Here is a 72,089-nt window from a genome sequence, read left to right on the forward strand (position 1 = left end):
ATAACTGAAATAACAAATACCAAACACTTTGTATTCCAGAAGGCAATAACATTTTTAAAATAGCCCTGCTGAATAAACGCTTCTCCCAAACTTGTGCACTTACATACAAGTCCTTACGGTGTGGTGGTTATCCTCTTTGACACCAGTTTTAGCTCTTATTTAATATTCTTTAGGCTTTATCATTGTGAGTATAAGCTATGTATTATGTGTTCAGTGTTTTGTTTTAATCCTGACATGTCTTCCTGGTATACACATGTGCACAGATTTTGGTTTGGGGTCTTTTAGTTTGTTTCAGGAAAATCTTTTGTAGAAGCACAGTTCAGTCATCATTTTGTGTTCAGAACTGAGGGAGTGATTCCATTAGTTTTTCAGCTTTGAGAATTAGAGTCTGACATGCAGAGTGTGTTTGTTCCAACTCACAATGTATGCAGATAGAAGTATATGAAGCAAGCTGTTTGTATTGCTATGGGCATAGAACCTGTGGTTTGGGTGGTCTACGATGGCACTCCTTGGGAAAAAATAGCTCTGAGCTGTTGCCTGTCTTCTGTACTGCTTCTGGGTTTGTGAATGAAGATGCAGTGCCAGGAAGAGGTAATGCTTTTCTGGGGCAGAAAGCAACAATTTGGTGAAGACTAAGTATGCAACAGGAAGTTAGTTTAGGGGGGCAGTTGGGGGTTGAGGACCTCGTTTGAGGAAATGGTAGGATATACAGGTTGGTCTTGTCTTTTATTCAAGGTTGAACTTCTTAAGCAGGAAAAAAATAGCCATTTGTGTCTACCTTTATATTTGTCATGACATCATATTTAGGTAAAGAATTTATAGTATACACAGAAATATATTGACCATTCTAGGCTGTTGATATGCTACTTGCTAGCAGTGCTTAGTATTACACAAGAAATTAAATTAGCAATGAAATACAGCAGTAGCTGTTCCAGGCTTTGCTCAAGCAGCATGACTGTATCCAAGCTGGCCAACTCCAGGGGAGATTCTAGCAGCTGGAAATGACTAGAGTATAATGATTCCTATTGCCTGTGTTTGGTCCTAGGAAACAAGGGAATTAGCACAGCTCTGCACATCCTGAAGTTCCCTTTAAATCAAGGGATTTAATAAAAAAATATTTAAGCTCTCTAGTTCCATATGCTTTGCATTTTTATTGATGCAAAGCTGTGCAAACAGTACGATCAAACCTGTGCCATAAAAGCTAATGGCTGTGGGAAACGAATCTTTTCTAATGATATAATCAGAATAAATTGTCCAGTATGTTTTTATTTGCAAGAGACAGAATAGATTGGTTTCAGAAGCCAAACAGTGTTTGACTCATTGTTTGCAGGCATGGGCTGCATCAACAAAATATAACCATCTCCTGTAAAAGCAGGAAGTTACATAGAAAGGAGAGGCTACAAGTAAAGCTGGCCAAGAAACAAAAATTGTACTGTGAAAAAATTCAAGGTTACATTGCTTGTTTTCATTCTGTATTGCGGCTTGGGAACAAAGTCAGTCTGGAGTAGTCAATAGCTCTGCCTCCCACAGTCAAGGTCATGTTTGAGGCTGTGGTTTGAATGTTGTGTTTGTGAGTCCTAACTACTATATACAGGTAGCTATTTTGGGTACTACCTTTTCCAAAATGGTGTTACATGCACCTTTCTGACACAAAAAAATGAAAAGAAACCAAACCAAAAAACTATATAAAAATATATATATTTATACTTTTAAATCTGAGTTTGTATGCATTTGTGTAAGGCTTCTGTTCTCCAAGTTTTCCTCTTGAGTGATGTGCAACATTGACATATGCAACATTGATATAAGTGATAGAACTTTTCAGAGAAATGAGGCTGAGAAGGATGCATGTGGGCTCAGAGCAGTGTCAGGAGTATCTCCTTGAAGACTAGTGTCTATGTTATTCCCTAATTATGGAAGTGTCTGTACACTGCCTGGGAACTCCACCATCACTGTTGTTACAGAGCAGACTTCTGATAGATTTTCTGTTCTCCAGCATCAGCTACGACTGTCCTTTTCTGCCAGAGCTTTCCTAGTGCTATGTTGGCAGGGGTCTCCCCCTTTTTCTCCTCGTGCTTTGCCTCTGCCTTGTTCAGCTGATAGCCATCATCAGTTCTTTGGGGTGGTGTCTCTCAGAGCTTGCACACTGTGAAAAAAAAACCCAGGAAGATCTTGGTATTTTGCTCCATAGTTTGCAAAGGCAATATTGCATACAATGAGGCAGACTGCTGCATTACTTTGCATTTTGATAGCTTTCTAAATCATTTGTGGAGCTCTCAGTAATGCCCCTCGTGTTCACAGGGTATTGTGTTCATATGGTCATGCAGATTCATTGGGGAACCCCAGAACTATCAGGGGGGTATTGACAGAGTTAGGAATGGGAGCCCATATCAATCATCAGGACTTGTTCACTAGCGATGCCTTTCAATGCGTTTATCCAGAAGTGCACGTATACTTCTTATTTGTTTCATTTATATCTCTTCTCTAGTTTTGGTGTATATCTACCGGTATTTATAACACTATACCAATGTATATAACAGTATACCAGTTCCCATCTTTGTTTTTTTGGGAACACTGTAACACTTGACTTTTTTTTTTTTCCTTAGGAAGGTCTGGGACGGCTTTTGGTTTTGTTTTCCTTTTTGTTGTTGTTTGCTTGTTTGTTTTAATGGAAAGGTGTTTTTACTTACTTGCCAGGTTTACAGAAGTATTTTTCCAGAGCTCAGGATTTAACAATGCCTGTCATGTTTTGCACCTTGTTTTTTATGCATCTTCTTTTTCTTAGCAAACACATGTGTCTCTTACGTGCTTGAGTGTACTGCTGCCTCTCTTGCTGCTAAATGGTATTTTCAAACTAGTGTGCAGCTTAGCTCCTGTCTGAATAGTGAAACTAAAGTGGACAACCATCAATAGAGAACTGAAACCAATTAACAAATCCAGTAGGTTATAGAAAAAAGAGAGAGGGAAGAAAACGTTTCTGGTGGTTTTGCTCAAGTAATCTTAGGAATTTATTATAAAGCATAATAGGTGTACAGTATTCAAGTTAAAATCTCCTTTTCTGGCAAGGGTGAGTACCTCTTAAAGCTGATTCTGAGGAATACCTTGTAACCCTCTTGGAAAAACAAGTAGTGACAAAGGGTGTTTTTAAAGTATGGCATTGTGCACAAAGGGTAGAGAGAATTATTGCTTGTTTGTGGGGGGGGGGGGGAGATGAAAAACCCCCTAATTCCAGGATCAGGTTTTAGATTGGCAGTTAAAGCACAAGCACTCATTTTTTTCTTTGTAATCTGAGCAAGTAAGTGTCAGACACAATAATCATGGGGAAAAAAAATACCTCTCTGTAGTATTTTTACAATGCTTTTCAGTGTATCTGCACATTCAGCCAAAGTGGATTGGGAAGCTGTGTGTTAGCTGGGACAGTTACTGTCTGTCCCTTGTGCAGGAGTCACGTTGCTAAGCTCCTGAAGACAGAAAGGTGATGGTAACTGCTGTATACTGTATAAAAGCTGCAGCTTTCCTCGTAAGTGGTGCTACACACAAGTTACTGAAGGCCACGAGAGAGACAGCCTGGCTGACTGCAGCCCTAGAACAAGATTGGATGCAGAATTTAAAGGAAAAAGCTCTGCAGAGACTAGATAATTTTGTATTGTCTTTCCTTAATCAGTGTTCAACAGTCTGAGTACCACAGAATCATAGAATCACAGAATGGTTTGGGTTGGAAGAGACCTTAAAGACCATCTTGTTCCAACCCCCTGCCACAGGCAGGGACACCTTCCACTAAACCAGGCTGTTCAAAGCCCTGTCCAACCTGGCCTTGAACCCTGCCATGGAGGGGGCCCAACCTGGCCTTGAAAACTGCCAGGGATGGGGCAGCCACAGCTTCTCTGTGCAACCTCTGCCAGTCTCACCACCTTCATAGTGAAGAATTTCTTCCTAATGTCTAATCTAAATCTACCCTCTGTCAGTTTAAAGCCATTCCACCCTACATGCCTTTGTAAAAAGTCCCATTCCAAATTTCTGCTAGCCCCCTTTTAGTATTCCATGATCAGGGACTGTAAGCTGCTAGTTATATTTTGTCTTTCTCTTTTAAGAAAGCAAATCATACACCCTCCAAAACCAGCACAAATGTGTATCAGCAGTGAAGCTGATAGGAATCAAAATTCTTGGCTGTTCTTGAACAAAGTGCTGTCTGTTTGGAAACCTGTTTAACATCCCCTCTCAAACATCAGTGTGCATTATTGCTATTCCATCTGTGAGATAAATAACCCTCTCATGATAAAGTTATTTTCATAATAGTGAGGCAGGATATGACTATATAATGCATGATATTTGTCTTTCCTTGATCCCTCTTGTTGCTGAGAGTTTAGGCTCGCCACACCTGTGATCACTGTAAATAGCTGCAGTCATTGGAGCACAGTTTATTTTGTGGATGAGGCTGGAAAAGTGCTGTTTAACCTGCTGCGCTCACTTTTTATTATATGCATATGCTTGTATGGTTCCCAGCACAAAATTTGGCCATCATTGAAAATACCTTTTGGCATACATCAGTTATAAATAAGCCAGTAGAAACTTGCCCTTAGCTTTGGCTGAACAGTAACTCAGTCTTGTCTGGACTCCATTTTTGGTGAAGTGGAAGGAAAAATCTCAGTTCTTTTTTGAGCCAACTCATTAAAAAAAAGTTTCTTCCTTTAGCATACGATTTTTAAAAGCAACTGAGAACTTATACTAAATCAATTACAGTTTTAGAGTAGGCTTATAACTAATTAATAAATATTTGGTGAAGGAAAACACAAACGTTACTTCCACAGGTGACTGTATACTTGGGAACTACAGTAGTCATGTAGCCAGAATGTGTCTTGGAAATTAATAAACCTTTTTCAAGTTTCTCTTTATTCCAAAAAAATCAGCTTTTGAGCCAGTGGTACCAAGCTTGTCAATTGCCAGTCTGTGACTTCATCTTGCGAAAATGGTGCTCTTGAGAGATATCAGCAAAGAGATTTGCATCCAGCAATAGTGTGTATCTATCTTATTTGTAGCATTTCATCTGCCATGATCACATTGAAAACCCAAACTGGATTTTAAGATCTTTTTTTCTGCATAGCAGTTTAGAAAGATACACCCACCCCCTACATTTCACCAGACAGGTTCTATTAATAAACTGAATCAAGCTGCAATAGATTCAATAAATTAACCATACAGAAAAAAAAATTGAGATGATTATTTTTCAGTCAGTCTTTCAATGCATCAGGAAATATGGTGCAGTTGTTCCAGCCACAGACACATACTATTTTTTTAATCTTTTTTTTTTTGTAGCACATACACATTACAATAAGAGGATAATGTTTTGTCATTGGTATATTTGGGGAAATGGGTGTTATGCAGGTAGGATTATATGTTTTAAGAAAGGAGTCTCAGACATTACTGCAGGAAATTAATTAGGCTAAACTCATTATTTGGTTTACTGATTATGATGACTAGGAATTAACTTGACTTACTCCTTATCTGTATAGCTAGAAACACAAGTCTCTCATTTTTTCCTGTCAACTATTCCTTCTTATCAGAACAGGCCTGCCTCTTGGGTGGATGTTATCTTAATTGGAATCTTCAAAGTTCATGTCATCTCCTCCCTGTTTTGCCCCTTGGTGGTCTTTAGCCACTATTATGCTGCAGATCAGAAATTCCTATCTTTTCTTGTCCTTACCAAATCCGTCACTTTCTTCCTCTTGTAATGCCTTTCATCTCTGCTGTCTTCGGTATCTAGTTGAAGATGGGAGTGATGTTTCTGTGCCAAGAGCAATTACATTCCTTTTATTTGTACTCCTTCAGCAACTTTCCATCCTGTGTCTTTGTGCTTTACCAATACTGTCCAGAAAGGGATCTGTGCAAGCTCTATAACCCTGTGCATGTCTATACCTACCTGGAATCTTCATGCTCATTTTCCTCTCCTGTGGTTTGTGGTAACTTCTTCTATGGCCTCTAGGTCTGCTCTTTCAGATTGCAGAACATAAAGTGCTGTTGCCATCTTCTTACAAATGCAAAGATGTTTTATTGTGTTAGTGCTGAATGAGCTTGCTCTCATTTCACATCCAAGTCAAACTTGCCATGTTTGTTTTTATAACAAACAAACAAAAAAAGTTTGGATTTTTGTCTTGTTCTTTTCTCTCTTCTTAGTGACTCCTCCTCTATTTATCCCTGCCCACCTCTCCCACCCTTTAATCAGTCTTCCCTGTGTTCCAGAACCTTCCTGGGCTGCTTTTCAGCTTATTGCTCCTGTCATGTCAGTGATACCCTCCCTTTCTCATATATTTATTTTCTCACATTGTCTGCATGGCAAAAATCAGTAGCAGCAGCTTATACGAAATGGAAATACAGGTCTGATCTTTGAAATTAATAAAATTGCCACTAACCTATGCATTATCAGTATAATGCTGCAATTGTGTTAATACTAGGATTTTCTATCTTGTTAGTACTGATTATGGTATATACGGTGTTGATACTAATAACTTACAAGCTCTGATTAGTTCCTTGGATCATCTGTTATTCAAAGTGACCTATTGAGGACTAGCAGTTGATGTGATACAGGATCTCATCTTTGAATCCATAGCTGAAATCAGTTAAATAAAGATTAAAAAAGATATTTTAGTATGTGTTGTTTTAATACAGTTGCTCTCATTACTCTAAAAAGAGAGATGGCTTGCATGATTGCAGTTTGGAAAAAAATAATCTGACAGTACATGTCACCAAAACTTTGGATGAAAAATAAACCTTTCTTCAGACTGTTTTTTGATATGATGATATGCACATTATCACCATGTACCCGTTAACAGATGTAGCCTTTCCAGTTTGCAGTGTTTCCATTTATTTTGTTTCCAGTATATTTTATAATATGCCATGCTGAATATGCCACAAAGTGGTGTTGTTAAACAGCGCTACTGCTGTGCTGTGTGCTGAAGAGTCGTATTATGTGCCTTCTGAATAACTCTTGGCAGGCAACTTGTCTCATGTGGAGGCACACTGGTCTACAACAGACTTGTGCTGAACCTGCTGAAAGGATACGCTAATGCTGACATTCAAGTTGAGCTGACCGAGTCCTTTGAAAATGCTATCTCTTCTTCTCAATTTGACCTCCAAAGTTTCATCACAAAGAGTAGTAGCTTAAGCAATGACCTATAAAACAAAGATGTGAAAAGCATATAAAGGATTTGCTGACGATATGGAGCTGATGTGAGGGGCTGATATACCTGAAGTATCTGAAGTGCTGCCATTCCACAGGACCTTGATAGGCTGGAGAATTGGGCAGAGAGAAACCTAGTGAGATTCAACAAGGGCATGTGTAGGGTACAGCAGCTGGGGAGGAAGAACCCCAAGTGCCAGTACAGGTTGGGGCTGATGTACTAGAGAGTAGTTCAGCTGAGAAGGACCTGACAGTATTGGTGGATGATAAGCTGACTATGAGCTGGCAGTGTGCCTTTGCAGTCAGGAGGCCAAGAGTATCCTGGAGTGCACTGAGAGGAGTGTGGCCAGCAGGTTGAGGGAGGTGATCCTCCCAGTCTACCCAATCCTTATGAAGCCACATCTGGAATACTGTGTCCAGTTCTGGGCTCCTCAGTACAAGAAAGAAAATGAGCTGCTAGAGAGGGTCCAGTGGAGCGCCACAAGGATGATTAGGAGTCTGGAGCATCTCTCTTATGAGCAGAGACTCCAGGAGCTGAGACGGTTTAGTCTAGAGGAGAGAAGACTGAGAGGAAATCTCATTAATACATATAAATATCTCAAAAGCGGGTGCCAGGAGGATGGTGCCAGACTCTTTTCAGTGGTGCCCAGCAACAGGACAAGGAGTAGCGGCCATAAACTAAACCCCAAGAAATATCACTTCAATGTGAGGAAGAACTTCTTACATTGAGGGTGGCAGAGCACTGGAACAGGCTGCCCGGGAGGGTTGTGGAGTCTCCCTCTCTAGAGATATTTAAACCCTGTCTGGATGCATTCCTGTATAACCTGCTCTAGGTGGCCCTGCCTTGGCAGGGGGATTGGACTAGGTGATTGCCAGAGTTCCCTTCCAACCCTAATGATTCTATGGTTTTGCTGATAAACCTGTTAGTAGGCACTTTTTTTGCAGTTGCTAGTACAGAATGATGTGTCTTCAATCTGTGACACATGAAATGTTGGATAAATTTGTATTTCCTTCTGTGGAAATACATAATAAAATCTGCCTCTTCTGGGAAACCATTCATTCCAGAAAATCCAGAGGGGGAGTATTTTTAGAAGGTGAGAAAATATTTTGGGTTCCATACAGAGTGAATAATGAGTAACTCAGTCAAGTGTAAATGACTTAAAAGAAAAATGTCAAGATAAGCTACCAGGTAAATTTTTTTCTGTTAGACAGTAAATCAGCAAGGTACATGCCAAAGATAAACTTTCATTTCAAAATTACTCCAAATCAGGATCTTAAAAATTTTGCCTTGGGAATCTATACATATAGTTCTGGACTGTAGATTTTAAAAAAAATATGCTGCAAGTATTCCCTCACTGGTCTACCTTTGTTCTGTTTTACTTCTGTTTGGATATGTTGTCATCACTCTTAATCTGGTGAAGTCATTTTTGAAATCTTGGTTTAAAATTAGGTATTTTACAATCCCATGTATCATCATAAATCCTGAATGTTTGGTTTTATGTTTCATTGCAGCAGAAAACAGATGTGCCACTTCAAATGCAGTAACATGTACAAAGTGCCTTGCTTTGGGTCCAGAGTGCGGGTGGTGTGCTCAAGAGGTATGGCGTTTTGTTTATTTACATTTGACTTTATAATTTAGCTGTTTCTGATGTTCATAAAGATAAAAGACTTCTAAACTGTGAAAATTATAGTGAGAAATAGCAAGAAAATCTTTAAACAACCCCTGGAGTCAGAACCTGAGCAATCATGTGAAATATACTTTGTTTCCAAAGGAGAAAATACAATCTTTTATTTGGAAAATTGCAGTAATTTTAAATAAAGTGAGAACTTTTTAATGCATTCCATCTGCTTTGTAGACAGCCTTGGCAGACTTATAGTAGCTTTGAGAGTTCAGCGTCTTTTGGCTTCAAAAGCAAAATTACTTATCAGTAATTTATATTAAGTCCTCATGCATCAAAGCAAGTCTACACGTATGCCTGTTGCATTTAGCAAAAGGTTTTACTAACAGTGGAGTTAACTTTGACTTCACCATATATTATGACCCTGTCACAAATGGAAAAAAAATATACTTTCTTATTTTGACATTAGAAACTATCAGTTCTGAGACTTACCACAGAAGGTAAGATCTTAAGTAGCAAGGATTATCTTGAAATTGTTATTGCTTTGCAAACTATAAGAATATGGGAATCTCAGGTTTTGTCTGACAGAAAAAAAACCCAGTTGAGTACATTATTTTGAGTAAGGCTGATCGATTTTAGGCACTTCAGAGAACAAGGTTTTGAAGACTATCACTGACAATTCCAAGCTTATATGCTCTTGAAGGTCACATGCAAATTATCTGTAGTAACTTTCAGATTAGCAGAGAAGGTAAATATCGCCTAGAGGTGATAAGAAGTGTAAGGCACTGGTGTAACTTTATCTGAGATACTGTGTTTTGGAATTACTAACTTAGTCTGCAACTAGTCTTAAGGATAAGTAATGCAAGGACGAATAGAGGGCATCAAGGTCTCGTTTTCCAAGAAGAGCCTTAGGGCATCTGTAGGGGGCACAATGGATTATAACGTGGAGCAGTCCATTATTATGGCCTCATATTCTATTTTACAAAGGGCACGGTTTTATCCTGCTACATCTCTTATTTATCACGGAACAGCCCTTGCTAGCTTTCCAGTACTATGGAGCTGCAGTAGGTCTCCTTTCAACATGGTGCTGAGATTTGACTGGGTTTCACTTCTGCTCTGCTTCTCTTGCTTCACTTCTCATGTCAGTCCTGAGAGCTGTTCATGGGAGTCAGGGATTTGTCAAACCCTCTTAGACCATACTTTGATAGCCAGTTCACGTACCAACATCCATGGCTGTGGAATGCCAAAAGCCGTACTAATGCAGATCAAAATTTTCCGGAGTAAAGTTACAGGAGCAGATTTCGACTTAGCATGCTTACTTCTTTTAAACAATGTTTTTAATGAGAAAATCAGCCCTGGGGAACACTTAAGATTCTTTGACTTCATACCCCACACAATGAACTGCAGAAAATGCAACACATCAGTCACTTGTGGTAACAGTGAGAGCAGCTAAAGTCTTTATACATTTAAAAATCTACCTTTTTGAAACATTCATACATCATACCAGAGTATATAAATAGCAGTTAGTTAAAAAGCTAGTCTCTGTTATCTACATTAAAGAAGAGTCTGTAACTCTATGTTAAAGAAAAAATATATCAGAGGTCAACTACAAAAATGAGTTGGAACTTGGAAAACAAGATATATGACAGTTGAGTCTCAGTCTTCAGGGGCTTTCTCTGGTCTTTTCAGGGTCTGGATGACCATTCATTCTCTAATACACAGTTGGCTGTATGCGCTTTTTGATTGTTTATTTTGCCCATTTGCCTCTGAAATATCAGAGATTGTCCATTGTTTGCTCTCCAGCTGTGGCTGGGATGGACTGATGCTTTGAAAGAGTACGAAGGATCTTGTCTTTTTTTTTTTTGTTCCTTTCAGGATCATGTCATGTTAATCATCAGATTTGTGGTCAGGAAGGAATTTTGCATTGGATCATGCTGGCACAATTTTGGCAAATTTGCCCTTTCACTGCAACAAAGCATATGCTGCTTCTGAGATCATCCTACTACTAATCACTCTAATCACTTTCCTGTTGTTATAGGGGCATCTTAAACTGTCCAGTCCTGTACTATATAGCTTCCTATTTCTGGGGATTGAAATGATATAGTCCAGCTGGTCCTTGGTTTTGGTGTAGGGTATGGGTTAAAACATCTGTGATAGACAAATTCAGGTTAGCTATATCTAAAGCTATCTTCTGCTGCTACTTTTAAATATTAGCCTGAGTAATATTACTAATGGATTCCTCTGAAAACTAATCTGTGTTGATGTCGTGTGAATGACACTTTCTTGCTATAACTAGCTCATAGCATAGCACAGAACATTTTTTAGTGACATGGTGACAGTACAGTTTCCTTTTTCTCCAAAGTCAGCTTGTTCTGATTGTGCAAGATCCTCTTTCTCATACAAAAGTTTTGTCCTTTGTAGAAAAAATTTATTGTGGCAATTAGGTTTAACTTCTAATTTAAATATTTTGTCATTGCCCTTATTAAAAACATATGGCTTTCATGAGCCTGTTCTACTATTTATGCAATTATGGTAGCATTTTTTATTGTTTCAAAGACTATTATTTTGTTTTCCTTTGAAGATATTACAGTTGGTTTTTCAGTTCTGATTGTTTTGTACTTTTTGTCTCTTATTAAACAGGATTTCATGGCCGACGCAACACAGAAGGGACGCTGTGACACTATTTTCAACTTAATGAAAAGAGGCTGCCAATCAGATTTTGTAGAAAATCCCACAGTTCATGTCACAGTGCCCAGTGACCATGAAAAAAATACACAAGTGACACCTGGAAAAGTTTCAGTCCAGCTGCGTCCAGGTTGGGTTGTTTCTAACACATTGATAACACATAGTCAATTTAAACTAAATACAATAATATTAAGTACAGATATTTTGTGAAGAAGTGGCTGGAATAATTATTTTGAAGAACAGTGCTGTAATATTATCTTGTAGGACTGTGATGGTGTTGCTCTTATATTCAGGTACTGTCTTCAGCAAGAAGTGTTTCTGTCAAATACTGCTGAAGGTCAGAATAATGCAAGCAATAAGTGGAAAAAAGATTTTAGGTAGTCTTTTCTGTTTTCTGTTGTGGTTTCTTGATTTTTTTCTTTAGCAACTTCACAAATAGTTTTCCCTTACATGCATATAATACAGTATAAACTGTATTCCTTACTGAAAACAAATTGAGTTAGAATTCCTAAATTCATCATTTGATAATTGTCATACACTCTCTATAGGTATATCTATATGTATACACTACATGTCATACAAATATCTTATTTGGTTACTTTTAAGTGAATTGACTAGACAACTACAAAAACATCAAAGCCAACATATAAGAATGGACTGGATTCCTAAAGGAGACTTAGGTATTCACTGCCTAACATTTCATTTATAAAATGTGAGACATCTGGCTCTAATAGATTCTACAAGTCCCTTTATGGATCTGAGATTTTCTATTTGCCCTTAGCTGAACTCAAGTTAAATCAATGTATGTTCTCTGCCTCTAAAATAGTTGTAGCCAACAGCAGAAGTGGAAGGTGATATGGAGGGATGCAGGGTATGTTTCATATCAGAAAATTTATTTACTTTGGCAAATGAGAGTTGGAGAAAGAAATACATCTTTTACAAGGGATCAGTCTTTGGTAGAAAAACATTAAGTGAACAGCAAGTATCTTGCTGATCTTCACTGTATAAAAGATAATTTTCTGTCAGTTACAGGAAGGATCTGCATGAGTGTAAAGCACAAAGGAACTCTGATTTACCATCTTTATAATAATAAAACTGAGAAAGTAACTTGAGCACTTCCTCTCCTTTCCCCGCTGTCCTTCCAAAGAAATGACCAATACTCTGCTTTATACTGAGAAATGGTGTCAGGAACTGAGCTAGCTCTAGGTGTGTCTGTAATCACATTTATTTTCAAAAGCATACTGGATTAACAGAAAAAAAATTAGTTTTATGAAATTTGGTTTAATGAACCTTTTTGCCAGTAAACAGTGAAATTAAGTTTGGGGTTCCATATGCTTTGCAGAAGTTCTTCATCAGGGAGGCAGAAGACTAAAATTCCAAGGGCTCTAGAAGTATAACTTTTGACATAGAGACATCTTGCCCGTATTTTATAGTCCAGGGAAATACACAGACATAGAGCTGTAGTTACGCCTCAAAACAGAAATTTGATACAATATAATCATGCAGGCAGAGATGTTCTTGTTTTGATACTGGAGGGTTTTGTCACTGTTTAAATACACTCAACTGTCAGGATTTACATGGGAAAAAAATAAAAGCTGCACTCAGCATCTCACTATATGCAAACCAGAGACCACAAAGGTCATTTACAAAAAGTAGTTCCATTTATATTGACAAAGAGGAAACACACAAGTTACAGCACACTGAAATTCTTTTTTTCTTGCAAGACCTTATACAGACAAATCCAGATATTTTCAGGTGAATTATGTTCAGATCATTGAAAGAAAGTACTTTGCATGTTTAACTTTTCTGGGTCAGATCTTTGTTGCATGTACTTAAATTATGCTATCTAGCAATGTCATATACACTGGTAAATGTCATAAGTAGAGAAGTCACATTTCAGAGAAGGCACATGTCAGTGTTCAGGTAGCTTCTACTGAAAATGTGTAATTCTTCTATAATGTCTCCCTTTCTCCTGTTCTTTGCTGTATCTTCATTGCATAATACTCAGATTCTGCACTCATCTTGCAAAGATCGTACTCCCTCATTTCTTCTGTGAGTTCACACTTTGGGTGACATGAAATAATGAACAATTTCAAGTCATGCATTACTGTACCTACACTGCCATTCTCCAGTCACTTCACTCTTTTTGCTGGCATTACATAATATTACGCAAGCAAAAATGTGGGGACTATTTTTAGTGACTTCCAAAGCATTAACATTTTAGTACAAGAATGTGATGTGGTTCTGCAGAAGAGATGATAGGCATTTGTCATCCTAGATAAAAGAAGAGTTCTGTTTTGTAGACACCAAAAGATGGATTTTTTTTATATCTTTTTTTTTAAAATATCTTTTTTATATCTTTTTTTTAAAAAATATGCTGAATTTTCTCATCAAATCTTTGGAAGTAGATTGGTATAAACTTGAAGCATAATTTACTTGAGATTTTCAGACTGTGCTGTCTTTATGGTACACATGTAGTTTTAGACTTAGATGAGAGACGATTTGCAGGATGCACGTTCATACTTAAAAGTATCAACCTTGAAGTGATTGACCACAGTTCGTATGCAGATCTGTGCCCTTTGTGAGTCATAACTGCTTTTTGGAGCAATACCAGAGGGATTGCATAACCATGAATTTAAAAGAAAATAAGAAAATAGGGAAAAGTCAGATTTTTACAATAAATTACTCCTGCAAGGGTGGGGGGGGAAGCAACATGTTCTACAAAGAGCCCCTTTATGGGTTAGTTTTGAATGATGCTTCAAGGTTTCATTTTCTCTTGAGAGGTTTTCTTGTTTGTTTGTTTTCTGTTTTCTGACACAAAGAACTTTGTGCTGAGGTTGCTGCAAAACTAAATGTATTTTTTAAAAGTGTCCATTCAAAAATAGTAAATAAACTTATTTGTTTCCTTTGAATCAGGAAGTGAAGCAAACTTTATGCTAAAAGTTCGTCCTCTAGAGAAATACCCTGTGGATCTTTATTATTTAGTTGATGTCTCAGCCTCTATGCACAACAATATAGAAAAGCTAAATTCCGTTGGATTTGCTTTATCTAAAAAGATGGAGAATATTTCTCTTGATTTTCGACTCGGATTTGGATCCTATGTGGATAAAACTGTGTCACCCTATATTAGCATTCATCCAGGTAGAATCCATAACCAATGCAGGTATGTAGTCTTTGTAACTATTCTATGATTCTATGATTCTATATTTGCTGTACTACTGAGAAATTACTTAAGTACACAAATATGCATTATGAGTATTTATTTTTAAAGCTCTTCAGAATCTGTCTGTGTTTCATTATACCTTGGTTCTCCAGCAAAGGTCCTAAGAAAATGATGAAAGTTATTATATAATGATTACTTCTGAAATACCTGGTGGGTGATTTCAGAAAAATTGTTTCTGTATCAGATAAAATGCGCCGGGTTGTTTTTTGGGGTTTGGTTTGGGGTTTTTTTTAACAAAACAAGCCAAATGACATGCTGCTTTGGTATATTTGAATATGTTTTGCATTTAATTCTATAATCTAATATTTTGTTCTTAGTTACTTTGGATATATGTTGCCTAGATTCATCACAAAGTTTTGTACTTCCTGAGTTAGGACTTCTGGTGTATGGTCATGTATTCATGAACTCTTTTCTGAAAGTGCCACTTCTGTCGATGTGATACAGTTTCTTTCAGCTCATTTAATGAACAAAAGCAATCCTCTGATCTAATTCCACCGTTGTAATATGAATGAACTCTCATTTTAAATAAGAAAGCTGTTCTGGCTTGCAGGTCTTTTTTCATCCAATCTCTTTTCTATTTTGCGTTCAAGACTTACATAAAGTGAGGGATCACTTCCAAAACCCATGGGAGAACAAGTCTATTCACAAGAAATTCAAATCTCTATAAACCATAATACTTGGAAAAGTGAATATTAACTGTTCGTACCTTCTTGCGTGTTGTTATCTTTCCTGGGAAGACATGATTCAAAGTTCTGTAAAGTCCATAGATCTTTTTTTATTTCAGTGGTGTTTGAATTGGGCATTAGGAGTGGAATTCATTAGGTAAATATAAATGTCTATGTATAAAGCAGTCATCTAGACTGCGTGGTGAGTGGAGATTAATTAGTAATTCTAGGAGATGATTCATTTTGCCTAAAAGCAGATGTCTATGGAAGTATTAATCCTTACAGTGCCAGTTTCTCTTCCTTGACTGTAAATTGAGTTGGGGGTGGGCAGGCTATAGTCTGGATGCCTACACTGCTTCTTCTGTGCTATAAAATCCACTGCTGTAAATGGGTCGCAGAGCAAGGACCCACATAAGCGCTGTGGCGCTAGCTTGCTCATTTCAAACTTCATACTTTCTCCCTTACGCATAATTTCAAACAGTATCATTTACAGCTAAGATGTTACTGAAAATGGAGTTACCAGGTAACTGTCACTAATCTCAACATTAATTTTATATACACTTACTGCTAGTAGATGTGAGAACTTACATTTTATTTTAGTTTTGATCTGGTCACCTGTGTGTTGATCTGTTAAAGCATCTTAATGCTGCAGTGTGAGAGCTCTTTCACAGGATAATGACAAGCAAAGCTGTATCACTAGATAGACATTCCAAAAGGGATTATAGATTCTCTGAGATCATACCATTGCTCACGTTGTGTTTCTTTTCATTCTAGACAGAAATGCTACATATGTACTGTCACTATATTAAGTTATATTATCTACATTTAGATAAATGCCAAAAGAATACATTTTTCATAGTAAATTAGAACTAATTCCTACTGAACTTAATTAATGTGGAGTTAGTCTTCTTTCTTTAAATATTTCTTCTTCTGTGCATATATGCACTATGTAAATTAGTAACAGGATTTTATAGGTTAATAGGGATTCAGTATTTACAATTCAAATGGAAAATACAGAATGTGTTAGACTTTCGCTTTGGTTTTTTTTTTTGTACAGTGATTACAATTTAGATTGTATGCCTCCTCACGGTTATATTCACGTGCTATCCCTGACTGACAATATAGCAGAATTCAGAAATGCAGTGAATAAACAAAAAATTTCTGGAAATATTGATACACCTGAAGGGGGTTTTGATGCGATGCTCCAAGCAGCTGTGTGCCAGGTAAGGAGCTTATTAACAGAAGACTAAATGATAGTTCAGATGTATACACACACACACATATATTTGTATATACTTAAACAGTGCTCAGTGTTCCTGGTGTCAAAATGTCAGTTCTAGGCCAGATAACAGTATGATTTCTTCCTCTTTTTCCATTATTTCCCCCTTAGCTATACATTTCTGTTTCCCACTGAAACTGAAAAAGGAGGGCATAAGGGAATATTTGTCAGTATTGGATAATGATGTTCTTCAAACTCTGGCTTTAAACAGCCTAACCAACATAGGATGGACAATGAAAGCAACTGCTTCTTGCTTGAAGAGTATTAATTTCAGTTCATTGCAAAATTAGTTTCAAAAATCGTTAAAGCCTTCCCTGTGTTCCTAAGTGAAATGTCAAAATAGCATTTAACATTTCTTCTGCTGAAAAATCTGTTTGAAAACTGAAGGATCAGTTACATATCTGCTTGTGTAGATGAGGAAAACAAATGCATTTCAATGTTATCTCAGCTTTTAAAGAATTTATCTTTAAAAACAATACAAAACAAGTAAAAATGAACTGTTGTATCTTGATAAAATTTCATCACCATCTCTCCCATGCAGGAAAGGATGGAAAAGATCTGCATCAGTAGTTCCCAGGGTATAAGAATATTAAATAATAAGAATTTGTTTCTTCTAAAGGGCTATTTTGCATGTTGTTTGTCTTCTATGCACAGTACTGCAATAACAGTTTTGAAAGTTGGCTGATTCATGGGTTTGCTAATTCTCTACTCTCTCTGTCCGCTTAAAGAAAGTAATTCAGCTCCTGTCCAGATCACAGGCTTAGTATGTTTCTCCTGTCTTGGGATGATGTCAGGACAATTCTTTTATCTTGTCCATCTTCACCTTATTTATTTTTTTTTTTTTATTTGAGCAGTAGAATGTGTCAAGGACAAAAAGTAACTTCAAACTATGCTAAAAATGAACAGTTTGGCCTAATTTTATTTTCAAATTTTGATGAGCTGTAGAACAGGTAAATAAAAGCCACTCTTCGTAGACACTGTGATCACAGCTGTTACAAAAAATCATTCTGGAGCTTTGGAAAAAATCCTTAAAATTCCGTGTTTGTCACTGGACACATTCCACACTTATGACATGTGAGCTCTAGAACATATGCTTCCGAAAACAACAGAATAGAAATATTTATGAGAATGGGGAGGTTTTCCTGCTAACTGAATTGTGAACCAAAATGGATGAGAACAATGTGTAATTCATAACAACCATCATGAACTATAATTTATATTAATGTGCACTTTATAACTTGCTCCATCTTGCTTTAACCAATATAGCCTTGTTGCAAGAGGTAGCAGGTTAAGACATGAAGCTCCTTTAAAGTTTTGTTTGCTGCGATGTGTGTAGGTAGGAGACCTGAGGTGATAAGGTGAAATGATGGGAGTCTTAGAACAAGAAGTTTCTGTGGTGCTGGAGGAGAATTTGGGCTTATTTTAGATACAAATTCCTTATAAATAAAATATGTCTTCTTTAGGGGAAACACTGTCTAGATTCATCTGAGGGAGGGTCATGCCTAACGAATTAGCTGGAAAAGACACCACACCCCTCTGTACTTATTATCCCTAAGAGACACTTAATCCCCATTCAGAGCTAGCAGGGAATGAGCCTGAGAAGGGAGCTAAATCCCTCTCTACAAAGCAAAGAAAGGAAGACAGAGAATAAGATGAAGCCTGGCTCAGTACGTGAACTGTATTGCTGATACGTGTTTCACATGAGATGAAAGATACCTGGCCATGTTAAGGGAAATGGTAGAGATGAGACAGAGTCATAGGATGGAGGAGCAAGAAAGGAGGAAAAGGGAGGAAAAGTGGAGTTAGTGAATAAGATGGAATAATTGAGAAAGGGAATAACAGAAAAGATTATGGAGTGATTTGTGTGTGCCTCTAAAGTCTGATGTAAAGCAGCCATTTATTTCCCTGCAAGAAATAAATGATAATGGAAATAGAAGTTGGCACCTAACCTAGTTTAGATATAAGCTTGCTTTTCTACCTTTTTCACATCACTAAATTCCTGAAACATATTAAATTCACCCTTGTGGATGACACTTTGTTATTAATCCCTTAAGGTGGTGGATAGATGTAGTATTTTGCTGCATGATAATGAATTTCTCAATTTGCAGGTGCATGAAGACACTCATACTCATTGATTTGTTGTTCATATGCAATGTCCTTTCTGGAAAGCTGTGTAAGAAAACAAAATTATAGAATGCTGAGAATATAAAGTAGATATGTATAAAGTAAAAATGGAAGAGGGAACCAAGCACCACTACTAATGAATGCATAGTCACTGTTCATAATGCTTTTTGGAGCACGGGGGATTTTACAAATGCAGTGCATTTGCATTTGTATGTAATAGTGACACACCTGATGTGGCAGCTGTTACCCAAGCCCACTGTGTAATGCATGACTTGCATATGTTTTGAGAGATCTTTCTAAAGAAAGAAAGATTTCAGAGCAAAGAAAGTGGTTAAGTGGATCACTGAGTACAATGGTAGTTTTCAGATGTAGGACATGGTACACATTTCCACAGAAAATGCTTTGTATAACCTGGCTTAAACTCGGTGCTGCTAAGCAATGTAGTATCTGAAACTAGACTTTCACATTCATTTTCCATGTTGTTATTTATTATTTTAGAAAATAAGTAGTTACTTATGCTTACTTTCTTTTCGTTTCAGAGCCATATTGGGTGGCGGAAAGAAGCAAAGCGACTGCTTCTTGTGATGACAGATCAAACTTCTCATCTGGCCCTTGATAGCAAATTAGCGGGGATTGTAATTCCCCATGATGGAAACTGTCATTTGAAAGATAACGTGTACATCAAAGCTACAAGTATGGTAAGGAATATATATATATGTCATAGGTTCTGCCTTCAGAGAAGCAGTGTAAAGCTACATAAAGGAGGGTTTAGATTGCTGTCAAAGCATTGCTCTTATTTCAGTTATCAGAATAGTATTTTTCCAGGTAGGCAAGTTGTGAAATAAAGAATCACCTGGAACTATTGTCATTCTTTTTGTCTGTGATAAAGTATTTTGGTGTCTGAGACAACAGTTCACAGCAGAGGAGGATATGTTACTGGTTTTGATGCGGCTTTTTTATTGCCATCTAATTAAAATCACACACAATTTGATAAAATACAAAAAGGAAATGCCCGGTGTGGTATTTTGCACAAAAAGCAGCTGGTAATGTGTAAGAATTACACAGTGCTGCTAATACTACAAAGGTAGTGGTCATGGTTTATGGTCACAGAGGCATAGTTGCATTGATTTTAAAGGCTTGGTAAGAGTAAAACAAGAGATGTCCAGCAACAATGAGTTAATTCAAACATGACAAGCTAGAAAATATTCTTGTGCCACAAAGCTTTGCAGTGGTAATGCAGCATTAAATACATTTGAATCTTATAGTATAAAGACAACATGTGCTAACATATACCTGTGCAAAAATACTGTAGCAAAATCATACCTCTTTAGCAAGTATTTTTAGCTTTCAAAATAAATTTTTCAAGAATTTATAAAGTAGTCATAAGTAATTGAAGAAAGGATTTTTTTCCATAAGATTTTTAGTATTTAATAGTTTTGCCTATTTGCTTAAAAAATTATGAATCATGTATATAAGAAAAATGAATCACTACTTAATTGCCATGTAATCAGCAGAAGGCAGAATTGCGAACTGTGGTATCATTGGAGCACATTACAGTTTTATTCTAACTACACTTACTTAAAGTTAATATAGCCTGCATTCAGCCCAAGCCAGCAACATGCTGGTGAAGGCATTGAGGGCTGTGTGTAAATTAGACTCAACCTGAATTTAAGCCCAGCAACTGATGCTTACAAGGATGGTGGGGCAGCAGGAAGCAACTGCCATATGGTGTGTGGTCATGAAATTTGGGAGGTTTCTGGGAATCAGTGGGTGTTCCAGGACTTTGCTGAGTGGAGGAGGGAGCTGAGCATGTGCTAACAGGAAAGTTGTTTGGATAGCCAATTATCTGATGTTCTTGCATTCATATACTCCCCCTGTCACCTTCTGGATATTCCCTCTCAGGGTTATTTTTTTCCCTCTAGCCAATATGTTCAGTTTCAGTAGTTTTAGAACAAGTCAGATCAAGGGTACTTGATACTTAAATGAAACATCATGAAAGGCAGCCAGGTTTTTAAAAAATAGGTCATATGACGTATTTTTTGCCCTCTTTTCTATATCAATGCAATTTTGTTATGCTATGCTAAATTCAAGAGCTATCTATAATCAGGTTTTCCTACCTTGGTTCTTAACTTCTGGTAGTCTTGAGAACATTTCCTTTTGGCATATTTTTGTCTCCTCCTTGTGCCAGTTAGGAAGACTTTGCTTTATTTATTTGCGTAAGCTTAGCCTTTACATCAGAAATGTTTCCAGTCACTTCTCTGCCTGTTTCTTTCTAACTTTTGCTAAGCAGTTGCATGGTGTCAGCAAACAAAGCATGAGACAGGAAAGAAATCTAGTCCATTTTAATTAGATCTGAGCTTGGTTAACTCCCTTTCTGAAATACTTAACATCTGTATTAGTTGTCTTCAGAGCTTAACACAGTGGGTTAAAATAATAAAATGAATGATGTAATTGGAATGAGAAAGATGATATAAAATACATTCACCTGAGCTGTAGTGGGAAGAGATAAGGTAAAAATATATAAAGTACAGCAAGATTTTCACAGCAAGCAAAGTGAGGCTCCACAAGTGACCAACAGTTCCTTATGTTATCTCTTTACATGCTTAAATTGAAAAAGATAAGCGTGGGTCTGTTGGTGTTTGGTTGGTTGGGGTTTTTTTTTAATATTGCTTCAAAAATAAAAAAAAAAATTTCTTTCTAACTTGAAGTCAGACTTTAATATGCTGCTAGCCAAGCTGGACACTTCAGTGAGTTAGAGCTGAAGAAAGTTCAGCCCTTGTAAGCAGACTAGGAAACTTGGGGATCCAGTCCCCACAACCCTTACACATCTATGCATGTCATCTCTTGACTTCAGTAAGCTTCATCTAAATAAGTTTTGGTTTCATGAGTACTTGGAAACCCATCTCTGATACTGCTGATCCCAGAGTTCTGCTATTAGTTGCCAAGATGTTGAGGGGCCCATCTGCTGGAATTCAGACATGTCTAGTCTCATGTGTTAAGGAAGACGACTGACTTATTTGACCACCATCTCATGATTCCTTGACACTGCCCCTGTCATTCACACACTAACAATGCAGATGGTGTTTACAGAATGTCTGGATTCACTCTGCCTTGTCCTGGGACCACTTGGTGTGTCTGTGATCTGCCAGCCAGCTGCACGTGGCCTTCAGGGTTGTGCAGCACGATGGAGGCCCTACCACTGTGCTCTGTGGTCCTGGAGAAGGAAGGAGGGCTTAATACTGTGTTGCAGGCTACTAAAAATGGCAGCAAAGCCACTGGTGCTGCAGTTCACCCACAACTGCTGTATAGTGGGAATGCATGCTCACTGGACCCTCATGAATGGCACACTCCCCAGTTGGAGCTGGAAGAAGGCCCTTTTATTGCTGCGTTACCTTCCTTTCATCATTTATCTTAAAGAATATAATCTCTTACTAAAGGGTGGAAAAGTTGAGAGAGGTGTGGACCCTGGCTAAGATCAAGCCACAGCAAGAACCTCCTTTGTTCTTCTATACAAGGCTCATTATAATAGTGCGGTATAATGGAAAATGGATTTTGCCCCCTTGCATAACTTTATCTCAGCTGTCTTGGCATTCAGATTACTGTTAGGAGAGCAGTTGACTTGCAGGGTGTCTTGGGTAACAAGTGATACTCTGGAGATAAATTAATTGTGCAGGGAAACAGAGTGTGTTTTTGTGAGAGAGAGACAATATGGGAGAGATGGTGAAAAATAATTAGGAAGAGAAAGACAGCAAGTATGTGAGGGCAAGAGGTTGAAGGACCTGACATCAGTGGAGGTGTTCAGATGAAATCTTTATAAGGGGAAACACAGGCCAAGTCCCCAGTCACTTCTCTATGTTTAGCCATGAATTTTAGGTGTTGAATTTACTTCTTGAGAAGTATTCACAGATATGTGATAAGTGGTGACTTTCATATACAGTTTGCTTTAGTGAACTGGAGCTGGAGGGATCTCAAATAGCCCAGGTGTGAGGTGTGCAAAGCCCAGTGGACCACACAAATGCCCTTGTGCTTCCCCAGATCTTCGATGAAGGCATAGGAACGCACCTCTTGCTCTCGAATCCATGTCAGGTCTCTCAATGAGAAGTGTAGAAGGGCAGGCCACTGGCACAGAATACGCCAGCATAGGTACCTCACCAAATAGATCAATGTCATTACTGCAAGAGACATGAAACTCATGCTACTGTCTTTAAGAACAAGTGTGGTTAAGAAAATGTAGCAGGTTATTGTGGTAAGGAGTAGAAGCATCACTCCTAAGGCAGGTGTTGGATATACAGAGAAGGAGAAAGTTGTCAGCTATAAGTAAGATACGTACAAAATACTGACACTGCTAGAACCTGACCCAGTGGCTGCATTTAGCTGATGCATCTGATCCCTGGTGCCAAAACACATTTCTGAGAAACAAGATTACTCATTAATTACTCGCCTTGCTGTTCCCAAAAGCACACTTAATCTCAGTGTGCTTATGTTGTACTTTCTCCCTGACTTTTTCACAAGAACCACCTATCATTCTTAGGGATCTTGTTCTAGATGGATCGTGGACAACGTCGTATTTCTTAAGCATCAAATTCAAACCAATGAAATAGTACTGTATGAGTTATTCCTCCCACTGTGCACTTCCTTGTAGAGCTGGCAACAGACAATGGCCTGTTACAGTCTGTGTGATCCCCTGGAACTTTTTTTGTCATGATATGTTTATTTGGTTGGTCCCACCATCTTTCATAAACAGGCCTAGCATTTCTCTGTACTTTTAGAAATAAGGATTGGGGTGGTTTTGGAATCCTGCATTGTGTCCTGTATTAGATATACGGGTTTTACCTACTAATCTGCAGTCTTCTCTTTTCTGTTATATTTTGCAGGAGCATCCATCTCTTGGGCAGCTCTCTGAAAAGTTGATTGACAATAACATCAATGTTATTTTTGCAGTTCAAGGAAGCCAGTTCCATTGGTATAAAGTAGGTTAGAAATGTGACTTCTTTTTCCAATTTTAAAAGCACAATAGTAATATTAAAAATTAAAACTCTGCATAAATTATTGTATTTTTCATAGGATCTATTACCTCTGTTGCCTGGTACTGTTGCAAGACAGATAGAATCACAAGCAGCAAATCTCAATGATTTGGTGGTAGAAGCCTATCAGGTATGATGAGAATGACGGTGTTGTATGCTGTATTTGTTCAGGGATTTTCACGTTTCATAAGCCTAAAGTTGGAATTTCCATGATCTTGGCTTCTGTCTGAAGTCCACAAGGATAAGTTCCCTACTTTTTTGAATGTCCAGGTTGGTGGGTGACACTATCCCACAATAGCTGTCAAATTCCCAGGCTGTCACAGTCTCAAAGCTAAGAGCTAGTACTTTTTCCTTTCTAAGGATACTCTTAAATGACCTCTTTGATTCTCTGCACCTGTTGCCATGTAAGTTCAAAAGAAATATCTATTTGAATTTGGGCATTCTTTAGTTACAGACCAGACATCACTGTCTATGCACCATATAAATTCAGTACAAAAAGATAGTGCAATGTCAAGAGAGTCTTACAGCATAATTCTTAGAACATGGGCAACAGGTGGGAATTCACAGGGAGGTAGTTTGAGTTAACAGTGCATATTGTGGAAAGCACAAAGCAGTGTGATGACTTGCAGTTTTGAGGCATGGCAGTGTGGAAGAGTTTTGATATGGCTTTGGGAGAGAACAATGGAAATGGCTCTTACCTGGAGTTCTCAACTGCAAGTAATAGTGTGGGAAAGAGAATGCAATAGTATGGGAAGAGCATAAAATCATTTTCCACAAATGATTGACAGGGAATAGCAGCTTGAAACTGGAAATTGGTATCCTGATAGTGAATGAAAGATTGTCTGGTAAGAGTAGGCATAAACAGCTTTGAAAATAAAGCCAAGTATGAATACTGTTAAGGTGTGCAAGTTACACAAACATGTGAGTTCCAACAGTTGAAAAATCAGTTACAAAGCTACATGCAAGGTATTACATTATTTGTAATTAGTTGGACGTCAGAGGCTGAAATTATATGTTGTACTAGGTTAACCATCTAAATCAGGCTATTTGCTTTCAGCAAATTGGCTATAACAACGAGCCCAGTCCCATGTCTGTTCCTAGTCAGTGGAGTGGGTTTGTGCATGTTTTTCTCACAGTCATGTTAGCAACATTGTGCAGAAGGTAAAGACATTCAAAAGCAGAGAATAGGTGTAATCAAATTGCAGAGAATTCCTCACTGATACTGTACTTTCTCTTAAAAAATCAAGAAATGTCATTTTGAATATGGAGGCTTGTAGGAAATTGCTGGCAAAAAAAGAATTGAAAATCATAGTCCTTTTGTATGCCACTTTTACACTGTGCATCCTAAACTGTATCCCAGTTTTTAGAGCACAGTGCAGGGCAAACATTCAAGGAGAGGAAACAAAAATTTACAAAATAATGACTTAGTTCAGTGGAAGATTCTGTGGGACTTTCCTGCTTCTACCACCCCCAGTTTGCTCTTGCCTTATTTTCATTTTTTAGACAGTATCTTCCTTCCCATCCTAAACTTTATTGGATTTTATACTTTGAGATTTTTATCATAGTTTTAGGGGCTTTTAGTATACAAACACACAGTGAACAGGGCTTGAATGTTTTGCTTTCTTGAAAGCAAAAGTGCTTACATAAGAAAATAAATTAAGTGTTGATGTTTGATGACAGTGGGCCTCTTGCACTCTTGTTCTAGGCAGGGAAACCTTAGGCTTAGTTGTGGAAAACCCTGGCTGAAAATCCCTAGAAAATCCGGCTAAAAAGCTAAAGATGAGTCACTAATTTTCAAAAAGTTACCAAGATAAACATATGTTCAGATCCATGTAATTAAATTTCCAGTTGTAGCAGTAAAAGTATCCTACTAAACTAATTTTTTTAAATACTAATATGCCAGGAATTTTAATAATCTCTCTGTGCAATTTTCAGCTTGTAGGTTTGTACAGAGTTTTGATGAATTTTTAAAAGGTCAAGAAGCAATATTCCTTCTTGGAAGGAAGTAGGATTATAGAGTATGCAGTAAATACAAGTTACAAAGTAGCTAGCTTTTTCATTATTTTATATCTCAGAAAGCCCTAATGGGAATCAACCAGTTGTTGACATGTATAGTTCTAGCTGACCCAAATAAATAAGTAATAATAATCCCAATGGCATCTAGATCACCCTAAGGTTTGTTCAGAGAAAAACTTTTCCAAGAAAGATGCAAAATATCAGAAGTTTAGAAAATGTCAAGTCAATTAGGAACCTTTTCTGCTGTATAACAATAGTTGTATGTATGTTTACTGTTTTATTTTAAATGTGTGGCTAAAAGGCAGTATAATCTTTCAGACAATAAACAGGTTTTGTTGCACATGGTTGTTAGAATAGATTTTCAAATTGCAAAAAATACAGTTTCAAAACCATTTTCGAAAAGCTGAAAGCGTTTTTATCTGGAAAACATAATGTTCTTCATCAGAATTACCAATTCACTGGTTATGTATTTTTGGAATGTAATCGGGTCTTTATATGGGAAACAATGCTTTAATTCATTCCTTTATTCACACAGAAAAGCTTTCTTCATTTTTAGTCAGTCATAGTAGTCGTACTTGGTGTTAGTCACTGATGCACATTATATGTTGAGATACAATGCAACTAAAACTTGTTTTCTGGTTACAGAAACTAATCTCTGAAGTGAAAATTCAAGTGGATAACCAGATCCAAGGACTTCATTTCAATATCACTGCAATCTGTCCTGATGGAAGTAAAAAAACTGCCATGGAAGGATGTAAAAATGTGGGATATGATGAAGAAGTATGTTGATAGTTCTTGTTCTTCAAGGAACTGGAATACTTATTTTTCTGTTTGGTTGGGTTTCAATGGTTTGAAATCTTCTAGGGATTTACTTAAACTGAAAATGGATTTGTGTGATTAATGATCACAGACTCTCTATTATTCTCTGGTTTTATTTTTCCTGAATCTTATTTTAATTCTCACTAATCTCATGGAACTAAGGCTCAAAGCTTTTCTTGAAAGCTAACGTCCATTAAAACTCTCCTTCTTTGTCCTCCACTGAGCACAATGGCCATGTTCATTGTGGTGAAATCTGGATGTAAAGACATTGAAAGATAATCACCCGGTGGAAAAAAATCACTGGAATTTGTGTTTCTTGGGTCTGTAGTAGACGCCACCTTTTCCTCTCCTTGCTTTAGCAGTCTTCATGCACAGTCAGGGTTGTGGATAATTAGTTTATTTTATAAATCAACTTAATAAAATTACTTAACCCCCCATTTGGATCAGTGCCACCTACTGAATGAAATGAATTGTAAAACTGGAGCATCATGTGCTGTGAAAACGAGGGGGAAGATGTCTGGCTAATGTAAAGAACATGGTTTTCTTCCCAGAACAACTTCTCTGTGCCTTGATATATTTATTTAATTGCTTGGGCGAGTAGAGTAATTCATTTAGCTTGCCAGGAAGATGTCTGTGTTTCTGGAGAGTAGGGTCAAGGAGTTCTTTCCTTCTTGACATGTACATACTTCTCAGCTGGTGTGATTTCACTTGTGTCTGTATGAGTAAAAATAGCAAAACAAATCAGTAGATTAAATGTGTGCATTTAAATACGTTCATTTAGATGGATTTTATGCTCTTGTGAATTTTGTCTGCATGACTTGCCACTGATTAGCTTCTACAGTTTAAAGGAGATTTGGTGTGTTTTTCTTCTTAAGTCATCTCTTCTCCAGTGTTGTTCCCTGTGCATGTCGTAAGAAATAAGGCTGGAATTTGTTCTGTTTAATGAAAAGAAAAATATTTATATCTGTTTCTTTTTAATAAACAGCCAAGCCAGTTGGTTGTAAAAGATTGCATGTGGTCCTGAACCTCGAGAGTTGTTGAAAAGGAGCTACCCTCAAGAGATCAATTTATTTTAACCGTAAATCTCCTTTCAGTATTTGTTTACAGGGAAAATGCTTTTCCTTCATTTTCACATTGCTTTCATTGTCTAATCCTTCTTCCTTCCTTTTCTTACCAAAACACAAAGTTTGTTATGTTCTGGAAGAATCCTATGGCCTCTTCAGGGTGCAAAATTAACTGGCTATTAGCAAGCGTTCATGGTGTTGCAATTACTTAGTCCCGATGTACTTAATCTTTCTACTGCTGTGTTCAGACCCATCAAATTTCACAACTCATATTCAAGACATGATTTGCCCTTCCCTCCCATCTGCCTGTCATTCCTCCGGTACTGTGTTGTACATGAAGATGATGTTTTCTATCAGGGCTCTGTGTTAAATTAAAAGCACATTCTCTAGCTGCAGCCTGTCCTCCCCTCGTGATACGCACCTGCTCTATGAATTCATTACTGAATAGCCACACTTCTGCCCCATAACCAAAGGGAAGAAGTCTTACACACTGAGAGCGTAGGCAACTGAGGGGTTGTGTGTGTAGTGCTGCATTTGAGAAACAAGAAGAAGAAAAGCAAAGGGTGAGACAAAGCCTGAGTTCCCCCTCAATGCAACATTAAGCGCAAGCTTCTGCACAGCATTCTTCTCCTGTTGTCCGTGTAGGCAGCCGCAGCCCAGCTTGCCACAAAGCCACCATTGTCCCCAAGGCCTCATCTGTTCTCGTGTGGGGGCGCAGCGGGAGGGGCAGACAGTGATGAGAAATGAATGGCCTTAGTCTTTGCGGATAGTTTCAACCTTGTATGTAATCCGTGCCTTAGGTTTTCTCTTTTTTTTGCTTGGAAGTCTTTGTTCTTCGGTAGTAAAGAGTAAAGGTATTTGCTCCTCTTGGTCTCCTTTCTGGCCTTTTCCTCTTGTTTATATTTTCTCTGTGAGAAGGTGAAGAAGAGTTGTTTTATGTCAGCAGGTTAAATAGCCTTATTGAGAATGTTCTGTCATAAGCCCAAAAACCCCCCAATTTTCAAATACAAAATCACTATCCAGTCAGAGCCATCAAAGAGTTTTGGTAGTGAGGCAAACTCTACGGCAGTCTCCTAACCACCAAAATTATCCAGGGTCCTGGAAAGCCACGGAGGCTGCTGCTGCAATGGGCAATACCAGGGTGAGGACCTGGGGCTTGGTGGTGATGGCCATGACACAGCCATGATCTAGGCACTGGGTCCACTCTGAAGCAGCACGTGGTCTGCGCAGGACCCCAAAAGCAGTAGGACTCTTTTGCACCATCCCCGTTGCAGGAATTGGGAAAAATAAGCTGCTGCTAAGGTGTGAGCCATTTCTGGGTTTTAGTAGGAATAGATAGGGCCATCCCAAAAACCTGTGGTTTCTATTTGCATAGACCATTTCTGCAGCAAGAACATTCATTATAGATTCTTTTTATAAAGAGTATCTGTTTCTGTTTGTGTGTTGTCTTGCTCAATCCAATCCCAATTCTCATCTGAGTATTTCTAAAATGTAGCAGAATGTACACATTAAATAATAACAGGAGGAGGATGATGGTAATTCTGTTACTATTTAACATGTATTAAACTTGTCTTCTGCAGCTGTGCTTTCTTAACATGAAAAGTAGACTGCTCTCAGTCTTACATTATTAGGATTTTAACTGTATTTGTGATGCCTATCATTACTAATGTATCATATTTGACAAATGGCCACTGTGTATTTTGCTATTATTAGCTAGTGCACATTTGTATACAGTGTAAGATTCTGCCTTATTTATGTGTTACAAATTTTATGCAATTTATAGGAAATAATAAGGGTGTAAAATCTGTCTTTCTTTCTTCTTAGGTACTTTTCAATGTATCAGTTACAATGAAAGGATGTGATACCACTGGAGGAAGACAATATGCAATTCTTAAACCTATTGGTTTCAATGAAACCGCCATTGTTAATGTGCAGAAAAGCTGTGCCTGTCAGTACGGAGACAGTGCAAGGCACAAAAGAGTGTGGGCTGATGAAACTTTTTCTGATGGTAAACAGACCCCTTGCAGTGACAATAACTGTAGCTTTAATAGAGATACGCTTCCTTCTGAGGGGTGCAGACAACACCAGGACCAGCCCATCTGCAGTGGTCAAGGAAATTGCATAGATGGAAAATGTTTCTGCTACAAAAACAAGCTAGGCAAGGTGTATGGCAAATACTGTGAAATGGATGATTTTTCCTGCCCATATCACCAGGGAAACTTATGTTCTGGTAAGGTGCCAATTTTATGTCTGTATTTTCTTGTTTTGGTTTGGTTTTGTTTTGTTTTCTGAAGCTTATATATATGATGGAGCTGAAAATAATGATGTAAAGCTATCAGGTACCAGAACTTTGTGTGCAGTATTAGTGTGTGAAATGTCCCTAACAGCCTGGTAGGAATTCTGGAATCCTAGGCTTTCTTTGCCACAGAATTATGCAGTGTCTTCTAAACTTCAGCCCTGCCTTTTAGGGGATTTATTGAGTTACTTTTAAGTTTAACTATTTTAAGATTTAAATCTCAAACTTCCTCAGAAGTAATGGTACTGATATCTTGGATAAAATTGTAACATTATTCCAGAAAGTAAGTTGATCTATTTCAGCCTGGTGAGAATATGAGATGCTAGGAGATTAGGAAGGAATCATAACTTCCAGATGAGGATCTGATTTTCTGACACCCTGAATCAGACTTGTGGAAGATACAGTGACACTTGATCTCAAATAACTGATAAGTATGGTAAAACTGTTTGGAAAAGGAGAGTGTAGGTGAAACATAAGCACAGAGAGTTGTTAGAAGTTCTTATTCTTTTTGTGGCCTACTTTGTTTTTTAAATAAAACGTGCAAATGAAAATTGCATATGAACAAAATAAAAAATATGTACTTTTAAATTAGTGTTACCAAGGGAAAATTGGATTGAATCAGTATCATTAATGCGTCTCTACTGGATTTTTTTTTCCCCTCAGAAATAATTAAACATTTTAAAATCTGTACTGCTGTTCTGCATCCTTTCGTTTCACTGTATATTGGCCAGTGATGAATTGAGGGACCAATTTTTTCATCCAGTTGGATAAACTGAGAGTGATACTATGGACTTCACTAAAGTTACTTTGGTTTTGCTCTGCTGGTGACTGTGAACTTTGCATAAAATGAAGAGTAATAATGTTACCTAATCCTTTAAATACTTCATTGCAACACAAAGTATTACATTTCATCTTCTTACTCTTCCTCCCACCCCACTTTGCAAATTTACTATTTCTTAGTCATAAGCAAACCTCCTAAATTTACGAGCTCCTAAAGCCTGAAATATGGTGTTCTGGTTGGCAGAGGAGGCAGGGAGATCTTTGTATAAGAGGTGTTGGACACTGTCACCTGTATGGACTCCTGCTGTAGAGTACCACAAGGGGAACCTGTTGCCCAGGGCCATGGCTGAGCAGCATGCCTCCCTGTGGGATGTTTTCCAGTGCAAAGCCTTGCTCTGGTATGTCCTGGGATACCCTTCCCCTCTCTGTTTTGCACAGCCCAGGTAAAAGATGGGGCAGCCTATACCTTGGCCTGACTCCAGGCCTGCTCCTGTCTGTTAGGTGGCACTGTCTCCCTACAGCTGCTCTGTGGATCCCTGGAGCACAAGAAGGGACATCACTGTCTGTGTGAAACTTAAGTACTGCTGAGGTGTAGTTAAGGAGACCTCATGAGGTTTCATAGACCTGTCTGTGCTTTATGTGATCTCTGTTTCTGTATTTCCTAAGGGTGCTCTCACATGCTCTAAAAATGTGGCTAAACATTATCAACATGTCGGTTGTACACCTGCCTAAATGTGCCACAGCATGGAAAACATGTATTTTACCCTAAAGTTCACACTGTTTTGCTTATAAAATTGTAAAGGCCACCAGAGGTTCTTACAGCCTTTGAATCCTTGAAGCTGTCTGGTTTAAGTTCTTATTAAATAACCTTCAGTGCATAAGCACAGCATATCTACCTGTCCAGCTCAGTCATCTGTCCTTCAGAAAGGTAGGAAACAGTGCTGTCATGCGTGCTTCTGAAAAGGGAAAAAAACCAACCTGGCATGTTCACATGAACTTGATACTCCTTTCTCCACTGAATCTTTCTGTTTATTTGATTTGAATGCTTTCTTGCTAAAGAGAAGCTTGTTTAGTTTGCCTGAAGATAGTTTTTCTAATCATTGTGTAATTTTTAATCCCCACTGCTTTGATCCAAGGCAACAGGGAAAAATTCTATTAAAAGGTTTTAAGGATGACATCAGGGTAGAAGCTTTTGCTCATCTTAACAACAAACAGCAACCATAAATATGTATCATGCTGGTAATTTCAGCCAAATCGTTAACTTAAAAATTAATTAGCAAACCAAGGTCTAAATTAGCTTTGTTTAACGTAAAGCACCAACAATATAAATGTATACATATAGAAATTGACTTCCTATGTTTTCATGAAAGCATATGACTCAAAGCTATTTGCTGTTGTAGGTAATGGTGAATGTGAAGCTGGTAAATGCAAATGCTTCACTGGCTGGGAAGGTGACCGTTGCCAGTGCTCATTACAATCAGCAAAGTACTGCTTGAATTCAAAGGGCCAGACTTGCAGTGGAAGAGGAAAATGTGTATGTGGAAAGTGTGAGTGCACAGATCCAAGAAGCTTTGGCCGTTTGTGTGAATATTGCCCTACTTGTAACAAAGCCTGTGAAGAAAACTGGTATGTTTCTTGTGCTAGATGAGACTTTTTAACTCTGGAGTGTTGCATCTAGAAATGTTTCTGCTTGGCTAGATGTGTGCTACATTTCTTACATATTTAGACTGTAGGAAATGGAAACAATTCATGCTTATGACTTTTCTTTATGTAACTGAAGGGTTCACACTGGCAATTAAGAGAATTGCATGTCTGTATCAGTGTTCACCAGTCTGTGTCCAATTTTCAGCTTTCTGAAGTCAAAGGAAGTGCTGGAGTTAAAGGAAGTGTGTCCTATGAATATTGTTTTTTCATGCATTTATTAAAAGATTGTTCTTCAAATGAGATCTTCTGGGAAGGAAATAAAGCCCGTGAATCTGGAGTTTTAAAAATGGACAGTAGATCCTATTCTTGAATGCCACCAAGTCCAGTTATACTCTCCAAATTTGTTTTTTATACATTCCTTGTGTTTCTCAGATGAAAAAAGGAGGTGTGAGTGTTGAACAAGAGCAGTAAGCGTGCATTATCACTGCCACTGATCAGCAGAGCAGAGCTGGTCTTACCCAGAGATCAACATTTTCTGCTACTCATACTCGGTTTTAAACAACTTAGTCTTTGCTGTGCTAAAGTATGTAATTTTTCCTTACCCATTAAAGAAAGGGACAAAATGAGCAGTCCAAGAAGAAGAGAAGCTTGACAAAGCTCTCAGTGGCTTTAAGCCAGCACCAATGAGTGGTGGGCCATGTCTGAAAAGGTGACTGCTAAAACTTCACTAGATAACAAGCATTTAGTCCCGCTGGCTTACACTTGTTCAAAGTCACTGTGAAATGTGTGCCTTTAATAAATTCAGAAGATGGCAGAGATTCCTCAAAAAGTCAGTCAGGGCTTTTTCAGGATAACTTGTGGTGTCCATCTTCAGCAAGGATATACAGTGAAAATGGTAGATGAAGACTGACAGCACTGCCTCACACTGTGCTGCTGACCCCCTGAACTGCCCAGCAGTGGGAACTTACATGGCTTTGTCTTAACATAGCATCCAAAAAAATACTAACAAAGCTGTGTTTCCTACACCTATCTCTACCCTTCAGTTCCAGCATGCATCTCAATGGTGTTTCCCCTGAAAAACATCACAAAATGCAGAGCAGAGGCCAGATGAAGGTGGCTCGAAGCCAAAGGCATGTTTTACTTTACAGTTTCTGTCCAGTTGGTTCAGAGAAGCATCACAGGGATAAAATGCTGAGGGAGGCATCACATTTCAGAAAGAAAGAAATAAATGTTGCAATGTTTTTACTAACAACAGGAAAGCATTATGTGCAAGCAATATGTCAGCCTGTTGATACCATCTCTGTACAAGGAGTGCAGAGAAAGACACAGGTTTTTAATTACATCTTTATTTTACAGGAATTGTGTTCAGTGCCATCATTCTAACAATGTGTCTCAAGCAAAACTTGACCAGTGCACAACCTCATGTGCTTACCTGCTGCATTATATTGACCAAACTTCAGGTATGTAACATTTTCTAGGTAATTTTAATGAGATGAAAATCTGTTGGGATTAATAATTGAATTTACCACTGTTACAATGTCTTTCAAAAGTGTGTCACAGTATCACAATAACAAAACAAGAAAGCGGGAAAAAGAAAAATCACTCATAGCTTCAGGGAAAGTAAAAGATAAATAATAACAGGAAATGTGATTGGCAAGCATTGCTAAATCAGATTTCCCAGCTCCTTGAGAAGTCACATCTAATAATAATGAATCCTGCTTGAGCAATGCTTAAAGAAATATTTATAAAAACCTGTTACGGCATATGTGTATTTTATTGCTTTGGATATGCTTACATTATTTGACATCACCAGAAATGAGAAGGAATGAAGTAGAATGCTTATCTCATGTTCAGTAATGTTTAAATAATCCTTTCGAGTATAAAAAACTTCACAGTTATGAGGGCTGTGGAAAAATAATTCTTTTTTTTTTATAAAATCTTAAAAGAGCTTAATAAGTCCACGCTGCAACAAAAATTCAGGTAAATGGTTACCCTTTGTTACTTCGCATAGTTGTACATCTTTTTATCTTGTGAGGAAACTGACTGTGAATACTTTTCTCAAAACTTTAAAATTAATTAAGAAAGCTTACTGTGTGAAAGAGGTCCACCAGTGAGGAGAGCACTGGACAAGGATTCAATAAACCACATTTTCTTTCATATTTTGCTGATCATCTCCACTGTAATCTTGTGATGGTTAAACTGTCTTGGCCCTGTGCATCTCTAAAGCTTCATCCTCACTATTTCAACTATGAACTCACGAGTTTACAGAGAATTAAAGGTGGCCAACATAATGAAGCCTGGATCTCAGTTCTGTAGATTTAAGGGATAATAGTTTCACTATTTTTCTACTGCAGGTTTTAATTGGAATTGCCTTTCTTGACATGCCCACTTTAAAAGCTTGTATATGGCAACTTTTCCCCTTCACTTCCCTTAAGTTATTTTCCCTTAACTTTTATCAGGCTAGTGCTACATTTATGTGACATTACTAGGCAATGGTAGGTATGCCTGTGTTTGAGGGATGTGCCTATTCCATATGTTAGGCTTTACACTTGTGTTTTCCTTTCATTGCAGAATGTTTCCCTGGACGAAGCTACTTTAGAGTCTTTTCCATAATCTTTATAGTTACCTTTCTGATCGGGTTGCTTGTTGTCCTTATCATCAGGCAAATAATTCTGCAGGGGAGTAGCAATAAAATTAAATCTTCAGCTGATTACAGAGTATCTGCAACAAAGAAGGTAATTGATTTCAGAACCATTATACTCAGTAATCTTTTTCTTGCGTATCAAAGTTAGCTAATCATTGACAAAAATTGTATCTTCTCCTTCAAGGATAAGATGTTTTTGCCTACTGTTTGTACAAGAACAGTAACATACAGACGTGACAAACCAGAGGAGATAAATATCGACATCAGCAAGTTACGATTAAATGAAACTTTCAAGTGTGAATTCTGAAGACAGTGTGTTTTCTGCAAATGTCTGTTTCCATCACACTCAACTTTTTTAAAGTTATCTTTTGTACTCCGTCGGAGTCGTGACTGTTGCCGTATGGTTTTGTGTCCTGCGATATTGAATACTGTAACAAAGTGACATGTAAACATATTCACGTAATGTGACTATGTTTGAAACTATAGCTGCTGTATTTTTTTAATGGTTTGTTTGATATTTTTTGAAAGAGAAATGTGCGTTACTACTGTTCAGGAACATTAGTGTTGATGTAGCACTTTAGCATATTCTAATTTATTTAGTTATGGCCTAGAATGTAGGTATGAACTGGTCTGACAAAGCACTGATCTCACTCTACATGTAGCTAGTACTGATGTGCTCTGTGGGAATGGACAAAAGCTGTGACTGAAATATTAACATTGCTGTATATTATAGCAATAGATGAAATTATTCAAATGCTCTTAAATAGAGTAAATGGTACTTTTATAGTTTTCTCAGTTGACAGATTCCACTGATTTGTCTGCTTTAGCCTCTTAGCTTTTCCTCATTACTTAATAAAAATGACTGGATTGAATGAGTTACTGGTGTGGGTTGTGTGTGTACACACACACACATGCATACACACACACACAGAGGTAAATTATATATATAGTTTTTTATATGTATGATTTCTCTTAAACATAATTTATATCTGGTAAAGAGTAATTTTTAGCTTTTTTTTTACTTCTTTCAACACAAAAACTTTTATACAAGTCTTAAGGTATTTGGAAACTAAGTGGCTATAGAAAGCGAGTGTTCTGTCCAACAACATAGTCTACATGATGATCACTGACTGCTGACTTCAGCTCTGGAGTCAGCAGCAGCTCCACTGCAAATAGATAAATTACACCAGAGCTGTGCTTGGTTTGCTAGCTACATGTCAGTGTTTTGCTAAATGAGAGCTTTGTTCTTTTTTGTATGATGTCAGACGTAAGTCTGATTTTACACACAGGCTCGTCTTTCTACGTAAATTAGTTGACAGAATTAGTTTTCGTGCATTCTGACATAACCACTTCCATTTTTGTGACTATGCATTTGTGACGTAAGAAATGTGTCCAATGTGATGTGGAAAAGAACCTGCAATTTGGAAGGAGGTGAGGAAAACAGGAGTCTTTTTTGTCAAGAGAACACGTTAATTGACTTCATAACTATGGGATCAAATTCTGCCTTCAGAAATGGGCAAAACTATTTTAAACACAGTGGGACCAATATAAGCTTATCTGAGAGCAGAATTTAATCTACAAGGTCAAGCAGGAGCGTTTTCTTACCCCTGAAACTGGCTACAGTGGTAGAAGACGAGTTATTGTACGCTAGTTGGAAGAGTCAGCCTGATTTATTAACTTTATGCTGCCACAACCCTATGAAAATCTGATCAACTAATGCACTAAAATCTTGCTGGCAAAAAGAAAAATCATCTCAGAAGACAGTACGCAGTGTATCATTTTAGCAACATTAATTACTGTTACTAAATATTGGACTGTACTTGTCATAGATAAGAGTTACAGAAACAAAGCAGGACCATTTTATATGCAGTTTGTAGAGATTAGTATATACTCGTATTTCTTATTCTGTATTTCTTCTGTAAATTCCCACTGAAATCTGAGGAGTACACATGTGAAAGGAAGGCAGGACACAGAACAAATCATAAGTGCTAGGAGAGTGTTCACAGTTTCGGGTCATGCATCAAGTGGAATTGAGAAAAATAATATAGAGACAATGGGCCTTGCATTAAATCAACATGAAATCTTTAGATCTTAAGGACTGGGAGGGGGGTTTAAATGTAAAATGGACTATTAAATATAGTAAAGCAGTCTTCAAAGTAGTCCCTGAGCTTTCTACCAAACAGGTAAATGTGTCTCATATAGAGAAAAGCAGTTTTCTTACACTGACCCCAATTTTAATGACAGCTTAATTGTAATATCTTTATTATAGATTAATTCTGTAATCTATCATGTATACCTTAAACTTTCATTTTCTTGTAAAACCTGTAGAACCATTTTCCTCCTGTGTAAATTAACAGATTCCAAACAATTGGTTTCAGTGGGATAAAGAGAGAAGATTGATAAAGGTTGCTATTGCCCTTGTCACAATTGATTAGTATTTTTAAGTGAGTAGGAAACAATTTCTGGTCATCAGTTTCACTTAACAAAACAAACAATAAAACAATTGAAAGCTTAGTGGAGAATATAATGAGAGATGTGATTGTGTTCTTTAAACAGTGTGGTAATTTATTTTAACAAAAACAATTCCTTAGAATGTATTTCCCATAATGGCTTTTAAAGCATTTACTGAAGTGATAGCTAATGTTTTTTCTTTAGATACTGCTTTTCACTGTTAGAGGGAGTTAAGTTATATGGGTAGGGGAGAATGAATCTTTGTGCAACAAAGACTTAAGTTGTAACACCCATCTTCCAGATAACATCAAACGGATACTACTTTTCTTCTGTAGCACTCAGTTGGCATTGCAGTGCTGCCTGTAAAGGGGCACGGCCTCTATTTCCTTTCAGACACCTGCCTGAATGTTTGAAATGCTCTGGTCAAATAGAGCAGGCTTACAGGACGAATGGCATTGTAAACTGGCTGCTGTCCTGAGGTTAAAAAGAAAGTATGTTAACAAAAAAGATAAAAAAACAAAGCTTTTTTGCATCTCCCTCATGTTTTTGTGGAGTAGGCTAGTGAAAAAGAATAAGCTGATGTTAATGTGACAGGTCAAGGCTTTTAGAAGGCCCACGGGGAGCTTATACAGAGCAGGATCCTTGGGAGGAGGCTTTGTTTCTAGGGGTGGAATCTATCCATGAGAAACTCTGGCTTTGCTTGGTACTTGTTTCCCTCTGCCTTTGACCATGTTTTTCAGAAGAGCTGCTGCAGGAGATGAATAGCCCAACAAAAGCCTCACTATTTAGGGAGCTGTGTTCCCTCAGCACATGACCTTAAATGAGAAAGCAGCCTGTAATTCACAAGGAATTTCCTCAGCGATTGCAGAAGGACTCTGCTTCCTATAGTGCTTAATATGGGAGATATTAAAGACTAATTAGCTCATATTCGTTTTCAATGTATTGTGCATCAAAGATGCTCATAAAAATAGGGGGGAAAATATCTAGCCTCAGAATAGAATGTTCCAAACTTCTTAAATAAAACTTCTTATACTGGGCTTCTTCAAAAAATTAAAAAAGTCAAATAATTCAACTGCATGCCTATTCCCAAAAATATATCAGCAGATACTCTTGCATCTTATCATTGTTTCTGGGAGTTATTTTTAGATTTGCTCCCACAAACGGAGCATATGCATGATTTTTCACAGCAGATTTGTTAATGCTCATTAATAAACATTAATGAAATGTTAATTTGTTAATGCCAAAATCCATATGTATATTTTTCAGATTCTGATCCCACCTTTTTTACCTTTAACTGGTTATTTTTCTAACAGTTCAGAAATGATGTTTCTTATGCAATTAAAAAGCATACATTTTACTTTTGATTTTTTTTAAAGACTTTACAATGAAGAAATACCAGGAATTGATTATTTCCAAGCATTATGAGTACATTAATAACACTGCTACAGAAGTGTGTGGGAAAATAGCTGTTTCATCCAGAAAACGTGCACATGGTATGCGAGGAATTTTCATTGTGCCCAGCTGAAATTCCCTTACGTTCACAAGGAATGTTGAAAGAGAACCTTAAAAAGGAAGGACATTTGTATAGGCATAGTTTACATTTTATCCATTATTTTCAACTGGATTTATTTTTCCTCTCTGTAGTGTCATGAAAACCTGCTATGTAAGGTATTCTTCAGACAGCAGTGGAAAAAATTATTTTCCCAGTCTGACCATATATAATATTTGTTTCCTGCTTAGTGTGCTTACCTAAATGTACATCTGTTGCAAGCCATGGGAGTGAATGTCTGAAGCAGCTTCCGGCAACTCGTAGTCCTAAAGTGGCCATAAGACCTAGTGATGCCCAAGGCAGAGAGATGCAAGGGCACTGCTGCCTATGCAAGGCCTTGAAGAGGGATGTCATCCTCAGCAGCATGATGCATCCTGCAGTTCCCGCAGCATCCCTGCAGAGGTGGTGCTCTGAGAACACACTTCTCCATTTGCCAGAGCAGGAAGATTCTCAAAGTAGGTTGTCTCGGCAGAGGTGGTGCAGTTTGTGTCCTAGGTGCTTTGCCACACTTTGGAGCTTCAATATGTGCAGCCCACAGCCCTCAGCACTGCAGGCTTTTGTATCTTTACTCATCAAAAAATGCTTGCACATAACCTAGCAAGGGACTGCCTGTGCCAGTAAGTACTGTAAACCTGGGTGCTGAAGGCTGACATTAAAGCTTCTGGGAAGTCTTTGGGTATCTGCCCATTGACTTCTCACCAGCCCCAGGATATCCTCCGGCCAAGCTCAAGGAATGTAAGCTGTAGCTGGAAAAAGGCACTTCTCATAGAGGCATTTGTGCTGAGTCAGTGCTGGGTGACACTTCCTCTGCTCTGTGAGTGAAGCATAGTGCCAGTGCTCTGGCTGTTTGCAAGAGAAGGGAAAGATTTATTTGCTAAGCAGAAATGGAGCAGTAGTTGAGAAGAACACTACTTTTTAATAATGATCTTGACACTGCTCCAGGGCACAGATATCTCATGGATCTTGCAGAGAACTGAAATTCATGGAGAGGGAAAAAAGGTTAAAATTAGCCAGCGTGAATGCATTTCTATAGCGAGCCAAACCAGTGGAGTTTCACTGGGTGCAAGCCAGCTCAGAATGGTTGCCCTTTCTGGGGTGGAGAGTGGAAGGGAGAAAAAGAAAAAAACTAAAATTAGTAGATTCTTAAGCTTTACAAATGCTGCTCTGGGTTGTGTGTTCTCTTTATTTCCTTTTATGCACACAGTTTTATAAAAAAAAGTACCAACTTAGTAAAATAAAAATAAAATATCTGGCATTTGTTAAAATAATGGCTTCTACCCAAATCCCAGCATCCTGATACCTGTATTGTATTTGGGCTGTTTCAGTTACATTTTGAAGGGACATGTTGAAAGAGGAAAGATTCTTTTGGGAAGGCATTAGTGTTGGATGAATTCACTGTGCTAACATCTTCTTCACTTTTATCTACTACTGCTTCAAAAAATAAAGCTACTTTTAAATGTCTTATTTAGCAATGCTGTGACAGCTATTAATAATACTACAGTTTTTAACTTTCTATTTAACATATACTACCTTTTGTAAAAAAAGTATATACAGATAAATAATGTTTCTAGAGTTTATGCATAGAGAATGTTAGTAAGGGAAGAGGTTTTAAATAAATTTATAACTTCTTACTGTTCATTTTACATTTTAAATGATACTTTTAAATCACTACTTTTGTCATCTGGAAATATACTGAATATTTTATTATTTAAAATAGTATACTTTTATAGCTGTTTATTAATTTCAGTTGACTACTAACTTCTATTTTGATATTTATTAATGACGACACTGTAGTATATCGAGATGTTTATTTTTCTATCAGAGCTGTAACAACTATGACATTGCATTATTTTAATGCAACATTATTGTACTTGCTCTCTAAAAAAATAAAATCAATATTTAATCCATATGGATTTTTCATATTTGTAATGTTTATTATGTCTGTAATAAGTTAAGGAACAGATGCTCACCTCCTTTTAAAAATAGAAGGCACCTTCTCTGAGGTGCACAAATATCTGCAAAGAGAAGCAAATGATTACAGCTGGGAATAACACTTTGTTGGGAGAGATAAAATACAAAGAATACCATGTTTATTATATGTACGCAAACAGATGAATGCACGTTCAGCATGAACTTTGAGAAGGCAGGAAGGGACACGGTAGCCATTAGCAATTTGGAGGTGCAGCTGGTTTGCCTCGCCCAGCGCAACAGAAACATGAATGCACGAGGAGGTGTTAGCACTTGCTAGAGGACAAGGTACTTCTTGTAGAAATACAATCTATAGATTGATAGGTGGTTATGATAACCTTTCTTCTGCTTTTCTCTGTTGGGTGGTAGAGGAGCTGGTTTTCTGCTTTTAACATGATCCAGTTTTTGCTCTGGGCATGAGAGAGTGAACTAAAGTGACAATTGATATATGCTCAGACAGCACGTCACTTAGTGTGCAGGACTTAACAATACAACAGTAACACCTGGGAAGAGGTGTACAGCAAAACTAGGGGGGGAAAGGTAAACATCACAGGGACATCTGTTCACCTTTGTTGCTTCTTCTATCAAAGCAAGGAACATAATCCCAATAGATGCCTGATGAGGTTAAGGCTGAGAAATCACAGAGGCAAGAGTCACCAGCCTTCACTGACTTACTGAGCAAGCACATGCAACCAGCCCTACAAACTAAGAAATACACATTTACCTTGAAAGCCCTTGACTAAGGGAACATTAATGTTGTCACCAACTCAGAGGAAACATAAAGCTAGATCTGAATTTCACACGTATAATTTGTGCTACAGACATAGGGCTTCATTTTGTTATCTCAAACCTAAGGTTACTGTTAACATTTAAGTCTCCTATAGTCAGTGATCCTGGCACCAAGCTGTATTGCATACCATATGTGTTGTGGAATGATGGTAAGTGATCCAGATGAAGTCTCTTTCTTCCTATGTCCTGAAATACAGCTGTTAAATCATGCCTATGTACCTTAAAATGTCCAGATAATGACAGAAAGGAGTTTTGACATGTGGCATTCTATTTCATCAGTTTTTATTCACATCCACAAATTTGTTGATGAGGGCACAACAGTGCCCTAATTTGACTCTAACATAATGCAACTGCTATTTTGTTGCAGATACCATTGACAAGAAGAAGGCTTGCTGCTCAGTCTCTCCAAAGAGGAAAGATACCTAAGTCACAGCCTCTAAAGCCGGAGGAGGAAAGAGATCCAGATTTCAGCCACTTTTTTGACACCAGTCATGTAGGTGCACGCTATTACAGAATTTCTCTCCCTTTGTGGTAGGTGAAGAATTTGATCCAATACACAGAGAGGATGGCATTAGGGACACCTGGCTTAAATGAAGACTTGAATATGCCTGATGACCACCAAAAGGCAACAATTAGAATCAAGAATGAAAACTTTGTTAACAGACTGATTTCAACTAGTAAGGAGTTAATCTGAAAAGTGGGTGCTTTCTTCTGCTATCAGGTCTACAAAAAAGACAAGAATCTTGGAAATACATTCCCGCTACCCTGGGTTTAAAACCAAACTGCTTAAATCTATTGTATGTATTAAATAAAAAATCTAGTTTTACAGAAAACTAAATGGTCTGAAGCTCTGTTTAGAGAACAGGTACAGTCAGTGTGGTGCAGGGGCTTCTGGCTGCTTATCTTCTGCTTGGGAGCCTTAGGCTGGTCCAAGTTGGGTTGGACTGTACAGAATTCTTATTACCTAGAGATAGGCTTCCAGTCTGATTTATTAGTACTAAAGAGGCCCCAACATTATGATTTCATGGCCCCTTATCCCAGAAAAACTGTGGTGGGTGGCAGAAAGCGGTGTCTTCCTTTTTCCAAAACATTCTATCTTCTACTCAGCCCAGAGCATAATATGGCCTCTGATTATTTTCTTGGCCTTGAACTGCATGATTCATGAAGGATGGTTACTGTTTAATAAAGATGATGTGTATGCAAGCTGATAAAACTAAATGATTAACCACAAAAGTATTATATTGCCAAGTTATGTCACATATGCTTATTGAAATTACTGCATGTGATGTATTTCTTTCAGCTTTCCAGCTTGCCAAGTCCCCCTTCTGGGGCCCTAAGCCTCTTGTTTGTGCCTCAGCAATCTGGAAAGCCCAGGACCTGTTCCTGAGTGGGGTTCCTCTGCTCTCAAAACTGCTCACAGGAGCAGCCTTTCCCACAGACCCCCTTCTGACTCTTTGGCCTTTGACCATAGCCTTAACACATCCATTCTGAAAGCATCACCGGGGCTGTACGATTTGTGGCTGAATTGCTGAGGACACAAAGGGACATGTCAGTGGATGTGTTTTCCACAGAATTTTTAGACACGTTTTCACTTTACTCTGCTCTGGACAAAACAGGAATTTCAAAGACTTCTACAACTTAAACATGGTGCTCTCTAGATTACCCTTGTCTTCAGAAGTGTTTAAGGTTGGCTTCTGTCCTTGAATCATTCTGCAGCTGCACCCAGGCCCCTGTGAAAAAGCAAAAAAATAAATACTTCATATCTTTCTCAGCTTCTGGTGCATCTCTCCATGTCTAAATTGAGCTATCAAAGAAAATTATCCTCCCTGTGCCTTTCTTGAAAATTGCAGGCACTGAATCAGAGGGCTTCATAAGGAAACAGCTGATGAGGAGAGCGTTTTTATTTTAGGGCAGACAAGAACAAGTTAAAGTCTATAGTACAGAGCTAAACAGAGCATCTCTGAGCCTGGTTGGATGCAGTCACATTCCTCTGCTCCTTTCCAGAGTTAAGCCAGGGCTATTCCTTGGTGAACTAGCCAGTCCTCACATATCCACTGGGATGCTCCTGCTGTAAGCTTTGAATCTGATACCCTCAGAGTTTGTGCAAGTTGTATGCAACATACAAATCCCAGAGACACATTTCCCATCCAGTACCATCATTCTGGTGGCAATTTTTATCATTTGTAAATATTTCTTCATGTATACACATGTGTGTGTGTCTGCATGCTCCATTCAAATCAACTTTTCCTAAGCATTAAGTCCATCTCTGATTGCTAAATTGCCTGTCAGGTCAAATTTTATAAATACATGTACTATATATACAGAGACAGTCTTACAAACCTTTTTTGTATATATTTAAAATGGGATAACTCTCCTAATTTCTCATGCATAGCAGGATTTTCCTCTAAAAATTCCTATACTTATTGTATTTTCTGTATGTAGCTAGGCTGCTGTCATGTTGAAACCACGACTTGAAGTGTTCCCCAATAGAAGACAGACACATCACCTTGCAAAGGGATTCTTTGCTCACAAATAGGTTCTAATCACCTAATCATCAAAAGGAACGTGACCAGCAGATTGAAGGAGGTGATCCTGCCCCTCTACTCTGCTCTCGTGAGACCTCACTTGGAGTATTGTGTACAGTTCTGGTGTCCTCAACATAAAAAGGACATGGAGCTGTTGAAGCAAGTCCAGAGGAGGGCCACGAGGATGATAAGAGGGCTGGAGCACCTCCCTTATGAAGACAGGCTGAGAAAGTTGGGGCTGTTCAGCCTGGAGAAGAGAAGGCTGCGTGGAGACCTCATAGCAGCCTTCCACTATCTGAAGGGGGCCTATAAGGATGTTGGGGAGGGACTCTTTGTTAGGGACTGTAGTGGTAGGACAAAGGGTAATGGCTTTAAACTTAAACAGGGTAAGTTCAGGTTAGATATAAGGAAGAAGTTCTTTACTATGAGGGTGGTAAGTCAAGGAAGGAAGTTGTGCCCAAGGAAGTTGTGAATGCTCCAACCCTGGCAGTGTTCAAGGCTAGGCTGGACAGAGCCTTGGGTGACATGGTCCAGTGTGAGGCATCCCTGCCTCAGGGGGTTAGAACTATATTATCTTAAGGTCCTTTCCAACCCAAACCATTCTGTGATTCTGTGTTAAAGATAGTAAATATTTTGTTAGCCAATTTATTCCTCATGCTTTTGCAAGTGAAGTTGTGCTTTTTAAAAAAGAAAGAATCCTTAGGTCAAGAGTAAGAAAAGATAATGTAATAAATCAGACAGATAGACAGATCATTTTGCAGAACAATAAAAGTGGTATTCCCAGAAGGACTATTTATTGTCATATGACAGAATGAGAGTGTTTCATGTTGGCTGTAATGAAAACTGAGTAGATTAATTTCCAGAGGAGAAGAAAAAAAAAAAGAAAAAAAAAAAAGAAAGAAACCTTTGGTTTCAACCATATTATCCAAGGTTCAATTCTGTGCACTTGCTGGGCCCTTGCAGTTCAGCTGAAGACTATGTTAGGAGAGAACATGCTGGGCATCTTTCTTTGAACATCAAGCCCATAAGGTCCCCTTTGAGATCAGATAAATAACAGATTAGGAACATTAATGTAATGTGTTACATTCCTTCTTTGAAAAAAAAAAAAAATATCTTATGGAACCTGATTATCAAGCCAAAACATAAGAAGCTTTTTATTTATTTATTGTCTTAGCTGATGTTCCCTCTTGGATCACAAAGAATTTATGCTAGCAACTACTGTGGAGTATTCTTACATTTTCCATTTATCCCCTTTTCACTCACCCAAAACCAGTTTGGATTTGGACTACCTGAAAATAGTGTATAATTCACTGTAAGTTCCTGTGCTACCCAGGAATTTTGCTTGTGTAGGGATCTGGCTTTTTCTCAAGTGTGTTAATGTACTCAGTTATTTGAGGGGGAAGAGAAGGGGGGAAGAAAAAGGAAAATTTAACCAATGGTTGGCAGCATTATTTGAAATGCCTTGAAGGAAAGTGTGTTATGAGTTTAATTGCTATCGTTTAAGCTATATGCTAGATTTGATTACCAAGTTCCTATGGAATTCAAGTGCTTTTACCTTGCCAAATTTTACTCCTTACTTGGTCAGTGCCCAGTTCCTGCTGCTTCCCTAGGCCAGTGAAAGTGATTGCCAACAAAGTGGAGTCTGCAATGTCCTTTGAACCAGTGAGATAAGGGAATTGTTATTCTTGAGCAAGCTTTGGCAAAGAAGAGAGTATTATAATTTTGCTCTGATTACTACACCTGGGTAATTGAAGTTTTATTGGATGTAAAATTTACAGTCAATTTATACACAGCAGTAAACCTGAAATCTTGATAATTCTAAGGACTATCACATGAGCGACTTACTTAAGGAATCTTTTTGAGATGTCCCTTGGAATGATATTTTTCAGATATTTCATTTCCCCAGAACACCTTTATACAAGATGATAAAATAGGATTTCATTTACAGTATTCACAAGGTGGCACTGAGCCTTACTTCCCTTAGGAATATAGAAGTCACAAGTGCTCTCAATGTTCTGACAGGAGTACTTTCTTTTTATACCAGTCTCCCATGAGAATAGCCAGATTTTTTCAGACCTAAAGTCCATCTAGCTGGGTGTAGCTCTCTCCAACAGTGGAGACAAGCTGCCAGAGGGAGCATACACACACTCCAAGTGTATACTACTTCCGTGAGTTTCCTCCACCCTCCAATCATTTTCCAGCAGAGGGAATTTCCTACATCTGATTAGTTTGTTTAATCAGTAATTCTCACTTTCAGGTAAGTGCCATTGAACTTGTTTAAAAAAAAGAGAAAACACACTGAGTTTGGAGCTGCTGCGTGAAGAACTGCTTCCTTTTGTTCAGAACACAGCACTTTGCTCTTGGCCCGGCATTCAAAGTGGACTCTGAGCCCAGCCACTCTCTTCTGTAGAAATTGTTACATCTCCCTAAGTCACCTTTCCCAGAGTGCATAGTCCAAGCATAGTCAGTCATTCTTTATACTGAAGCCTTTCTCTGTCTTTGGTCATCTTTGCTGCCATTTTCTGATCCTTTCCTCACTCCTCTCCTTCTTTAAGGATAAGGGAGTAGAGCTATTTTTAAGAGTCAGAACCACCTATTTACATAGGGGCATACTGATGTGAGTCTTTCCAACTTCCTAACATTTGTATAACTTGATTTGATACAGAATTTTCATATCTTTCTCCTTAACAGAGGTCTTACACTGAATTACTGTCCTATCATGTTTAGCTCTGAAACCACTAAATGAAGGAAAGCTGGTAACTCACAGCTGTCTTGAATCCAAATGCTAGCAATTTGGTTCCTCTTTGGTTCAAGCAGAATTTCTCTTCTTGATAGCTTCTGTTTAATCTGCAAGTAGCACCATTCCTAGTGAAGCAGAAATCTTCTCCAGATACCACTCTCCTAGTATTACAGTTCTGCCTTTCTATTTCTCTTTCCAGTCCTGCACAGGGTACAGTGAATGTTTCAGAGAAAGTTCCCAGCGAAGTCCTGATCTCCAGCTTTTTTTCCAGGGTAAATTTTTTGCCTCCAGGATTTCCTACCTTCCTTCTTCTTTATGGGGTTGATGCTCACCTAAATACTAGTGTTTACAATCTACTGCCTCTGAGGTTTACCAGTTTTGCACTAAGTAGGCAAATAGTATATTTGTCTGTATGTCTGAACTGAACATCTGTTTGCTGGATGAGACCTCCTCTTTCCTTCCTGCTGGACCTCCTACTTCCGGAAGAGCACTCTCATTAAGAGAGGGCACATATATATAAACCATATAAGAAACCTGTTACTGTAGTCATGTTACCTTTCACTTGCCAGTATGGCACTCCTGGATACATCCTCTGTTAGCCTTGGTCTCATCAGCAGCAAATTGCTTTTTTGAAGACTAAACTGTCCAGCAACTGCAATGTGTCTTCAGTGAACATCTCCATTAGCCCATTTTTGTCTGGGTCACCTATCATACCCTGATATCCATACACACATATGCTGGCTTCCCCACAGGGGAAGCACTCATGTAAATCTCCCTCTCTCCCTGCAGAAAAAGTACTACTACTGTTCTTCTTTCCTTTCACCTTTCTAGGTGAATAGGTGCAAGAGCAATTCCTAAGGCAGCCTCTTTTGCCAGCTGCCCCCTCTTCCATTAACCTCCTACAACACAAAAAAACAGGGAGCCACCAACCTCTTCTGCTCCCGCCTCTCTACAAGAGCAGAAAATCTTGTCCAGCCACTTACTTCTAGTCTCCTACTCACTCTATGCTAGAGCTGGCCTTAACAGAGTAAGGCATGTAAGGCATCCTGGCCTTGCCTCTAGCTTTATACCTGTGGCTGGCTGGCTCCCACTGCCCCCTCTCCAAACTCTTCCCAGAGTGGGTTGCTGTCCTTGAATGCCCTTGGTTGGCTACTTACTTGGCTAATTATCGCCTTGGCTCTATACAGAAGGTTCTTCAAAAAGGAAACATTTCTTAAATGAGATAATTGAATTACTTCTACAACCTGCAGAGTTGCAAAAGGGATGTGGAAACAATTTTTATTTAAGAAGATTATAAGATTTATAACTGAAAGGATTGCAGTACTTTTAATTTTCCTGTAACAGAACTAAGTTCTTTAGCTCCTAGCTCACCCTATTACTTCTTTTTAGCTTTTCTACCTACTAGCCAGTCCACAACAATGGGAAAGGTACCTATAACATCACAATTAACTAGCAAATCTGCTACCTCCTGGATAAATTTCCCTGTCCATTTGCCATGCTTCATAGCACAGCTCCTTCTATGTCTGCAGCCAGATACACTGTGCATCGATTCTGCATCCTTTGGGATCTATCCCTTTCCTACCTTCAGAATTTCTGCAAAACTATTAGGGGGTTAAGGGACAAACAAAAAAAACCCCAACCTTAATCTGTGGTTGGGTAACTTAAACTCAGTAGATCTTAGAGAAAAGGTCTAGAAATCTGAGGAGGTTTCAAGGTTTGGGGTCCAAAGTTAAGGGATTTTGCCTGAGTCACACAAAAGGAAGTTTTTATATATAGGCCTTATACTGCCTTATCTTCTGATAACCAGATCGTTTGAGCTGTGAGGCTCCCTGAATTATGACCTGATCTTTTAATTAGACACAACTATAGCAATGGGATTGTTCCTAAGGATCATTTCTAAGACAAAACTTAAAATGAGGCAGTAACAAGAGTGCATCTAAAAACAGTTAAAACAAGGATTAATTATAATGTCCTCTAGTATAGTGACTACCACCTTAAAAATGGTCTTCAGGGGGTGGGAATTCAGCATTTCACTCCTAGGCTTTGTTCAAAGTTTAAAGTTCTGAAGTTAAAAATTTTGGCAGAGATTCCTCCAACTTTTGGCACAGTACAGGCCCAAATGAACTCCTACATTCATTGAATACCAAGAAGTGGAAAGTTAAAAAACAAGACTACTGGGATAACTCTGAAAGTAAGAGTCAGCACAGTGGAAACCTATCAAGATTTTTTCCACAGTATGAATCTCTAAGGTTTTTCCACATGGGATGAGTATTTGGATTAAGGTAGACATCTTGACATACTGGAGGAATAAGCTGATGGGAGCCTCATGAAATTCAGCAAAAGCAAATGCCAAGTCCTGCACCTGGGGCAGATTAATGCCTTGCACTGATCCAGGCAAGGGTCTGCCACGCTGGGAAGCAGCTTTGCTGGAAAGGGACTCCTGGTGGACACAGTCTGAATTGTGACAGCAGGGAGCCTGGCACCAAAGCCAGCCAACAGCTGTATTAACGGTGAGTAAAATGATGGAAGTGATTGTCCCCCTTTCCTTAGCACTCATTAGACCACATTTAGATGTTGCATTCACTTTTGGGACGTCAGTACAAGCAAGACATTGAGAACCCCAAGCAAGCCCAGTGGAGGGCCACTGAGATGGTTGGGTTTGCAGCACTTGCCCTGTGAGAAGAGGGCAAGGGAACTAGGCTTGTTCAAGCAGGGAAGAGATGGCTTCAAGGGACCAAAGAGCAGCCTGCAAGGACATGTGGGGAGGTTATCAAAAAGATGGAGCCAGCCTCTTCACCAAGGTCAATGGTGGGATAACAGACATCAGCTGAAACAGGAGATCTGAGACTGGATACAAGGGAAAGAATTCATTCTGAGAATATTTAAGCACTGGAAGAGATTGCTTAGAGAACCTGTAGGGTGTCTGTCCTTCAGTGTTTTCAAAACCAAGCTGCACGAAGTCCTGAACAAAACAGTCTGATGCAGTGTTGACTCTCCTTTGAGCAGAAGGTTGGCCTAGAAACCTTGCAAGGTCCCTTAGAGCCTGAATAGGTCTGTAAGTCTATAATAAATGTGGAGCCCGGTTAATTCCCCAGAAGACACTGCTGTTCCCTTCTGTATTATCTACATTTACTTCAAGAGGCTTGCTGTATGCAAGTGGTAAGTGCTACTGCTAGCAACAGTTTACTCAGAATCTGCTGGAAAGGAAAAGCTGTGGTTTTCAAAATCCTTTACAAAGCAGACAGATCTTCTTCACTGAAGAAATAGCTATATAAAGAAATTCAATACAATGAAATTCATAGCATTGTTGATTTTTGAATGTGCATTTCTCATCTGGCCATGGAAGAGTTTTGCCATCTAAAGCAAGGGACCATATTCCACTGAGGCATATACAGATCCCCTTAGCTTCAATGGGAATAGCATATACATAGCTGAGGGCATGGTTTGGCCCATGGTCAACAGCCTCCTAAAAGCTTTCTTCCTACTTTTATTTTTTCTTGCAGTATTCATCTTTTTCCTTTTCAAAGGCTCTGATGTCATTCCTGTTGCTGCAGTTATGGAGTTCAATTTAATGGGAACATCTTTGAAGTCTAATTAGATTTCTTGAGAAAGACCATGGGTAATCTGAAATACAAATTCACAAGATCGCTTCAGGCCAGAAGTGTCATGCAGCAGTATTAGACCAAATATTATGCAATTGTTCTGTAACTCATGCTCTCTTCCCACTCATGAGTTAGGTTTAAAAAGCTTGTGGAATATATATGATCAGAGAAGTGCCAAATGTTCATCGTATAATCCATTCTCGCATTTCCTGTGGAAAATGTCCCTTCTTACAGTCTTCCCCTTCCCACATTATGCTTAAGTTTGTCCATTACACCAGGGTAACATCATCCACATCCCCAAAGTTGCAAAGTATAACTTGGCTCACTGAAATTCAGACGTACTGCGAAGTGTAGTTGATTTATAGGGAATTTATAGGGGATATATTGCACATGAATGAGAAATATCACAACAGACTGACATCCATCATATGTCCCCAAAGCATGGGGTAACAGTGTAGAAAACTGTCTATACAGTGTCAATATTGGCCAGAAGTGGAAACCGCCACAAGGCATAAGAAAATAACAACACAGGACAAAATGTGCTTAGGCCTTATCTCACTGGGCTGGCCCCATGGACAGGATAGCTCCTGTGACTTTCCCAAGGAAAGCCTTACATGTACACAAGATCTGTTCCAACTGCAGCGTCCAAGGCCAAATACAGACTGCATCCACAGAGCTGGCAAAATAAAATATTATAAAACAAACACAGCTGGCATCTATGCCCTCTTCCTAGATACGCATAAGTGATTATGCAGAATTACTCACATGTGACTATAGAAACTTGAAAATTAAACCTTACAGCCATTCTGAACAAGCCCTGGCCTTGCTCATCTGCCATAGTGTTTGTGGTGGGTGTGAAATCAGGTCTGATTTGGTTTTGGAGGCGGGGACAGAGGGCAGGGAGAGCAGAATATAAGGTTACACACATGCATGCCCATGCTTAATTTAGGTGGCCCCTCACAAGGCACACCGGGAAGTGCTGAGGAGTGGGGAGAGACTCTGTATCCCATCTTCTAGCATTTCATTGCTTCCCTCATGCCCAAGAAGGAAGCGCCTCTGCTTAGCAGCGCAGAAGGCAACACAGCATGGACTTACACTATGGCAACATCTTGTTTACAACTGCAGCATTTTCAGCCCAGAAGATCCTAAGTGTATTTACAAGCTCTAAGTTTAAATTTACTCCTAGTGTCTTACTGTTAAGCCATATTCGGTCTTCAGTGAGATAACAACAGCAAAGCTTGTGTCAGGCTTGTCCTGAGATGTGACTGTCTCTATGGGCTGAGCTCAGCCCTGTTCATCTTGAAACACCACAGCTGCCAAATGCAGCCAGCACCGCTGTGCTTGAGGAGGGAGTGCTATAAAGAAAGGCTCTCCTGGATGAATTGCTGCAAGAATTTAAGTAGAGAGATTGCAATGCCACAAGATGAAATATCTGTGACACAATGGCTTTAACAGTCTGAGCAAGAGCAAGTCACCTCAGTGCTGGTGGCAAGTGCTTGGTTCATGTGTCTCAGCAATGTCTCCTCTGCTAGGCCAGGGATGGGGACCTCCCAAACCCATGCTTTCCTTGGAGGTTTCTCACTGAGGCACCAAGCAGGCACAACCCTATTAAAATATCAAGAGATTGTAGCCCAGGGTTATATAGCCACAAGTCACTTGGGGAGGGACTCTTCATTAGGGACTCTAGTGGTAGGACAAGGGGTAACGGCTTCAAACTGAAACAGGGGAACTTTAGGTTAGATATAAGGAAGAAGTTCTTCACAGTGAGGGTGGTGAAGCACTGGAATAGGTTGCGCAAGGAAGCTGTGAATGCTCCAACCCTGGCAGTGTTCAAGGCCAGACTGGACAGAGCCTTGGGCAACATAGTTTAGTGTGTGGTGTCCCTGCTCATGGCAGGGGGGTTGGAACTAGATGATCTTAAGATCCTTTCCAACCCAAACCATTCTGTGATTCTACGATTCTATGATTACTAACACCCACTGCACAAACAGGGATAAACCAGCTGAGTTTTCCATGTAAAAACCGTGAACTGATACAATGGAAACCATAAAATGGGTATGCATGCTCCTCAGGGGCATACATAAATGTTTTTTCCTTTTCTGTTTGTTTGGTTGGTTTCCCCCCTTTGGACATCTATTATGTTGCCTGAACTATTGGAATGCAGCAGTAACATTTTTCCTATTAAATTGGGATGCTAAGGGAAAAACTCAACTCATACATTTTTGAGGTGAAAACAACTGCAGAGATGGCTATAAATGAAGGAGACACTTAAGCCCTTTACTGCTGACTGATAGTTTGTTTAAAAAAATAGTTTGGCAGAGAAAGGTCTGATTATGAGAAAGCTTAGTCCACTGTCAAATATTTTATTGCATCTCAGAATCAAACTGCAGGCTCCAAGATATTTTAAATATTAAACAGAGAAATATAGCTGAGATATTCTATAAACAAAGCAAAATGTAATGCCACTCACGATAATTTCAGGAAGGCACTCTGATACTACAGCACTGAGAGTAGACTGATTTCACAGGGAAAAAATAAAAGGAAAGGACACTAGATATATGTATATTCTTGTTAATGGTTTTCTTTTCCTGTCAAAAATGGACTTATTGACAGTTAAAAGTGTCAACAATGTTTTAAAGTGCAATAATGTTAATATTTCAAAGAAAAAAAAAAGCGAAGATTCCTCAATCTGGTGTTAATTTCCTTTTTTTGTAATGAAAATGTCAAGAATGAGGCTAAAGAAAAATAGTATTAAGTTTAACTTATTTTTTGTATCTGTGCCTTCTCTGATGATTTGAGATTGTTTAACAAACAAGGAGAAAGAGAGAAGTTCTGGATTAAGACACAAACTGGGTATTTTCCAAAAATAGGCATTTTTTGCTTGATTGGTAGAGGATGAATTTCTATAGCTCCAATAAAACATTCCTCAAAATGAATTCTGAACCAATACATTTTCTTTTAATCTTCTTTAAAATTCAAGATTTAATACAGCATATACCTGTAGGAATTGGAACTAACAAAAAATAGAGTTTCAATTAACTTTGTAATGTTTAATGTTAAAATAAACCAGACATTCTTTCAGTTACTTTATGGTTATATATTTATAGAAACACATGTCATCAGCTTACTGTCTTATGTTTTCTCACATTTTCAAGCATGAGTTGAACAGCTACATCTGACAAAACTTGGTCTCTTTGCTAAGACTCCTCTCTATTGGGTCAATATATAAGCCCTTGGGCAGGGTCTGCAAGGGAGAGACTTAGAGGCATGACCAATGGCCCACATCTTTATTTCTTAAGAAAAACAAAACAAAACAAACAAATAAAAAACCCAACCAACAGACACAAGACACTCCTGAGACCAGTGTTCTTCATATTGGTAAGGTGCAGGTTTTGATGTTTGTGTTGTTCACTTTTCATCAGGATAGCAAAACAGAAGGGCAAAACCTGGCAGGACTTAAATTAATAGCAGACCTTTTATGTCAGTAATACTGTTTTCATCAGGTTTACAAGAAACTGAATGTTGCAACTCAGAAAGGTAGCCACCTTAAGCCAGCTCATACTGGCTTCCTTTGTACTATTTTGTCACTGATGTCAGAAAAGCCCTTTGTGCCTCAACCCAGGACATATGGGTTCACACGTAAACTGTGCAGCACAGTTATATCCAACAAAGCTATCACACATTTAAGTCTCCAAATGAAAGATTAGCACACCACAAAAAACATTAACTATCCCAAATATGTTGCCCAACACTTCTGTTTTATAACATATTCCAATTCTTAGTCCACAGCCACAGTCCTTTTCTTAGGCAGTGATAGGAGACCCACAGCACATTTCTTCTTGTGGACTCATGGCCATGAAAGTTACATTCAACTGTTACTTTTTCAACAGGTAATGACTCCAATAGTTAAGGAAAACCAAACTATTAAAATACAAAAAAGCCAGATTCATCCAAGCATCATTCTAATGTTACTCTAAATGCCATTTATAAAACTGGCCTTATGACAGAATGAATCAGGCCTCAAAGCTATGCACTGTAAACCATGGTTGTAACCAAATATAAGTTTTAATTCACATGAAGGGATCTGTTGCTGTGTGTGGATTGTGGCATCAGTAAAGCTCTGAGAATAAATTAGGGGCCTACAGTATATTTATTCTATAGGCTCTATTACAATTGTTTTAAATTCTCTATGACAAATAAGCACTGAATGTACAGAATGGAAGGCTTTTATCCACAAATCTTTAGTATGAAAGACACCCCGCGGTTGGACCTCTCTGTCCTAACACTTTCCTCCCCACTTTCTGTAGCAGCTGGTTTATAAACAATGATGTGGATGAAAGTAGGACAGCAGTGCCAGGGGGCCGGGGCCAGGGCCAGCAAGGGCTATCTCAGCAGGAACCAGATGGGGAATCCCAGCCCAGGATGAGGATTTGGGCACTGCAACCAGTGCCCCATTGTCACAGCCGCTCTGCTCAGCATATCAGCACCCACACAAGTCAGCCTCTGCCCTCTTTATTAGTGTATCATATTCCTCTTTGCTTCTTTTTCTGCATTTTAAATGCTCTGAGGAGAAAGAATTAGGATCCCTAAGTCATATGCCTTCTACAGGAGAGCCAGCTTGTGCACTAGACACTGGTAGTGTGCCAGGACTTCTTGTTACAGAAAAGCAAGCTTTTCCTTTATGCTCATGCCTCAGGTTTGTGTAGGAGTCTTTGGTAATATTAAGTACAGGCTTTTTCTCCTTTCTATCCAGCGGTTTTAGGTCTCAGGGGTACTACTCCATTTCCCTGTCAAGGGGATCCCTCCTCCACACATGAACCGGTCAGCTATTCATACAAATACTGTTTATTCTTCTGTTTTTGAATTATGCCTATTAAAGAATTTGCTTTGCTGCAAGAGCGGCGTCCCTGGGATTTGGAACTGGCCACGTGCCACTGTTTCCACATGCAAACCCTTGGAGCTACTCTCAGCCTTTCCATCGTGGCTTTGTGTTTCTACAGCCTTCACGGGTATCGTTACTCATTTAATTCCTCCTTTTTTGATGTGTGTCTGAAAATAGGCATCTGATTGTGCCTTTCACCCTTTAAAACAAGTGAAAAAACATGAGTCGTGTCTCTGATGATGTCTGGTTGCTCTCCATAAACCAGAAAGAAGCCTCCTCATCTTTCCCCCATAACCCCAGCACCCTTTCTCCTGCATCCGTTTATTTGGTTGGCAGACCAGAGGTTGAAGCAACGCATGTGCCAGTCAGCAGGCTGGTGTGCCGACAGGCCGGCAACAGACAGCTTTCAGAAAGGGTGAGGGGACACTGCTGCGTCCATGTCTTGAGTCCCCAGGCACCATTTGATTCAACCACAAACCGGGACAAATTTCTACATTTAAGAAATGTAAGATGCTGTCATCTTTCAGAAGTTATTAAAGGCAAGTGGCCAACTGAGAAAACATGTGACCACGCACATCTCTCTCTCTTCCGCTTTTTTAAATTGTTTTGGGGAGTTTCTTTAGAAAACCACAACAGAAGTTAATCGGCAGTTCTTAAGCTTTCTTCTGTGGTTGATTTGGGCAAATAATGGTGCCCAACCACTTCGTAGTTGTCACTGGGTTTATAACCCCCCATGAAAAAACAGTCAAAGTCACAGCTGAAAATGGAGTTGGGGAGGAGAGGTCCCATATGAGCAGCAGGCTGCCAGTAAAGCCTATCAAAAAGATGCTGCTGCCATTGCTGTGTATTATTATTGTACTACCGAGGTTGAATATCAGCCATATCTAACCACTTGTTTCTTGAAGTACTACTTGGGTAACTAGCAACGTATCTCACTGGAGGCAGACATCACATGTCATAACATTCCATGCTATGACTTACAGAAATCTTCACACCACTTTTCCTCAGGGAAGAAAAAAGGTACAGATCCAAAGAATGTCAGCAAGAAAAAAACCAAGTAATTACAGTACACTCAACACCATGAAACAGATTCCTTGAAAAAAAAAATAAGCAATAAGGTTCCAAAAAAATTAAGTAGGAAATTAGGGACACTTTTGTAATGTCAATGTTTAGACCTAGTAATTGTAATTTATTTCTATAACAATCAGAATATGATCAGGAAGCCTAATTTCATTTTGTTAGATCATTGTACTTCTACATTTTCAACCATTTTACATTTCTTTTCTTTTTTTGACGAATTTGAAAATAGTGGAAATACATAAGGAAAATGAAGTTCAAGGTTTTGACAAGTGCTCAAGTAGTTTTGCTTGATTGATCTATTAAAGTAGTGTTTGTGTGACATCATAAATTGTGCAGTGACAAACTGTACTTCCTACTTGGTGTATGACTTTGGTTTTCTAGTTTGATTTATTACACTGTAAATAACTACTTTGCATCTGAGTTGATTTGTTTAGTCTCTTGCATCTGAAGAACCCAGTTTTGCAATAGTTAAATAGAGCAATTCTGCCATCCAGTGGCTAGCTAGGTTAAGTCATGTCTTCTCCTTCCACGTGATCATTTGCTATTACTTAATCAAAAATATATAATTACTCTAACGTACAATGTCCATTCCACTGCAGCATGACGTTAATTTAACTAATAAAACTTTTAATTCTATTCTCAGTTCTTTTTCTAATATCCTACTCAAACTGAAGGTCCAAAAGAGAAGATGTGCCTATATACATATATCCTTCTGGATCAACTAGAGATAAGTTACAGGTTACTACATATCCTATCATCAAATGTCATGGACCAGTGAGGCAAGAATAACATAGCTCTTGACTCAGCTTGTCTACAGCACCCATGGTAGAACTTTTGATGAAGTGCTGCCAAAATAATAACCACAATTGAGTTTATAAATTAGTTTATGAAACATCTCTGTGACTGAAAGAAAAGTCAGATGGGCAGACAATATGACGATCCTATAGTATGATTACATTCTTACATGATCAGTCTTGCTCATTTCACCTCCATAATTTCTAAAGCAATTCTCTGGAGCACAAAGTGAGATCTGGTCTTTGTTGCCTAAGCCTGTACTGAGCAGAATGGGAAATGTAGCCATGAGTCACAACTTGAAAAGGTCTCCTCATTTCCAAACCAAAGTCTACTGTGATAATTTCTGAAGAAGAAAGACTCTCCTGATTGCAAAGTTTTGTTGGTAAACCACAAGCCTGTTTTGGAGGAAAGCCTCATTGTGCAAAGTAAGTGTCTGGCATACACATGAAGCTTCCAATTTGGACAAAAGCAACATGTGGGGAAGAAAAAGACAAGCAAGCAAGAAGGTGCTCAGTGAAGGGGAAATGCAAGGGAAGAGGCTCAGACGTGTAATACTACACAGTTGTGATAGTGTTGAAGAAGGGAAACAGATTCTGATAGGTTCTTCTGGCTCCTTTTCCTACTCCTGTGTTTTGAGACCTGCCATTGCCCTGAAACAATAATCATAGAACCATAGAATCATAGAATCAACCAGGTTGGAAAAGACCTTTAAGATCATCAGGTCCAACTGTTGCCTAGCACTGCCAAGGCCACTACTAACCCGTGTCACTGAGGGCCTTGTCTACATGGTGTGTGAACACTTGCAGGGATGGTGACTTCACCACCGCCTTGGGCAGCCTGTTCCAATGCCTGAGCACCCTCTGGGGAAGGTATTTTTCCTCATCTCCAATATTCCTACAGGTCTTATTCTTCTCGAGGAATAATCTTGTGCAGATGAAGTTACATGTCCCAGGGACTGTCACATCTAGAAAAAGAGCAGTGTTAAAGTAGAGTGGGGGCCTCATGCTGTGAGTACAGCTCAGACATGGAAAGTTCACAGTCCCAGTGTACAGTTACGACTTGGTTCTTGCACAAGAGCCCTGTGCTCTTGTGACCCTGCCAGCAAAAAGGAAGCGAATGCCCAGCCATCTGTCTTAACAGATAGACTGACTGACTGTTTTCACTTGGATTTAATTGCAGCTTTTCTGCTTTCTGGGCTTTGCACACAGTCCAGCCGTGGAGTCCTTCCAGGAGCGGCATAAACACATGTTGTGACCCCACAAAAAGCACCCTACTCCAGCTACAGAAGCCAATCCAGCTCCCATTCTGGCATGTCCTCCCCATATCCCTTCTCCACTACATTCCCAACATAGGTATGACTCACTATATCTCAGTGTGATTCCTCTAGGATTAAGTATTTCCCAACATATTTTCTTGAATACATGCAGCAACTTCCTCTATGACAAGCAGGGCTTCTAGGGAAATCCCCTTTTAATGCAGTCCTGCCTTTCAGGGACATGAATCTCTGCACATTAGTGACTTACATACTCTGCCACACCATGATATGAGAGACTAGTTAACACACTGATAACCTTTTTGCTACAGAGACACAGGAAGGCTTTCCCACATGAAAACTCTTTGATCTAAACATAATTGTACCTTGGTCTGAAGTTTAGAAGGTGGCTACAGATTTAGAGAGTGTTGTGGCTTCCAGAGGGCCAACCTGAGACTGACTTGAAACAATTTCTCTCCTGGAAAGAATTCAGCATTTTCAAGGCTTCTTAAAAATGAGGCAGCAAAATCACTAGTCACTTCTGAAAATATTCTCTGAGATACTTTGCTGCTCATGCACACAACTCACATTTACAAAACAGTGTTTGTTCACACTGTACCTCCACACCTGGAAAGAACATACATACTATTGCTTTTATTTAGAAATCACCAGTTCTTCATAAATGAGAGAGATTATATATAATACTATATGTAGATTGTTTATACTATGTTATGCTATGTTGCATAATGTAGTTATGCTATGTTATGTTATGTTTGTTATGTTATGTTACCTTACGTTATGTTACATTATGTTACGTTATGTTGTATTGTGTTTATTGCATTATTTATAATACATACAAATCTGTTTTCAGAAATGAGATTAATAACAGCTAAATGCAGTTATTTGCTTTTTTCTTTTCTAAATTGATATTAAAAACTAATGCATTTTAAAAAAATGCAAAACCCAGCATGGAGAGGTCAAGTGGGATGAAGACACAAGAGCTTACCAAGATGAATTTTTCTCACCTCTTCAGCTGCAAAACTCTAAGGAGACGAAATGACAATTTTGAATACTGGAGAGTGTGATGGGGAAATCCCCCCAAGGCATACCCCAAGGCAGACGAAGAATTCACTGTTCTGGAGCCCTTTGAAGAGGGAAAGTGCTGACAGTCATCACTATCTCACTCCCAGTGAGCTTGTGTCTGCCTGGCAGAGCTCTGCTGCCCCTCCTGCATGGATCCTATTGATCAAATCCAGCTGAAGTTGGGGCCAGGCATAGATACAGATTTATGGCTGAGATCAGCATTGCTGTGATGACCATGGTTCAGATCAAAGGAGAAGCAACTTCAGTTTGAGCCCATTTGAAGAAATACTTAATTTTTACTGAACATTTTCTACTGGACAGATGACTTAAGGTTGTCTGGAAAAGCTTAACTCTTTCTTACAGCCTAAAAGAGTTTTTTATGGGTTTATAGCAAACTGCAGTCCTCATGTTTAGCACCAAGAGAAGAAAGCAGTATTATTGCTTTAACATGGCTAATACTCTGGGCATGTTGTTAATAATAAGCCACATGAAGAGAAGTGCTGGTAGGGATATATTTCTATTCTCACATATTGCCAGAAGCATTGGCACAGCTTTTTTAATCAAATCTGAGTAGGGAGGAGATAAGACCATGATGAATACCTAGAGCAAGTCTCCCTCACAGAAGCTGTTTCAGCAGCTTTCCAATTTGCATGAACTCCTGAGCATTAGACTTGGTGGAGGAGATTTTTCCAAGTGCATATAAGGGGGGTTTGAAACTTTCTTGTGGTATCTATCAATGAGAAGAAACTCAAAGCTGGTCCTTCAGTGATATCTGGTGGTTTGGAGCAACTTATTCATCTAAGTTTCTTAACTGTTTCTTAACTTAACAGCTAATTCATCTAAGGTTCTAACTGCTTTGAAGCCCCAGTGATTTCAAAGCAGCTATGGTGAGACTTTTGCTATATTTCACAAAAGTATGACACCCACACCCCAGAAACCCAGTGCTTTTCACCACAAGACCCCAATATGTCCTGCCACACTGCAGCCTTTGAGGAGGTTTTAGCTGACCACATCCACAGTAGCTGTCAGTCCAGATGAAAACATGCATCCCCTCTGCTCCTGGCAGAGCCTCAGCTTTGTAAGCCAAGAAAGCCCTCCACTGCTGGCTGGCACCAGCGTGAGCATTAAGGGGTGGCTGGCACTGAGGACATGGGCTCTGAGTTGCAGCTGGGGACCTGAGCTGGTGTTGGTCACTCACAGCTGTGCATTATTAGCAGATGAATCATATGCCTGGTGACGAGCAGGTGGAAGGGGAAGGAGGAACACTAAACCCCTTTCAACTCAAAAACCTGCCCTGTTGACCCAAAGTTAGAGCTAGGCTGGACCTCAAACAAGATGGCAGTCACTTGGTTGAGCTTTCAGCCCACTGAGGTATGTGTAGCTTCAGTTATCCTACTGTGTTCAGATTCCTGTGTGGTGGATATTCATGGTTCCCTGATGAAGTCACTCCATTCCTTTCCCATTCATTTTCGCCTTCCTAAGCCTGGCTGCCCATGTCCCTTTTCCTGAGGGAGCTCTTGGCTCTGTAGGCATGAACTCCTGTTGAAGTTAAAGTTAATCTCTGATAGTTTTGATATGCCTGGGCCATGTTCCAGGGTCTGTTTCATAAAAGAAGAAACACATGATGACTCAGGCTCATGATTTTTAGGACTCTATATTTGTCCCCTCTGTGGCTTATCTATAGCAGAAGATAACAGCCAAGCATGACCTCTTCTTAGGACACAGTTATTAGCACAGTGTAAAACTGTCGTTTTCATTGTAAAAAGCCATTACCATGTTTGGTAATGTTATCAGTGATAACAATGATGGTAATGATAACAAGTTTGCAAGGAAACTTTGTCAAAGGCAATCATCAGAGATGATTCTCTGTCTTCTTCCAACTATGAATCCTTCTGCAGCAGTAGTATTTGTGAGCTACTCTAACACAAATTGCTGTCAATAATTTATTTCTTTTGCAGTGGTCACTATCCAGGGAAGGATGCCAAACCACTTTCTGTGCTGTCTCATTAGTCACAAGTAATGAGCATGAGTACAAATTGCAACTCTGACTCCTGAAACTTCAGAAAAGGAGGCAGCAATCAGAAATAAACTACCAGAGCTCAGCAAAGTTTTCTTTTGGCTGCGCTGTTTCATGTTCACATCCAGATCTACAGCTACTTTGTAACCTGTGTTTACTGATCTTTTCTCATCATCTAAGGTTATGGTAAACAGACTTTTTCTCATTTGTAGTACTGTGGTCCTATATATCATTTTCCTGCTGTGTTTTCTGGTGGACTTTTCATGTCTAAGATTCTTTTGTCTTAGGAATTCACGTTTACTTTTAGAGAAATTATGGTTTTACTTTAAAAGTCTTCAGTAATATGTTGCATCAAAAGTATTTGTTGCAGCAAATACTGCCCACTTTCGATACTGCTACAGAGTCTTGGAGATGCAACAGTTCTCAAAATTCTTTCTAACATTCGTCTTCTCCTAGAAGTATTGCTGTTGCTGTGATTGTTGATTTATATAATATAACTGTGAAGAGAAGCAGACTACCTGCAGATAGTACTAATTTGTACGAGGCTACCTGACCTTAATCTTTGATGAAGCTGCTTCCAGAACTTCACATTCACTCGTTGCCTTCTTCCACATCTGGAGCATCACTAACCTTTTGGAGAGAAAGCAGAATGATTAAGTAGACAAGCTGTGGCCTATTAAAATATTGATAGTGTTGGAAGGTACTGGCCATCTACCTTTGGCTTTCTTATGACAACTATTCCTCACCCCTGGCAACCACTGGCGTGTAAGTGTTGGTTCAAGGTCTGTTTTTTACACATACCTAACCATGATAAGTCATAAACACACATTGTCTGGTTACAGGTGGAATTACTAATAAGGTAAATCATTAAAAATGGTTACAAGAGCCATAAACTCTAATTGAAAGATACGATCCTCAGTCAATGTTAGTAACAACCACAGATGATGTAATTTACAGATCAAAGATGACGTAACTTTACAGATCAGATTCATGGCATCTAAAAATATTTCTCCTCTCAAAAGCTCCCCGGTTTCATTTCTGCCTGATTTTGGCTGATTTGATGAATTGCTACTGATTTTGATGGGTTTGATTTTTCTTTTGTTCTTAGAGTTCAATAACCATTTCATATAGCTTTTTTTGGGAGAGTTTTGTGGAAACACCTTTGTCCCATTTGGAAATGACTCACCACAGGTGACTCGCCCTACACTCAGATGAGCAAAGTGCAAGCAGGGCTTCTGTGGTCATCAGGCAGAGCCCAGTTGTGGCGCAGATGTGTGCTAGCACAGTGCCAAATGGCAGCTGTGCGAGCCGGATCAACAGTATGGAAGAGAGGCCCTGTGCCCCACAGAGAGTGTCACACCAGAAACATCATGGAGCTAAGGCTGTGTCAGGGCAGGGACAGAGCAATGTGGAAAGCGAGTCTTCCTCTGTAGGTATGCTGTAAGTCATCAAAGTACTTTAATTTGTATTAGTCCAAAACACTGAGAGTACCAGCATTGAGAATATTCAACACCATGAATAACACAACATGAAGGGCAAAAAGATGAGTTTTTTTCTGAGAAGAGATCAGCAGAGTAAAAAGATAAACCAGCACAAAGGAGTGAGGTCCATACAAATTTGAGTACACCTAACTGTAGGAATTCCTAGGTCAATTCCTTTTTACCGTGAATCAAAAGTGAATTAAGATAAAAGTCATAAAGTATTGAATGAGAGGCAGACATTTCCTGCATTACACAGACATGCAGTCCTCTCTCTTGCAATTTCCTTCCAAATCATTGGGAGCTCTTCTGCCTAGACAGATATTTTACCCTGATCCTGTAAATTAAGTTTGGCCACAGTCAATTTGTTAGACCTGACCATCAGGCCAGCACTGGGATGGGAGAGCAAAGCTGAAAGGCAGAGTAACATTATGGGCTCAGTTTGCCTATGATCTGTTGGAGCTGCTGTTACATCACTAGCACAAAATGCATGTGCAGAAAAAGGTTAAACAAAACACAGCTGAAAATTTGCTCCCTGCAAAAATGTCTGTACATGGTCTAAAGGAATTTTTAATTCCAAATTCCTTTTGTAAAATAAAATGGGCACAAAACAATTGCCAGCTTCTTCTGAGATAAAATCACAGACTTACAAACTTGTAATGACTTCATTGGTTATTCATTTACTCTTTTATTATATTTTAACAGGCTGCCTCAATTTCTTTCTAAAAACTAGAACGCAGGCTTTTGCTGAGTGTTTGCTGGCAGGATCTGGCTGCTGGTGGCACCAGACTGAACACTGCTGCTTAGCAATCCAGTTATGTTTTGCTGAGGATAATGGAATTGCGTTACTGTATTTTCTTAACTTCTGATAAAGTGGCATAAAGACGCCCTAACCAACATCCAGCCTTTTCATGTCAGATGCAATACACAGAGCTGTATGACTTACATCTGTTAACACAGGGTAGGAAAAAGAAGTGCTTAATTTTAGGGAGAGAAAATAAGGAAATTAGGGCAAGACTTGAACAAGCAATGAATTTGTGACAGGGACAGCCAAGAACAAGCTTGTGTCTGAGGTCAGCTGCAGGGACATGGCTTTGCCGGCAGTGAATAGGTATGTTCCTGCCTGCCTCAGGGTGGATTAAATGTTTAGCACAGGCACATGAGGCGCTTGTTCCTGCATAGTAGCTGCTTCCTATTGCAGAAATTATCAGAGTTGAAGGTAGTTTGTAGGACTGGGAGACCTGCCTCTCCTCTACCACTGACAATTTATAAGCTCTAAATAAAAATATTTCCATTCATACTGGATCATAGAATCACAGAATGGTTTGTGTTGGAAGGGACCTTCAAGCTCACCTCGTGTCAATCCCCCTGCCATGGGCAGGGACACCTTCCACTAAACCAGGTTGCCTAAAGCCCCATCCAACCTGGACTTCCATGGGTGGGAATAGTATGGTACAGTATAGATGGGATAGATAGTATGGTCTGCTATTCCTACACAAAACACACTTGCAGGTACCAGTGAAATGTTGACAAATGTGTCTTCTCCCAAGTGTAAGGTGATGTTTTCAAATGTTCAACACCTAGAAGACGTAGGTCAATGGGCACTTGAAAAAAAATACGTTTTCATGAAGAGTTCTTCTTCTTTACCAAGTGCCTTATTCAACAATGTTTTGCCTCCTAGCCTTGCTCTCCGCAATTAGTTGTTGCTAAGTTGTTTTGGGAAGTTGAATAAGTTGTTGGTAAGTTGTTTTGGAAAGAACCCCAACAAAGGGATTTTTCTCCTTCTTTCCATTTAAATAAAGTACAATAACACAAGTTAGTGTTACTGTAAAGTACAATATTTGGGGAAACAACTGGGGCTTGGGGCCAAACAAAATTTACATTCTCTCATCAAAAGAAACCAGATTAAAAAAAATATATTTTTGGGAGGGATATTTTGGGAGGGGACATTTTTCCTCAGGTAAATAAATAAATAAATAAATAAAAGATTGAGTGTTATATTTGAGGAGAAAAAGGAAAACAGGAATCTATTTCTAAAACGTCAAGGGAAAAAAATGTAAGAAGTTGCAATTCAGAACTGAAGAAAATCAAAATATCCTACTTTTGAAATCCCAGTTTTGATCTTTTCCCCTTTTTTTTCTGGCTTAAAGTGCGTGTAGGATTTGGTAAAAGCCTACAAACTGTTTTTACCAGCAGGAAGCTGCATTTTTCCATGGAAGAGCAGGGTTGTTTTCAATTTGGATCCACTCTCCATTGCAGGAGCTGTGCTAGCCAGCTCTGCCAGTAAGAGAAAAGTGTGAACTACACCTCCTCCTTGCTGCTAGTATCTCCAGCTGTACCCCTGAGCTATTAATATATGAACACAGTCTTAGAGGCTATTCTTTGCTTCCAGCTTCTGCATTTGTATTTTAAGGTCAATCAGCAGGTAAAGAGTCCAGAGAAGTGATTAGGTTTCAGGACCTCAGTGCCACCCAGGAAGGGTCCAAACCTCAGAGACAGAGTGCAAGGCTTGGTCCTCATGTTGCTGGGCTGTGCAATTTGCTTTCCAACCAGCCTTATCAAAGAGAACAAGTCTTTTCATGGTTTGGAGGCACTGGAAGGCTTTGGGAAAACTCCAGGCTTCAATGCCATGGATACTTGTTCAATACAAAAGTACAAATCAACAGAATGCGTGAAAAGTTTAACTTCACTTTTGATGTTCCTATTCAAAGGTAATGCCATTCATATTTTCAGCACATGATTTCTGTTTATTGCATTGGACTTATTCATACAGCACTAGAAATTCTAGCTGAAGAATGTGTTTGTTTTCTAAACTTTTCCCAGTATGTGGGCTGAACAATTTTCTCCTCTTAGAGCTTCCACTTTTTTTTCTATTCTGCTCATCCAACAAAAGCTAGACTACTTCTGTATATACTCTATATGATATTTCAGTGAATCACTTGATCAATTTTTACAGCCCAAAATCCAGTCAGTATGAAAAAGCAGTTAACTCTCATTTTTACATAACACTTCATCTGCACACCTGGAGTTCTTAACTCAGCGTGAAAATATAAGCCTTCTATTATGGTAAACCTTCTTTTTCCCGTTTTACTTCTGGGGATCCCTCAGAAGCCTTCCAGTTGGTGCTAGACAAACTGATTTGACCAAATGATAGCTTCTTTCTTTAAATTTGTCCATACTTTAATATCTAATTCAAAGCAGCCTGTACTTTTATTTCCTCATTAAGTGCTGTATCAGATCAGATAACATGCAGTAACTATTAAGATGAGCAAGGTCACAGTATAGTGAAAAGTCATCAGATCATAGTATTTTCTAATATTTTTTGGTCAATTTAATAAGCTTTCAAAAATGTAATAAAAAATCTATGGATTTTATAGTTTGTCAAGCTAGACAAACTGATGTAAAGCATCTGAAGCATCCTCTGCCTGCAATGGGAAATGCACAACCTGACAAGACTATTTGTATTAAAAGGCAGCCTACCACACTGATCAGATGCCACTGCCCTTGAAGCTATGCAGCTCTCCCCTCTCCACACCAGCAGTGTTTCCCACCTCTTCCCAGTATTAGCTCCCTACATGCTTGTTTGATTATGTGGTCTCCCTTTAAAATAAAAAAGCCTCAAAAAATCATTTACAGAAGCATCAGCCCAGATATAACAAAGTACTTAAGAAATGTTCATATATGCTCATTACCTAGCAGAATATTTTCCACAGTATTAATAACCTCAGCCTCTTTCATTAATCACATAGAGGGCAGTATCCTTTAATACCCCTACTGCTGTCAACTGGACCACTCTGAGGGTCCAAGTAGATTCAACAACTTTTTCTCCCAGTGATGTAGCAGACATCAGTGTTTGGCTGAAATGCACTATCTCACGGAATTTGTAACTTTGATGCAATTTAAAAATGCTTTCTGTGGTGATTTGTAGGCAGTTGTCTTTTCAGATGCAACTTCAGTGGCAGGATTGCACGACTGAGCTACCCAGGTGCTTTTAGTGAGGTGATTCCCAGACCAGCCTTTGCAGGGTTGGCTTTCTCTTCCTCTAAGAAATACATTAGCAGAAGGCCAATTGTGACTATATAGGCTTGGATCATTTAAGTTATGAAGGAAAATCCTTGTTTGTTTGTTTGGTTTTAAAGAATATTCTGTATTTTTCTGTCCCACTTCAACTAATGTCAGCATAAAGAAAAATCTTTCCTAAATAATAGAATTACGGAATTGTACTGTGAACTGTTGTGCAAACTGGAAAGCACTTTTAACTGGACATTTTCAGGTTGCAAATGGAAACTATACTTTTCCAAAGCAATCTTCCTTCAGAGATTTAGCAGAGTTCTGCAATCTAGAAATACTATAAGCATAATTTTTTCTGACAGAATTTTGGCTTTTCTACTTGTACTCCCAGCGGGGTCCTTCAGTTTTGAGATAAGCAGATATGAAAAATAAACTTTGCTGAGAAGAGATCCAACTTCAGCAAAACTCCAAAAATGCTGGATATTGAGTTTGGGATAAACCCAAATACATTCTTTTGTGTCATCCAGTTCCATTATCTAACATTTGAATGGCGCGTCAGAAAGAAATCAGCATTTCAGTGAAGGCAACAGCAGTAAATAGTTAACTTTTAGGAAAATCACTAACTTTAACATTTCTGGGCCACTGGTTTTGATTCATTCAGGGTTTGTTGTGGTTTTTTTTTTACTCCCTTGGCTATGAAGGTTTTTTATTAGTTTCCTTAAAGTGTGCAGTGTGCCTGTAAGTTTTCTGAATTGGCCACCTCCCCTTCACATGACTTACACAGTAGAGCCTGTTTTCCAAGTTTTTGATCTTATTTCAAGTATTGAACATATAATAAATACAAAGTCAGAAAGCCCTATGACTTTTGCAGGGTCAGTGAGGTCTCATGTGATTAACCTGCCGAGTAGGGCATGAAATGCTAAGAAACAAATGCTCCACGTGACAGGAACTGCACACAGTAAATGGAGCAAACTGTGTTTTAATGCTTTATATGAATAGTTCTGCTTTGTTTTCCCAAGGGTACATGAATATTTTATTTTTGGCTGAGAAGTTCTTCCCCGTGAGGGTGGTGAGGCAGTAGAACAGTCTGCCAAGAGAAGCTGTTAATGCCTCATCCCTGGAAGTGTTCAAGGCCAGGTTGGACGGGGCTTGGAGCAACCTGGTCGAGTGGAAGGTGTCCCCGCCTCATAAATACATGAGTTTAAAGCTTAGCTAAAAAGCCAAACTGTTCTGTTTCACTTACGTGTCAAGGCCACCTCCATTAACCCAGTAAACTGGATTTGGAGCACTTACTTCCAAGTTGCACTTGTGTTTAGATCTGTCACAGTGTCTCCAGTAACTACAAGTTACAGCTAAACTCACAGTCATCCATAAGGATTTTGCTTTGGATCCTAAAAATCCACCTGGAAAGGATCTTGAAGCACGAGAAAGTTTCTGACCAGCAGGGAAACATTCACCCAACCTTTGCATGATGTAAAGTCAACTTTACGTAAAGTAAACTTTCAAATCAGCCATGTTTAGGGCAGGATAATAGTTTTGGGGAACAGCTGCCTCCATAAAGTAAAACAGATCCTGGGAAAAATTTTGACTTCACATTGAACTTTCTTCTTTGAACAAAGCTCCATTCTGATCCCCTTTGCTTACCCAATTGTTGCTTCACAATATTTGTTCAAACCTGCGCCTGCTCCAGTTTGACTTGCCTTTCTTCATGTAGTGTGCAAACGCATTAGGAAATAGCAGGTACTCTAGAATTAACACATCTTCCTTGCATAAGAAATCAGTGGTCAAATCAAGAAAAGTTGTGAATATTAGAAAGATCTCACTGGTTTATCCTGTTTTCCCTTTGCCAAAGAATTTGGTGCATTCAAAGCTCATGTAACCCTGGAGTAAAAACTGGTTCTAAAACAACATTTGGCTGCTACACATGTGTAAACCCTGTCAAAGCCTCCAGGTGTCTTCCTCTTCTTTAGGCCTTTCACCATTATACATTCTATAAAAAGCAAATATTAAAGGACTGGCTCTTGCATGCCTCTGAAGAGAGAACTTAAATGTATATATAATAGAAATAAAAAATGAAATAAAGGAGATCTCAGTAGCTCATAGAATTTTTTTTAAAAACATCTAAAGTCTATTAGGTAAAAATAATAAATCTACCTCCGATGATATTTGATTTTTCATGATTTCATGCATTTTCATGATTTTCATGCATTTCAGAAATCATGTGTCTAGAAACCCTGTCACTTTAAAGTTGTTTTGACACTAAAGTGAACCTTACTGTCTTAGAGATAAGATCCTGCCAACCCAGCCGTTGGAAATAACAAGGAAATTAGCCACTGGGATATTTTGAAAAAGGAATGAAAAAAATGTTATTGTCTTTTGGAAAACTCCAGCTGAAATGCCACACTGATAGGAAAAATGTTTCAAGTGTTATACAGATGTCAAGTTTGGCTGGAATTTGGTTCCATGAAGATAGGTCAGAAGGACAACTGAGAACTGATACTTTTTTTAAGGAGGGAAGACATAGTTTTGTGGGTGCCTTCTAGGGAAAAATGAAACAATTCCAAATTTCCTGGGCATGGTTTTCCCAGGTGCTCAAGGAAATGATAGAAAATTCCTTTTTTACTGTGCATTTAAGGCTCTCATTTCTTAAGCACAGACACATTGGAATATATAGAAATTAATAACCCTTATCCATATGGCTATCAAATTATATGATAAAGACGTAACTTTCATGGCAGGTCATCTTATCAGCAATTCATTTATAATTTTCAAGCCATTTCTACCCAACAAACATTCACACAATATCACTAAGGCTGGAAATGCTCCGTATTGTATAGAAAATTTATTTTTTTTGCATTAAATGAGTGGCAACTTACCAGTATTATGTGTAACCTCCTGGAAAACAATATGATTTCGGTAAGAAGAAATACATCATTTTTCACTGCTAGCTCTGGAGATTTTTGGGGTTTTTTTGAGAAATTATACTAATTCATTTCTAAAATATAAAACTGAAATTTTGATCTCTCCATCTCCCAAACCACATCCCTGTGCTTCTTCCTGGACAAGATCATGCCTGTGTCAGCCAAAATTCTGGCCTGTGACAGACACAAACTTAGAAAAGTGTCTAAAATTTCTTTTTATAAAGGAAATATCTGAGTCAATAGACAAACTTACACCTCTGTAGTTTTTATATTCTTGCATCGTCTTGCTGTAATAATATAGACACTGTTCTGCTTACAATGCTCTAAGTGTGTTTCACCTGGGCTGAGTTACAATACAGCAAAATTCAATGCAATGTGAAGATTATTCTTTGAGTTCTCTGCCTGCTGGTATACATTGACCTGGTAAAATACAAGCTCTGATGAGCAACTCTTTTATCTATCTTCTACACAGATAAGAAGCTATGCAGCTTGCCCAGCCCCCCTGCCAGTGACATTTGGATTAGTTAACACTAAAAAAGGAATGTGTCCTGCTCATCAGAACGTCTTGCTATGACTGTTCATTATGTTGAGGTGTGCAGCAAAAGGTAAGTTAAAATTAAAGCCACTCCCTGTTTCTGTCACCTTGTATGCATGTCAGGGGCAGGTTCCTGGTTCATAACCTTTTATGTCTTGAAAACGTTAAACATAACCACCCTCTGATAAGCAGTGATACTGCATTTTGCAATGGAGTTGTAAATCAGATAAGTTTTATAGATAAGAAACCTGACTTAAAGTTTTCTCTCTGGCTCAAGGGAAGTTCATGCTCTGTGCATCCAAAATCAGTCTACAGGTGAGAGAACAGTTAGTGGTTAAATCCAGTTACCTGCCTGCTACTACATAAACTTCCAGACGTTTGCTAGTAATTTATTACCAGAAGTTTAAAATGTAATTTGATTCCAACAGCTGCCACATTAAATGGAGATGAGATTTAGTAGCGAAGTTCACACTAAACATTGGTCAAACTGGTACCAAATACATCTCATGTGCATACCCCATGCCAGTCCATAACGCTCAAGGGCCTTTTGGTAAGGACATCACATCCCAGAAATTCATTTGTCTATCTCAAATTATATTTTTACTACAACTTCCCAGATTTTAATGCCTGATTTATAGCTGGAGCCCAATGCTAGCACTCAGCATGGCTTGGCTAGATTTACTTTACTATGATTAACTGCTTGTCTATTCAGATACTGTTCCCGAGTTTCTTGATACAAAATAAGGGAGACAACACATTTTGCTGCTTCACTAGGCAGTTGAAGCACAGTCAATAATTTTAGTAATGCTTGCAAAACATCTTTAGTCCCAGATGACAGGCATCATTATCATCAAGATAATACTAATTTAGGGGGATTAAGTAATAATGGGTCCAAGAACAAAATTGTTCCCCCTGTTAGAGGGAAATAGGTGAATACAAAGTGTGGTCAGAGACGGGAGGGAAATATCTGGATTTTCCTTTCATGTCCAGGGATTTTTCATTTGTTCTGCAAGTTCTCACAGATCTAAGTTTGGGCCTCAGGCTACCTGTTTGCATTGGTGGCACACAGAGCACCAGCAAGAGCACCTTTGGGAGGTGCAAGGCAGGGACAAGGACAACTGAACCTTGCCAGCAGCTGCCCAAGAAGGTTGGTGAGGCCAGCAGGAACAGAAAGGAGGAGTTCTTTTTGGTTGAGGATGGCAGGGATAAAGAATAGCCCAAGGAATTAGAGCAGCAAGTAACTCGGTTGCCACAGCACCATTCTATGATGTTGTTTATTACTATACAGCATGCAAGAGAGGGCACGTTTTTTATAGTGAGTGGTAAACTGGAATGACCTCAGCGCAGCATTTCAAGTA

General features: G+C 38.7%; 1 protein-coding gene across 1 annotated transcript; it reads left to right on the forward strand.

The window, feature by feature from the left end:
• Positions 1 to 8,683: 8,683 nt before the first annotated feature.
• On the forward strand, positions 8,684 to 35,687 carry ITGB8 (integrin, beta 8; the record flags this gene model as incomplete). Its single annotated transcript, XM_010015084.1, has 13 exons — positions 8,684 to 8,769; positions 11,431 to 11,605; positions 14,392 to 14,638; positions 16,421 to 16,586; positions 19,306 to 19,464; positions 23,641 to 23,736; positions 23,831 to 23,920; positions 26,452 to 26,586; positions 29,514 to 29,919; positions 32,166 to 32,391; positions 33,766 to 33,869; positions 34,981 to 35,144; positions 35,238 to 35,687. Coding segments are annotated over 13 exons (2,177 nt in total), but the record flags the coding sequence as incomplete, so codon positions are not given.
• Positions 35,688 to 72,089: the final 36,402 nt, after the last annotated feature.

Source organism: Nestor notabilis, unplaced genomic scaffold (assembly GCF_000696875.1).
Source record: "Nestor notabilis isolate BGI_N333 unplaced genomic scaffold, ASM69687v1 scaffold5815, whole genome shotgun sequence".
In the NCBI taxonomy this organism is placed as follows: Eukaryota; Metazoa; Chordata; class Aves; order Psittaciformes; family Psittacidae; genus Nestor; species Nestor notabilis.